The following is a 69,703-nucleotide window of genomic DNA, read 5'->3' on the forward strand; positions in this document are numbered from 1 at the left end:
CAGCGATAGTCAAAATGAACAGCAATCACAGAATGTGTCCTGCTCTAATCTGTTGTCCTTTAGAGTCTAGCCAAACGTAGTCTTTGTGTCAAAGGGAAAAAGATGTGTGATATTACTCAGAGCTGTTCAGAATTTGCTTATTCCAGGAGCTGTCATGTTTGCTTCATTCTCCAAGGTCATAAGAAAGCAGTCAAAATGCTGTTACTAAGCATAACTGTTACTGCCAAGGTTTGACACACTCCTGTTAGATTGAAGTCTCAGTAGGAACCACTGCTACTTGCGCAAATATAAGGAGAGATTCTTGCTTCATATTTTGCAGTTCAGTTGATTTGGAGGGTAGGGCGGGGAGGAATGAAAGAACAGAGGAATGAAGGAGACTGCTCATCTCACAGAGCCAAATGCTAAACACATTTTCCACAAGAAAAAGCCCATCTTGTGAATGCTACGTACATTGCTTTGTTTTTTCTCTTCCACAGTACTATGTCACAACATTTACCTCAGTTCATATCTGGAAATTAAAAGAATTCTCCGAGAGATTTAACCACCTACGTCTTCTCCAGAATCACAACGGTCAACTGGGCGCGCGGGGCGGGGCCACCTAACGGCCCCCTGGGCGCGCGCGGGGAGAGGGGGAGGGTCGTGACCAAGGGTCCCCAGAGCGCGGGAGCTAACGGCCGCCTGCTGGGCGCTACCGGTCAGTGACAGTCAGCGGGGAGAGCCGGCAGCGGGAGAGGCGCGGGAGGGGGCGGCGCTGCTCCCCGGCCCCGCTGAGGGGAGGGAGGGAGGGAGGCCTGGCCCGGCCCGGCTCGGCTCGGTGCCGGCGACAAAAATCTCTTTCTAGAGCTAGCACCCAAGACAAGTCAGTCTGCAGACACCTAAGAAAAGTGGAGAGGGAGATTCTTGTACCTTTCCCTTCCAAAGGAGGCCAATCTTTCAGCTTTGCTTAGTTCACCCTTCTTTACCTCTCTTATTTTACCTGAAACAATTAAAGGCGTTTGAGCCAAACACAGCAGACTCGGTGTCCTTGTAGTGAGAGAATTTGCTCCAGGAATGGTTTGAAAGGCTGTTTATACCGAATTTACCGAGTCCATGTCCTACTTCTCCAAGGAAAGAGCACCCCGTGCTCTCTAGTTTGGTGACTAGTGGCCACAGGAGGTAGAATAGCTTCACAAAAGGACCAAGAAGCACCAGCCTCCAGCTAGTTAATATGCTAGTAGCCTAAAAAAATATAAGCACATTGAAAACATCAAAAAGTAAATTTATTATCCCTTGGCAGCTCTTGTATATACTGCTCTGGATACTTGGTTTCATCATAGCCAACCAATCAACTTGTTTTTTAATAGCCAGAGCATGGTTCCCCTGTAAACATTCCCCAGAGCTGCACAGCACCCTGCAGCTAGGGCAACTTATCTTTGTCCCCAAGCTAGCTGTACAGTCGTGAGACAAGCAGAGCTGGCAATAATATTTACAGTTATGGCCATGGTTATACAACGTATGACCAAGCTCACAAAAGTTTCTCACCCCAAATATCCTTCCTGACATCTTAACACCATAATAATGTTCATCGTGTAAAGGAAGGAAACAGGTCTTGGGATAACTAAACCTGTTGTTCGGCTTAGAAATCCCCCAACCCTCATTCCTCTCGGATAGGAGGATGATACATACATTAACAAGTAGCAGATCCTCAGACAAGGGGATGTCACTCAGCGCAACCTCCTTGTGCACAGAGGACCCCAGTTTGTCATGCAGCTCTTCTGCTCAGCTTAACAGCTCTGCATCTGTCAGATCACTGCTGTAAGTGCTGTGAGACTCCCAGCAAAACAGACATGATTGTTGCTGGCCTTTAGATCAGTTAAAGAGGGCTGCTTTTTGTCTGTAATTTTGGAGTGGGGGATAGAGAGTAGGGCTCTGCGTACCCCACCCCCAACAGCTTTTACAAGAATGATAGCCAGGCAGAAAGTCTGATCGAGACAGCGCTCTGACTTTGCTGGAGAGTATCGAGCCATCCTAAAAATTTCTCAGCATTCATAGTGCTTAAAGTAGTAGCGGGAGAATATAGAGTCATGCATACTGGCAGCTTCAAGGTGGAGCTGAGCGCAATCACCAGGTTCAAACAGGCTGTGTAAATGGTCAAAAACTTGCTCTCCACCCTCAAACAAATGTTTCATAAGCTTCATGTAGTGAAAACTGATCTAAATTAACATATTGGTATTCTTCTCCACATTGCCTAGTCCTGAACCTCTGGATCGGCCATTCCCACTGCCAGACATGCTCCATGGAAGCCACGGGGTGGTCTGCTGCCTCCTCCACCACTTCTGCTGCATTTTGAGGGGGGGATCAGGGGGTAAAGCTGGGCTTTCAAATGACCTCCTGAGGACTTGGCAGAGCAGCTGGTGGCCAACCCTGGGAGATATCCTCATGATGTATGAAAGCCTCTTGCTCTGCAGGGGGCTGCAGTAACCGGGAAGTTGTTTCCAGGGGGTCATCTCACACCCTGGTGGGAGAAATGTTCACTGGCCCATCAGGTTCAGAAAAGCAGTTTGCACTTAAGAGCCCTTGTGATCCCTGTAACCCCTTGCCAACAAGATGCTTACGGTGACACAAAGTTCGTTTAGCTTTCCTAATTAGCAGTCTTCATTGAAACTATTTTTTTCTCTTTCGCTAGCCTGCAAGCCAAGGCCCCAGAAGCAACAGAACAATGAACTCTTTTTTTGAGCGGTGCCCTCCCAGTTACATCACAGAAAACATAATCATCACGGTCTTTGAGTGTTAAAACCGTTTACTCGCTGTTGCACCCCCCAAAAAACTGGCTTAGCTTTACCAATTAATGGCCTTGTTTGTAACTGAGTTTTGCTTCACTGTCCTGCAAACAATAGCCACAGCTTCATCAGCACAGCCAGCACTTGTATGAGTACCTTCCTGACTTCTGACAGCCTCTGTCATAGCACCGTCATCAGCCCGTTTATCACCTCCATCCCACCTGCTGCTCCTCTGTCCTGAATAATAATCATGCTCATTCAGCTCTGCAACATCCCCATGGTTCTTCCTGCTCCGCCTCCATGGTCTATCAGGCCAGTCTTGACTGCGTGCTTGGTCTGCCTCTTCTTTGCAGCGTTGGCCTAAGAACAAGAAAACACATATAGCACCAGCCTGCACCCCAGTAATGGTTTTAGAGGGAGCTGCAAGATCCCCCCACAACCGTGAGCAAAGGGAACTCCTTCAGACCAGCCACCCTCTCTGTGTGACACTCACCTCAAAATAATAGTTTGCAATTCCCAGGCCCGTTGGCCAGTTCTTCTGGTTCACATGGTCCTTTGGGGGAATCTTTTCGGGGCTTTTTCTTGTCGTCCCCATGCACATGTTCTTCTGAAGCCGGCATTTTGTTCTGGTTTTCCATTTCTGCAGACAGTGTTGCCCATGCCTTAAAGCACTATGCAAAGCCCGAAGTCTGCCGCAGTAATACTGCATGGTCACCCTGTTGGGCTGGGACCGGATGCAGGGGCCTTTTGGTTCAGCTCACAGAACTGGTCTCTGTTTTGTACCTGACAGCGTTTGCACAGGGGGCCCCTTGGTGGTCTCCGAGGAGGGGTCTGTAGCGCTTGGGCACGTTCCAGCATGTTTGTGCTCGCCACCCTTTTGGTGCCACCCCTCCGCCCTCTTGAAGTTCCCCCCACCCCAGATGTGTTAGGGCTTGATCTGCAGCCTTGAGAAGTGGGAGGCCCCGAACCTGCTTTTTACTTTTTTTAATTACTTTCTATTCGCAATTAACTTCCATTATTCATTCCATTACCTCTTATTAAAGGATGTTTTATCCATTTTAAACCTAGGCTTTTGTGGCTATGTATACTTAATTTATTTGTTCTTATAAATGTGTATATATGTGCTTTGCATATACACATATCTAAATATATATGTAATAGCGTATGTATGGATAAATAAAATATGTTTTTTACATATTTGTACACTCATATCTATGTATATATATATTTCTATTAAAGTTCCTATTGCGTGTAAGTGACTATCTTAGGTAAAAGTGAGCAGCTAGGGTGGGTCTGTGCAAAAATGGAGAGGACATCCTGAAAAAAACCCTACAACATAAGGCACAGGCGTGTTGAAAGATGAGTGAAGGAGCAAGCCTCCTTCTGCCCTCTCCTAGCTTTGCAGTGTTTGACATTGTGGTGTCGGGGTCCTTTCAGTTCAGTTGCTTCTGCAGGTGAAAAGCAGGCTCACCGTGAACCCTGCACGGAAGGGGTCAGAGGTGTGGGGATCTTTCAGCCCAAGCTCTGCTAGGCTCTGACTCCTTCCTGGGCTCAAGTGGGTGGTGCCCGTAGTGCTCAAGGATTAGAGAAAAAGAACGGCTATGCAAGCATTGTCTCCTTTTGCTTTATTAGGAAAACATCTGTGCAGTGGAGAGAAAGCAGAAAGGCCGAGGAACAAACACCTCACTGTGTGAAAGCAAGAAACGGGCTGGTTTTGAGAGCGCCTGTGAAATGACATTGATCCACAGCAAAGTGAACTGCCACATCTCTTCTCTTCTTGCCTTCTTTTTTTCATTCTTGGTCCGAGAAGGTCTCACCCTGTCTTCTGGCTAATGGCATTAGTTCTGGTTTGCCCTCTTCCCATGAACCTGCACTCGGTAAATGCAGGTGTACTCTGGGTTTCCCCAGTTGCTCTGTATGAGAAGTTTTATGTACTGAAAGGCCCTGGGAAGCTCGTTCTGTAAAGAAAATAAGGGGAAAAGCAACAGCTTGACTGGGGAGTAAAGAGCAACAAAACAATCGGTAGGTATCTGCCTCTGCCAGCCCTGCTGCTTCTGGGAAGGAGCAAGCTCTCGAAAGGGGGTGAGAGCAGCTGTGGACATTGGAGGCTCGCTGGTAGCAGGGCTGCTGGGAAGGCTTGTGACATGGGGAAACTCTTGCTGTGGCGGAAGACATCTGGTGTCCTCCTTGCCACCGCCTGCCTCGGCTGGGCCTGCGCCCCCCTTCCCTCAGCCCCTTCCCTCTGCTGCTTTCTCTGTGCTAACAGAGAGGCCAGGCAGGCGCTCCTGCACGCAGGGCAGCCCGGTGTGCAACCCCGCCAAAGGCCTGCTATCTCCTCCAGCTGCCTTGCCAGCAGGAGCGAGAGTGCGGGCAGAGGGAGGCACACTGGGAAGAGAGGATGCCGTCCAGCCTGCTGCCAGGACTGACGGTGTTGCCCACTGGCCCCTCTGCCCAGGGAGAAACCACCCACAGTCTTTCTGCCACGGATTTGCAGGCAAACCTCTTTTCCTCCCAGGCATCTTGCCCACATGCACTTCCTTTACCTTCAGAGGAAAGGTCTGAATGGCCTCTTTTTCCTCGTCATACATGAAGGTCCCCAGGAGAGTTTCCTCTTCTCCTTCCGCATCCACTCCCTCAGAGACAGAGCACAAGGGGAGCAGGTCAGACTCAACAAAGAGGAACCGTGCACACTGCATGCGGACCTGTTATTCGCCCAGCCCCTGCTGGGGCGCTAGCGGTAGGTGGGTGCAGGCTCTGGTGAAGCGGAGTCTGCTCCTTGAGTTTTGATCAAGAGCCTTGAGATGCTTGGCCAAAACAAGTCTTAAGAGCGATAAAGCCATCCCGTCCCTGGAAATAGCCCCTCAGGCCACTGCAGTGCTCAGGAGAAGCCAGGACACGACTCTCCAAGGATGCACAAAGATGAGCAGGTCCCCGTTAAGGGCTTTTCCCCACGGCCAGAGCCAAGCCAGAAGTGCCTGGCAAAGACTTACAGACACAGTGAAATCTCTGGGGGCGCTGCTGATGGTCCCAGATGCCTTGAGGATGTGCTGCACGGTGACAGCAGTCGGTCGGATTTGTGCAGGCAACCTAATGACCACCTGGCCCCGAGACCCTTGGAAAGGCCAGCAGTGCCCCGGGGAAACGTCTGGCTGCAAGCAAAAGACAACAGTAAAGAGTAGTGAGGGAGTGGCAGAGCCAGCACCACTACCCATGTAGGCAGCAGCACAGGCGCCTGTTTGTCTATGGGCTGTATTCCAGCTGATAAATGAATAGTGTGTGAGGAAATGGGCAGAAGCACGAGGCCTTCTTCCCACCTGATAAAGGGCACTCTCAGTATTCCTGAAAAGAGGAAACTTTTGATTAGGAAAGCATGAAATCTGCCACCCCATATCCGAGTCAGGGTCCTACAGCTACAGCTCTGCCCAGCAGCTCTGCAGCTCCCCTCGCTCTCTCCCCCAAGCCTCCCACCCCATCGAAGAATGGAAGGGACTATCAGGGATGTGGTAGGCAAATGGGGGTGCTAAGGAGAAACTCCTTCACCCAACTGTGACCAGGGCTTCTGGCAGGATGCTGCAGTTCTGTTCAGTGCAGTGTTCCTCCTAAGGGGAACCACTGATTTGTAGCAAGCCAAGCCCTGTATTAGACCTTAGGTTTCAGGAACCGGATCAGTGCTGTGGGTTTGAGCAAGACCAAAGGACAGAGGGGAGATGCCCTGGCATTTGTCCCCAACTTGGCAGGAAGGAATGAAACCAGCACTGATGATTTCTGCTAGGATACCTGCAAAATTGTATCTGGAGGGTTTGCAGCAGAAAGGAACCAACACACCCCGCAGAGCCAATTATCTTCCCACTCATAGCTCTTCGATGTTCTCTGCCTGTCGATGGTGGCACCTGAAATGAGGAGAGAGCAGCTGAGGGCAGCTCTAAACTCAAGGTCTGCAACTCCAGATAACCTTAATGTAAACTCAGTGGAGAGGAATAGAGCTCTTCTGTGAGCACCGAAACGTTTGTAGGGGCAGTGCCAGAGGCACCAGTGAGGGGCCTGATCCCAGGCCTGGGAGTGAATCCAAGAGAGCCACTCTGCCACAAACTCGCTTTTGGACCCCAAGACGTCACTTCATCTCCCTCCGCCTTGGTGAGCAGCCTCCTTTTAGGAGGTCTATACAGAAGCACAAGGCAAGGAGACTTGACTTCCTGTGCGCATACCTGAGCTTTTCAGAGCCCAGTCAGACACCTGCATGCGGTCTTCCCAACTTGTCTGAGACATTGCCTGCTTCGTTTGCTGAACTTCCTGGGAAAGACATGCATGAACACAAAAAATGACCACATCAGCAGGCAGTTCAGTGTGACCACTGCGTCCTAGCACAGTGAGTCTGTGTTAGAAAAATGCAAGAGAAGCCTAGTCCAAGGAGCGGCAAGACTCAATGCTTTCTGATGTGAAAAGCGAGGACCGGTGAATAGCACCTTTGCCCACAGCCATAGTGCAGACGTGGGTCAGACTCCCAACACCCTCGTCTCCACCCCCCCGGCTCTCCAGGTCAGGCTCAGGCTCTGCCAGCACCGGCTGCTCCCGTGAACGTTCCTGTGTCTCGTCACTGCTTCAGGGGTCAGGCCAGAGCTACCAGAGGCACGGGCGTGCCAAGAGGAGGCTGTCGGGAGTCCTCCACTGCCTGAAGTGGCCTGGCTAAAGGTGGCCTGAAGAAGGGGCTTCATAGAGGACAAGCTCAACCAGCAAGCTCCTGGGAAGGGATGGGTGCCTGAGGTGAGCAAGAAAACCCCACCAACCACCCCGGGAAGTGCCTTGCAGGGGTCCTGCTCATCCAAGCCCTCTTCCACCAAATGCGGGATCACCTTCTTCACGTTGCACATCTCCACACTCAGGTGAGCCGTCTGCTCCGTCAGAAGCTGCATCTCCTGGGCTTGCTCCCTCAACAGAGCAAGCGAGGTCCTGAAGACAGTGGGAAAGCAGATCCTGTCAGAGAGCTGCCCAGCCCCTGCTGGGGGCCTGCAAGCTCAGGGAGGAGAAGAGACACGTGTGCTTGGGCCCCCTTTTCTTTCCCTGCTTTGCCAGGTTTAGCAAAAGGCAAAGACACGAGGGAAAGACATGAGCCCTGTCCCTTCTGCAAGGGAGCGCAAAGAGCATGAGGTCGATTGACGCTACTCCACAGAATCAGCAGAACTGTTTCTTACCACAGGGGCTGCAGTTCTGCTGCAGACAGCCCTAGCAGCTCCTGAAAGGCAAAGGCTCTCCATTAGAATGAATATGCACTCCCAGAACTGCCGGGGCTTCCCAGAGGGGGCTTCTCTGGGGAGACATGGCCTAAGCTGCTGCTTCTGTGACTCACTCTGCATGGAACCGGCTGAGTCGGTGAGTCGTCCAAGCACCACCAGCAGCGCTCCTTTGCAGGACTTTCCTCTCCCACAACAACAGTCACTCACCTGTGTCACTTCCTTTGCCCACATTGTCCATGCTGGCAGCAACACCATGCAGTAAACACCAGCTGTAATTCACATCACCAAAATACAGTTATTTTACTAGGAGTTCTAAAGATCCCTGTGGTCACGTTGTCTCCTCTCAGACTGGGGTAGCAACAGGTTAGCTGAGGACATGGGGACCTGGTGCGGAGAGAGGACGTGACTCCAGCTGGGAGCCCTTGCCCCAGGCCTCAGGGGTCTACACAACTGTCCTCTCCAGGCATGCTTGGTGCCCCAGAGCTCCTCCCCATTTCCCCTTACTGCTCCTGCGAGCACCAAAACCAGGCTCCATGGGCCTTCTAAGAGCTACTTTTCCATCACGCCACCTGCACTGCCCTTCTGAGAAGCCCCAAATCAGCTGGGCTCTGCTTCCAGGTCTGACCCTGGCTGCCTGTCCTTGCCTCTGCTTCCCGCAGCACAACACACCTCTGAGCAGTGTTGCGATACTGGAGCAGCAGAGTGAGGGGCAATGCAGAGCTGGGCCCATCTGAGGGATGGGCTCGCCACCTGGAACTCATTTCCACAAGAGAGAAGGACTCTCTCTAGCCTCCCCTCCACAGCTGCAAAGCCTTTTCCCTCTCTCTCTCTCTCTCTCTCTCTCTCTCTGTCTGCCTGGCGGGGAGACCACCAAGCTTCCTTTGATTTGGACATCCTCAGGAAGCACTTGGGCCATGGGAGTTTCTACAGAGACCACCCAAAAGGGCAAGCTGCAAAACAGGCGGGACCTCTGTCCAAGAGGGTCCTGCTTGGCCCACTTCCTAATGCTGTGTGCATCGATATCAGTTCTTAGGCAGGGTGGGCTCCACTTGCAGAGAGCATCTCAGGAGCACCCTGAGTCCCTGAAACGGGAAACTGGAAGGCGCCCTAGTGCCTCTCCCTCACCCTGAGAGTTGGCACCCAGCCTGTTGGTGCTACTGCTGACAGGTGTCTGCTCATGAGAACTCACCAAGAGTGACTGGGATCAACAAGAGGAGGATTTTCAAGAGCCTCCTCTTGTGCAGGGCGATCTCTTGCCTGAAAAAAAGGGAGCCTCGTTGTTATGAATGCTCCAAGTCTGGGGCAAAGCCCTTCCCAGGTGGATTTTCCTGTACAGGCGGCAGAGGAGCGAGTTTGGCAGTCTGCTGCTGCTGGCAGAAAGCTGACAGACCAACCCCCAAAAGGCACATGGTCTCTGTCAGCCCTGTTCCACAGGGCGGGCAGCTCTTCCGGGAAGAAAGTGCTCCAAGAGCACCTTTGGAAAAGGAGTTTCCATAAGCCAGGGAAATAAACAGATCTGGCAAGGGAAAACAGCTTTCTGGCAGTCTTTGTGCTGCGCTTGCTTTCTCTTTTGCTAAGGAAGGAGGCGTGCTTTCCCTGGAGATCCCCGGGATCTTTTCTGGGGGGTGTTTTTCCACCCAACAGGAAGAGGAGGAAGGAGCCTTGCAGGGCTCCTCTGCCAGAGCCTGCTGCCCAGACACATTTGCGAGGTGCTGTGCTGCCCCCCGGCCCCCTCAAAAGCGCACCCCGCATTAGGCTGCATCTGCGCTGCCAACCCAGCCGGACACCCAGGCAGAAGAAACTGGCCTCATACCGATTCTCCAAGCACCGGCCGGGCCCGGCGGCATCCTCCGCCATGTCGCTGGCAGCGCTGCTGCCGGAGGAGGCTGTCGGTGCCTCTCGCCTCCTTCCACGGGGAGCTCTCCCCCTCGCCATTTCTGGGGGAGGCCAAGCTCTCAGCTCAGCTGGACCCCTTCAGGCCCAGGAGTTTGGCTGGTGCACGGCAAGGCACCGACCCGATCCTCGGAAGCAAGGGGCCTGCTGAGAGCAGAGGGCTGCGAGGCCACCGCAAGCTGCTGCCAGCTGCCGAGGGACGGCGGCCCTGACCTCACAGCAGGCCCTGCCGTGGGGCGTGGTGGTGGCTGTGAGGTCACACTGGAGCTAGGTGGGGGGGGCTGGGGACACCCGGCGGGCTCTCCTCGGGCAGCGCATTTAGCCATAGGAGCGTGTTTGTTCCTCGTTTTGTACAGCCCTGGGGGCCCGGAGGGTCCCCGTGTGGGGGCACCGGATGTGCTGCGGGCACTGGGCAGCACGGCCCGTACCAGTGTCCCAGCGAGGTGGCATGGGGGCACAGGGCCTCCAGAGCGTGGGCCACGCGTGTCCTGCCCACCTGGGTCAGGGCCACCTCTGGCAGCTATAGGGAGCCCACGGGGCAGTGCGGGGGCTGCCGGTGCAGGGTCAAGCCAGGCTGGGTCTGTGCGGGGCTCCAGCCACCCAGCCACACTGGGGTGGCAGGAGGGGGAGTGGGGCCCTCGCGCCCTTGGGGCAGGACGGGACTTGGGGGCAATGCTCCAGGTGGGCCTGGGCCTCCCTCCCTCAGCCGACTCTTGTTTGGGGCTCCCACAGGCGCCGGGCATGGCCTTGGTGGCCATCGTGTACCTGCTCTTGCCCAGCTTGTACCTCAGTTGCCGCCCCCGCCTTCCCTTTGCCCTGGCCACGGGGGTCACCCTTTCCCTGCTACGGCCCTGCAGTGCTTGGGGTCCTGGGCATGTGGCTATGGAGGGACGCAGGCCCCAGGACACCCTGGCATCTGGGTATGGGGGGATACAGTCCCAGAGGGCACCCCAGAATCCTGGTATCTGGGTATGGCGAGGGTACAGCACGCTAGGACCCTCTGAGACCCTGGTATCTGGATATGGTGGAAGAGAGCCCCCAGGGCCCCCCAGGACCCCAGTGTGTGGGTATGGGCGAGGAGACACAGCCTGACAGGGCCTGCTAGGAGCCTGGTACATGGGGAACACAGAACCACAGGAGGGTGGAGGTTGGAAAGCACCTGTGGAGATGGTCTCCCTTGCTCCAGCAGGGTCACCTAGAGCAGGTTGCCCAGGACCGTGTCCAGACGACCTGTGAATATCTCCAAAGATGGGGATGCCACAACCTCTCTGGGACACCTCTTCCAGTGCTCAGTCACCCTCCTGCTTTGAGCTTTAGACAGTGAAGTTTAAAACAGTTTGGGTGCTCAGTTCTGCTGCCCACATATAGTCAGCTGCCTGTTTTGCCTCCCCCCCAGGTGCACTTTACAAATCCGCCTCTGTTTGGAGTCACATCTGCCAGCCCTCCGTGTGTCTCAGGCCTAGTATGATGTCCCAAGTTGCTTAAATAGGCCTAAGCTTAGGCAACCAAATCAAGCCATGGCTGTCCCCAACAGAAGTCTCTGAATATGAACCGGGGTCTAAACTGCTCTTACAGTCAGTAAAGATCTAGTAGACACAGCAACTCATCACACCAAACGTAGGTGCGTGTTTCAGGGTGAGCCGAACCGCTCTCTAGACTGTAGACTTGGCTGCGCTGACCAGCTCCAAGTTGGCTGCAATGGGAACTTGGAGAAGTACAACCTGTGTCGATACCTAATTACAGAAACAGAGATTAAGTGAAATTTTCCCCACCCTCTTGTCTCTTGCCCTGCCACATTCATAGCAGGGAGAATGGTGTTCAACTGCTTGGTTTCAATTTCTCAAATTAGCACTGCTCAATGGGTTCAATAGTCTAGCCTCAAAGTCTTAGAAATGTGCTCCACTAACTCATGGCATGAGCCAGTGTAATCACAGTGGTCGATATGCACTACCAACTTACTGTATACTAGGAAGTTTCAGTCATACCCTTCTGAACTGTTTGTGCAAGTCTTTGAGAAGTTATTATTGTTATTCTGAAAAGGGGCACAATGTGCACACAGCAGAATCGCATGAAATCTGGGCCCTCACTGTTTCTGAGACAATTACTCAGTTTTTTAGAGGCACCTTACGACAGTCCTAATGAGACCATCTGAGATCTGGAACTCAGAAACATCTGAAGAAAGCTGTCCCTTGCGGCTTAAAAGAAACAAATACTGTCATGATGCTTTTCATCCACAAAATTTCCACTGTCTGTGAAGAACTATCAAGTTTACAGGTACATTCCGAGCTTCCAGGTAATAGGAATAAGTCCTGTAGTCCTCTGTGTGCGAAGGCTGAAAAAGAACAAGTTCTGTGTAGCTTAGCTGGAAGACAAGGAAGGGAAAGGTATTATTTCCAGTGATGCAAGAACATTAAAAAGCAAGCTATGACTACTTGTTCTTGCTGCAGTGTCTGACGCCAGTTGAAAAATGGCACTTTTTTAATGGTAGAGTAAGTAAACAAACAAGGAGGGAAAAGAAGAGAAAGCGTTCTTTCTGTTCAAGACGGGCTGATTTGCAGTGCCTTTTTGGAATCAAGTAAGGGATCCATTGAGTGGCTAGCAGGTCTTTTCCAGCTCCAGTAATTTTTCAGTGCTTGGGTTTAGTATGTACACATGATTTGTCCTCATATCTATGTGCCTATAAGTTTTTACCTTTTCACAGACAATTCTGATAAGTCTAGTAGCAATTTATTTCTGGCTTATTGATTCCCAGTATAGATATAAGCCCTGCTGGCATGAGACTTTGAAAAGCATCATCCAGGAGATTTCCTCTTTGCTTTTATGTCCTGCCAACCAGTTCCTTGCATGAGTATAACCCATGTTCTACTGGGCTGGTTTTGCTTGGTCATCTTTTGCCATGCACACAAAGACTCTGCAAGCAGGTTACACACAGCTTAAGAGTAGACAGCAAGTATTTATTAGCTAAGGCACACACAAGATGATAGCTCAGACCAGCAGGCTACTGAGGTAGGCATTGCTGTGCTCCTGCCCCATCCCACTGAGGCTGCTGGCCAGGTGGGCATCAGCCAGGCTGGGAAGATGCAGCATCTTTCACCCCTGGGAAGGGGCTGAGCCTTCATCCTCCTGGCAACTCTTCTGATTTTCCCCTCAAGGTTTTGTAACATTTCAGGTCAGTATTCTTCCTCTTGGGCCCCTGAGTTAGCATCACCATCTCCACAATTTGACTGCTGTCCGTGTTTTCGTTCATGCGGCTTTAGCTTATGGACTCTTACAGCTCTTCAGCAGTGTTTTTGAGGAGGGCAAAGAGAAGGTCTCGCAGCCTTCCTGCAGGACCTTGGGTCCACGCTCAGAGCCAGGCAGTGGGCTATGAGCAACCCAAGCAACATCTGCTCTTGCCTTACACAACATAATACTTAACCAGGCTGCAGAGAGATGTTTGTGCAGGGCTGGTCACTCCCTTCAGTGGCAAACCTCACTTTGGAACAGCAATGAGATTCAAAGTCAAGGTCTAGAGGGCTTGAAGTACAAACGGTGCCACCTCCTCTGCCTGGGCCAGGGAGAGGAAGGTGTCTGGGAAGGTAACATGCCTGCACATGGCTATGTATATGTCCTGTCAGGGATGGCCTTTTTCAGAAAACATGTGATGGGGGTGGCCACATTGACACCATGTGTAGGTGGGAGGTAACCTGACCAACAACATTGCAGGACTCCATGCAGAGGCGCTTCCCAGCCATCGCCGCTTTGTCTCCAGCAGCATTTGTAGGACCCTCACAGCAGAAGACATGACTGATTCCCTCTTTCCTCCTCTCCCCCCATCACCCAGAACACACCTCCTGACTCTCTACAGCCTGGTCAGTGTCACCGCAGAATACACCCATACCTCTCCCTTCCCCAGGCACCAACCATTACAAAGCAACCTGACGCTCACTGGAGCTATGGACAGGACAAAAGCAACAGCAGGGACAGGGGAATTTCCCTCAACACCCGGGCTGAGTGCTCAGCCCTGACCATGACGACCGAGCAGGAGGAGGAGCAGTTGGTGGGCTCATGACTCCTAGGCCGGGATTATGCACTCTTGCAATTATTGCCCAGATGAACATCCAGCTCAGCTCTGCGCAGAATGGACCAAAAGGGCAGTATGTGTCCTGGACCTGCATGGAGGCCCCATTCACCTTTTTTTTCCAGCTGATCGTATCACTGCATGGCCATCGTTAGCTGGCCGCCTTCCTCCAGCAGATGGTACCTCTGCACAGGTAAAAGGGAGATTTTCTCCAGTCAGCCGCCCCCAGCACCTACGCGGCCTCCACCTGGATCAAGGCCAGCCATCCCCTCCCAGCACCATGCAAACCCTCCTGGGCACTTGGACCATTTTGAATAGTTCTGCCTGTGGCCTGGCTTCACAAAGCCAGCTACAGTGGGTTTCATAGCATGGTCCTGATATGCAGAGCACAGGCGAGGGCATGGCAGCAGTGCGTGCAGACAGAGGGCAGCCACGCCGAGTCTCCTGGGATGGTGCAGGACTGTGCTGGAGGGAGCAGGCCAAAATAGCACAGCCTGCCACCGACAGCAAACAGCCCCTGGCATACGCCACTGCCACGCTGAGCTCATCCTGCTGGGGTGGGAGGAAGGGTCCAAAGTTGTGCCAGGGAAGGTGTCAGACCACTTAAGCAGCCTGGGTGATCTGTGCCAGCGCTCTAGGTCCTGCCCTGGCACCTTGCTGTACTACCACATGTGTAAGCACAAGTCAGGCTGTGGCTTTTAGTTACTTGGCGGTAGCCACGTCTTTTCCAAAAGCTTAGGGGATTTTCTTCTTGGCTCTGGGAATGTGACATAGCCCAGTGTTTTCCAAAGGTGCTCGAAGAAAGGCACAGGTGCTTTGATGCCTTTCCAGGCTATTCAGCTTGGGTTACGCATTCCCTTTTGCTCTACAAGCCTGCCTGAAGGTATGTGGGCTAAGTCCGCTGTCCAACGATACCTTCTGGAAAGGAAAATACAAACAAGCAAAGTTGTTGCTAAAAAGGATGGAGGGGGTGTTATCACCTCACCCACAGAATGACAGAGTGGTTGAGGTTGGAAGGGACCTCTGGAGATCACCTGGTCCAACCCTGCTGCTCAAGCAGGGTCACCTAGAGCCCGTTGCCCAGGATTGTGCCTAGATGGCTTTTGAACCTCTCCAAGGAAGGAGACTGCACAACCTCTCTGGGCAACCTGTCCCAAATGCTGTTCCAGGCTGTTCCACCATCACTTTCAGGGCCCTGGAGAAGGAAAGAACAACTCTCTGTTGCTCTCCCTAATAAATTATAGCCCACCACAGCAGTGCCATCAGACTCTCTTCCCTCTCCTCCTGGAGAGGTCCAACTTTGCAGTCCTGCCTGTGATGGAAGCTAATCGCAGGGCAGAAAAGCCTTCCTGCCACACACGGCCAACAGCTCTGGCCATCAGTGGAGAGCAGCAGTCACATCATGGGCCTTGGGCAGCTGCAACCAGCAGCACCAGTATGACGTGTCATCTCTGATCGCTCACGTGGAGCTCAGGCTTTCCCTCTGCAAACTCCCTGCTGGTTTTTACATGCGTCTTTGAGTCCCAAAGCTGCTTCTCAGGACCAAGCGCCCCAAGTTATGTTCTCTAGGGACAGAAGGAGCAGGAGCAGGCCCACCTGGCAGCCAGAAGTTCCTTTCCTCAATGCCAGCTGCATCCTTCAGGGCTACAACAATCACCACAAAGAAATTTGGAGGCCGCATGGTTGACCCTGGAGACTAGTGGTGGCTGTGAAGTCAGGAAATAAGCTCATGTAGCAATTCAGATGATGCATTGCATCTCCCTTACGTACTTGCTAAAGAAGGAACAGCTCCTCAGTAGTACTGATCAGTGCTTTGGGAAACAGTGTCCCTGAGCAGAAGGAGGAGGAGAAGCTACCTCCTCTTTACTTTTAGGCTGTTGAGTGAGATGTTGAGTATGAAGGTCCCCAGCCCACTGAAAAGTCACTCTGCCCTGCTCCTATGAACACTTTAGATGGGATCACAACCTGGTCACACCGGACTGAACATGGAAGATACCAAGCAAGAAATAAGACAGAGGCATGAAGGTTTTTTTAAAAAACAAAACAACACTCATCTTCATGGGCACATTTTCCTCCTCAGAAGTCTCCTCAGAGCAGCCTTCACCTCCTTGTTTCTCAGGCTGTAAATCAGAGGATTTGAAAAAGGGATCACTACCACAGAGAAAACTGAAGCCCACTTATCTTCATCAACTGCTGAACTAGAGCTGGGCCGTAGGTACATGAGGACAAAACTCACATAGAGCATCATGACAGTTGCTAGGTGGGAGGCACAGGTGGAGCAGGCTTTGCGCCTGCCTTCAGCAGAGCGCATCCTCACGATGGTCACCGCAATGCGGGTGTAGGAGGCAACGATGAGCAGGTTGGTGGTGGTCAGGTTGAAGCCCACAAACACAAACATCACAACCTCGTTGAGCCACGTGTCAGTGGAGGAGAGAACAAACAATGCAGGCCCATCACAGTAGAAGTCATTGATGACGTGAGGACCACAGAAGGAGAGCTGGAGCAAGGTGCTCGTGTGTATGATGGCATTCAGCATCCCCGCAAGGTAAGACCCGGTGACCAGGCACGTGCAGAGTCCAGGAGACATGACGACCCCGTAGAGCAGGGGGCTGCAGATGGCCACGTAGCGGTCATACGCCATGGCAGCCAGAAGGTAGACCTCAGACGTGCCAAAAACAACGTAGAAGTAAAATTGCATGAGGCAGCCAGCAAAAGAAATGGCTCTGTGTTTTTCTGAAAGGTCCAACAGCATTTTGGGGCTGATAGTGCAGGAATAGCAAATGTCTAAGAAGGACAAGTTACTGAGGAAAAAGTACATGGGGGTGTGGAGCTGGGGGCTGACCCTGACCAGCACGATGATGCCGAGGTTTCCCACTAGGGTCAGTATGTAGGTGCCCAGGAAGAGGGCGAAGAGGACAGGCTTCAGGCGTGGGTGCTCTGTGAGTCCTGCAAGGGTGAAGTGGGTCACCCTGGTGCAGTTCTCATCCGCCATTGGTACTGTCCTTAGTCGCTGCAGAGAGACATGGAAGGAAGAGGGTGAAAACAATGCTGGATGCAATTTCCACTTCAAAATATCAATGTGAAAAGATGACACTGCCTTTGAGGTTAAATGGAAAAGGAAAAAAGTAAAAGAATTGCTGATTATTCTCTTGCAGTGACAGTAACCTCTTTGGAAGAAGAAAAAAACGCAGCAGTTCTTAGAAATTCTTTTCCATAAGCATCCAACAAAGAAAGCAGGGTGTCACAACCTGTTCTGTGACCCCTGATTCCCTTCCAGGCACAAATCCAGTATCTACATGCGCATTTTGGGGGGCTCATGAGATGTTTCATAAATATAATAACGACAGCTGGGGATCATGCAACCTTGTTCATTTTTCCTATATTTTGATGCAGCAGCTACAGTGCCTAAGCAGTTCCCTCTCAAGGCTCCAGGTAATACAAGGTCCTATCACAAAGCGGAAGGGCATCTTGGAACTTAAAGTTCTGGGGAAAGGTGGCTGTGCTTTCAGGGTGGAAACTGGCCTCTCTTTATCTCTCTACAGACTAGGCAGAGTCTTTCCTTCTGCTCTTGTTTCCTTCATTAGAAGTGAGATTCATTGGACTACCACACTATAGACAAGCTGGAGCCAAAGTGGCCCTCTGGCTTTCCTGGCGGTGGAGAGGATTGGCTCTTCTGACCTGTCATGAACTATTTCTCTTAGATTAAGAAGCCTTCTCCTCTGACGGTAGCTTGACTATGGGAGAGGTTTAAATGAAATGCTCGGGCTTTGAGGCTTGCTCGGTAGATGTCGAAAAGGAGACCAAGGCCAGCTGCCTCCCTGCACGCCATCGTGCACACCAAACAACTCCTTCAGCTAGACGCTTTCACTTTTAACCCTTTGACGCAAGACCTTTTGACAAAGGTTGCCAAGGTGGGTAAATCTTAAGGCAAATCTCCCCTTAATCATTTCCTTTCCAGTTCAGGGGTTTGGTCTCTTTTGCACAGCTGATGTGAAAGTGCTCAAGCAGACATCTAAAATATCTGTTGTTACGTTAGAAGTCCAGCACCAACTGTCATTAAATAATATAGATGTGATGAAACATATCTAATTAGAAACTTCTGTGCTCAGTCAAGTGAGACTACTCTCAGCTTAATTACAGAAGGGCATACTACTTCTCTAGTAGTAGTAGTAGTAGTACCCTTCAAATGCCCTTTCAGAATACTAAGGCATGCCTTAAGCTGTCATTTTCATAGGCTTTAGAAAGGATTTTCCAATGGGTGACAGAATGCCTACATGTTCCTCCAACGCAGGGCATGATACAATGCTTGCCTTACCCTTCCACTAACCTCTTTATTGCCAAGCTCTCCCCTTACCTGAGGAGGTGCTTGCTAAAATAAATTGGAGTCAGGCACTTCTGCAGTGTGCCTGACTCCACTTCACCTCCAAAGAAAGGTCTTAGCCATTTGGGGTAAATCATCACTTGAATAATGAATATCTACAAGGAGGGAGAGTCCACAACCTCTCTGGGCAACCTGTTCTAGGGCTCTGTCAACCTCACAGTGAAGAAGTTTTTCCTCACATTCAGATGGCACTTCCTGTGTTTCAGTTTGTGCCCGTTGCCTCTTGTCCTGTCACTGCGCACCGCTGAAAACAGTCTGGCCCCATCGTCTTGACACCCTCCCTTAAGATATTTGTATACCTTGATAAGATCCCCTCTCGGTCTTCTCTTCTCCAGGCTGAACAGGCCCAGCTCTCGCAGCCTTTTCTCCTAAGAGAGAAGCTCCAGTCCCCCCTAATGATCTTCGTAGGCCTTTGCTGGACTCTCTCCAGTAGTTCCATGTCTCTTGTACTGGGGAGCCCAGAAATGGACACAGTACTCCAGATGTTATACCACGTGAGCCTCAAGTGAAGGTCCTGAAAAAGATAAGGACAACTTAATTTGGGGGGGGAGGAAACAGGAGGATGGAGCAGCCATGAGTAACAGAAAGCTACATTCTCTTTTGCACCTTCATGCCGGGGTCCAGTATTGTCTGCACTGCCTGCAGGAGCGCTGGTCATGGCCAGCTACCTGCAGCAGAGCTGCCGGCAAAGCCCCGTTTCACCATGCATCCTGGGGCTCTTGAGCCCAGCCAACTTTCCCCTGGGTGTCAGCAACATCCTGAGGAGGCCAAGGCAGAAGCTTTTCCTGGGCAGATGTGGTCATTCCTTGCCTGACCCAGCTACCTGCCCAAGCAAGTGGGGAGTATGGGCTCAAACTCTCCTTCTAGCAAGTTCCTGTGCCGTTTCTCCTAAGCCCATCTGGACTTGTTTCCATAATGCAGGAACAATACAGATGTGAGGCGAGCTTGGACCTGACAACAGCCTGGGACCCACTCTTGAAACACCACCAGCACCTGGCAGAGCAGTGTCCAAGTGTGCCCTGGATGTCGGTGTGCTCTCTGCTTCCCGGTACTTTGTCCCCTGGACTCCGGGTAGCACTGGTGGGGAAGATGCTCTTCTACAGACGTGTCATCCCGTGGTGAAAAGTAAGTGTAACCAACCCAGGGATGGTTGTGTGTTTGGGTGAGGCAAGGGGGACCTGTGAGGTTTGGGGTATCCTGTCTCATCAGTCCCCCAAATCCCTTCTTGCACGTTACAGTAGGCGTGCTTGTTCTCTCACTCATTTGTGCATCTCTCCTCCTGCAGCTCCTGGTGGGATGCAGTGAAGTATACCTGAGGAGTATGTTTGCATACTATGCCTTTTGTCAGTACATACTCTGTTTTTGAGATCCCCATGATTAAGGGAATGGTGCTCAGGGGCAGGCATTGACACCTGAACAGGCATTTCCAACAATTATGATCCAAAATCACCCCACCCACAGGACCTCATCCTCTTAACATACATTAGTCTTCCACAGTTTTCAGCAGAACCTGAAATCTCCAACTGTCGTGCCTCTTACCTGGATACAGACAAACTGTAATGATTCAGACAAACTTTCAAAAGTGAATAGTAATGGTGAGGTATTTGGCCAGCATTCATTTTGGAAGCGTGCCACGGGCGAGACAAGCTGACAAAGGTTCTGCCTTATTCTGGGACGTGGAAAAAATTAACTTTAGCACCTGACTTAAACACAGTGCTAAACTAAGAATCCCCCTTGGCCGTGTTGCTTGTGCACTATGACACTCTTCCTGCTCGTGAATTCTAGTGAGCAGCACAGGTCTAGTAAGGTTAATCCAACACCATGTGTAGAAGCATTATTCCATGTGCCCTGCCATTTCCCACCTCTTCTTTTGCATCTTTGCTGCATTCTTTATCAGTAGTTTCTTACCAAGATCCTTTATTTTCCTACCTCACATTGGTGCTCCTGCAGTTCTTCACAGTTCTCCTCCGTCCCAGTGAAACTACAGGCAGGTAGGATCATCAGCCAGGTGCTGACAGAGGATTTTGTCCAGGATAACTTTGTAGTTATCCCGTTCTTCTCAGAGACATATGAGGACAGTCAACACATCGCCATCCAGCATCTCTTTGTCTCAGAAATTCACTCACGTTTGCTCCGTTCAGTGGTCTCCCCGAGCTATTGGCAGACCCCCGCTCAGTGAGGACTGAGCGGAAGTCCAAATATAGGCTCTGTCGGTCTCTGTGAAACCAGAATGATGTCCCACTCATCCCATACTCATGGGATAAGTTATCAGAGGTTCTCCAGGGCACCTGGTAAACAGAGCGAGCTTCCCCTGAGGACCTGGGCTTGCATCACGCAGAGATTTCTCTCTGCAGGTTATGTTTTGGCAAATCCCCCAAACATATCAGAAATAATGCCTGCAGACGATAAGTCATTATACTGATGCACTTAACTTTGCAGGGAAGAACTAAACACAAGACAATGCATTTCTGTGGAAGGATGTAAATCAGAAGAACAACTTCTTCCTGTGTTTCTGGAGAAACACATACAAGTAACTTCTTACTGCTGGCTCAATTGAAGGAAATCTGTTCATCTCTGTCATGGCCAGTCACGTTAAATTTACTTTTATTTGTGTAATATTTTTGCTTGAATTGAACATGTATCTGTTAAAGAAAAAGCATAGCAAAATACAGAAATCAATCTGCTACCATTCTCCCTTCTCCAGTTTGAAGACAACTTGCAGTTTCATATTGTTCTTTCTCCCACGGCATTGTGCGGCAGGTTTTTCCTCGGGTTGGGTGCCATATCAGCTGCTTTACTCAGTCTTTTCAAGGACTCAGGCTAGCTTTGGACACCTCTGCAGGACATATCACTCATCAGAAGCACCTGTTTCTCACTGTACAGGATTAAGGACACCTGGACAACAAGGCCAGACCTACAGAAACAACTTTTCAACACCTGCAGTTAGGCGGGTGAATCCCAACCAGGACACTCTTTTACCAAGTCTCTGAGTTCACACTCAGTGAGTTTACATCTGTTGTTACTAAGTCTTTCCTTCTGGGATTTACCTCCAACTCTGGAGGTAACACCTACCTCTGGGCTAGTTTACCTGAGGTTCCCTCTGCTCACAAGAAAAGGTGTCCAACCTAAAACATGCCACGTGCCACCATTAAGACATGTTCAGGAGCTGCTCTGCTGCACTCATGCCACTAGAGAGCAGTGGTGGTATTTTAAGGATGCTTGGAAAATCCCAGGACGTCTCATTCAACATGTTGGCTAGTTTAGCATTACTGTCTCCACATCACACACTATCCATGGAGCCTGCACAAAGGTCCTGGCTCTTCAGCCCCTTCGTAGGTGATCACTGAATCAGACTAATCACGGACTCGGGTGGGAAGGGACCTCAGGAGGCCTCTAGTCCAACCTCCTCCTTAATGCAGGTTCAACACTGAATTCACATCACATTGCGCAGGGCCTTCTCCAGTCAAGGCTTGAAAAATCTCCAAGGATGGAGGCTGCACAGCCTTGCTGGACCCTCTTCCAGTGCCCGACTGTCCTCTGGGGTGAAAAACGGTCTTCTATACAATCATACCTCCCCATTTCGGTTTATGACCGCTGTCCCTCATCTCTCTGCTGTGCGCCTCAGCAGAGCCTGGCTTTGGCTTCTTGATAACCGGCGTGTAGGCACTGTGAGGCTGCTCTTAGGTCCTCCCAAGGCCTTCTCGTCTCCAGGCTAAGTAAGCACTTTTCCCTCAGCTTCTTCTCACAGGTGGCCCCCAACTGTCTTGGGGGTCCCTGCTAGACTTGCTCGGGTTTGTTGACACCGTTCTTGCTGTGGGAGGCCAAACCTGGAGGGGGTACCCAAACATGGCCTAAGAAGTGCCAAGTAAAGGGGGATAAGCACAGCCCTCCACATCCTGGCTGTGCTCCTGTGCACGTGGCCCAGGATGCTCTAGGCTCCACTCGCTGCCAGGGCACACTGCTGGCTCAGGCTTGCCTGCCAGGACTGCAGGTCTCCCAGCAGAGATGCTCCCCAGCGCACACCAGTCTGTCACAGGCACAGCACTTATCATTTGTCCCCGCTGAAGTTCATGAGGTTCCTGGCGGCCCATTCCCCCAGCCTGCCCAGGTCCCTCTGCACAGCCACCCTGCCCACAAGCATATCAGCTGGTCCAGCCCCACAGTTTGGCATCACCCACACACTTGACGAGGGTGCACTCCATCTCCTCCATGCATTAACAAAAACCTAAAACAGGACAGCTCCAGGACAAAGCTTCAGGAAGCAGCGAGGGCCAGCTGGGACCTCAGCACAGGCAGGACCCTCCCCATGGGGACACAGACCCACAGGCACAGAGCCAGCAGGCAGAGCCTGGGGCTGGCAACAGGCTCCCTTGACAGCCCCAGGCATGGCAAGCAAGGAGCCAGGTCTGGGGCCCATCCAGAGGCGACCTATGGTGCAGGTCTGAGGTCCACCCAGGAGTCAGAGACCAGGCTGGAGACAAGCACACCTACAGCATAGCTCAGGAAGAAGCTGAAGGCCCTGGGCTGAGCTTAAACAGGGCTCCTGGGCCATGGGCAGGGTGGTGTGAGTGGGGCTCCAGGTGAGGCTCCTCAGGGCTATTATGCCCCCTTGCTGCCCTCAGGGCACTAAAATGCACAATGAATGCCATCCCAGGAGGGATAGAGAAGGCATTAAACAGGAACATTTTGACCAGTTCAGAAAGCAATGTTTTTTGTCGGACGTGGAAGTATACCATCTTGGCACATACACTTGGACCTTTTCATCTGCATTATGAAAAGGCACCTTTCATTTAAAGATTGATCTTTATTTTAAATGGCTTAAGTAAATTGCAAATAAATAAACTTCATGCTGCGTCCAATAGAAATGCACTTTTCAGTGTTTCATCTTTATTCCGCGCGCACACACACACACACGCATATATATATACATATAAAGAGAGGCAAATGTACATATGTATATGTGTACAGATGGAAAGGAACCAAGTCTCTAGCATTCTTCCCACCACCCTGAGGATAACCTAAGGCAGAACAGACCTTGCAATCAAAACTGAGGTCGCTGGGACACTTGCAAAGCAGAGGTATTGGTCCAGCATCACAGAGTCCACCATTCCCCAGCAATGTGCTCCTCTATCACACAGAAGTGAAAACAAGGCGATAATCATGTCCCCGAGCACAGTAAGCTTAACTGAAAGGACCATCCTTTCAAAACACACAGGAACCTTTTTGTTTTTGTTTTTTTTAAAGCAATGCATAGTGCCAGGATAACTCTCTTCTCCCAGGGAGAGGATTTGGGACAAAAGAGGTTCCTCGTGGTCAGAGGACAGTGGGGCAAGCAGACCAAAAGGACTTTGGGTTTCCATGAGAAATTGCGCCAGTGAAAAGCTGAAGATCAGGGTAGCTCTGCAGCTGCTTGGCCCAGCATGTGTTTGGTGGGGTGCCTCACCCTGCGCAACAGGCAGGGTAAGGCAACACTGAAGCTGCCCACTCAAAGGAAGAGAAGGCAGAAATTCTACTCCTACTCTTGATTTCTTATTCCAAATGGCAAGGAGGGCTTCATCGCCTGTAACAGGGAAGCTCCCAACTGGTGATCAGCCTGTGACTGTGCAGCGATGTTGCTGGGGCAGCTGGCTGAGCCCTCAAGCCGCAGGAGAGCATCTGCCAGGCTGCACTGGTCCTAGGTCAGGGGATGGCTTGGGTGATCTCTCAAGGTCTCCACTAGCACAGATTTTCTAAACTGTAAGTTGAGACCGATTGCGAACTCACAAGGAACAACATGAATAACCGCGAGCCTTGAGTTGGGACTGCCATCTTCCCCGCTCTCGCCTGGAAAGAGCGCAGTGATGGACACCAAAGGCTCCAGTCCTGAAAGCTTTTCTCTGTAGGAGTGCAAAGATACCGATGTGGAACAAGCAAACTAGGTGGCTGGGGGAGTCGAGCCGCGCTGGGTGAGGGAGGGCTTGAACACACCTTTAGTGCCCATCACAGCAGTCTTGCAGGGCAAACGCCTTCTACCAGCCCACGTCTCCACTCCAGGTAGATTTCACACCTTCTTGGAGTCCACAGATCCCTCAGGCTCTCCAGAGACCTTGGAAAGGCTTCCTCTTTTCCTGGAGCTTCAAGTCTGCTTCCCTGCCACCCCCCAGCCAGCTCCCCCTGAGCCAGCTGTCTCCCCAGTCCCTCCCAGAGCCAGCAGCCCCCCTTCCTTCCTCCAGAGCCTCTCCCCGGGCAGGCGGGCACCTCTCTCCCCAATATATGACCTTTTTCTAAACATCATTTATTGGTTCTGGACACCATCTGACAAGGAGACATTTTGACCACCCAGCACAGCATAGCTGATTTGAACTCTGCAGTAAGAAAGGAAGTGGCAAGCAACTAATGCCTGAACGGAGCTGGATTAGCTCCTGAAAAGAAGGATTTGCTAGAGCTGCCCACAAGGACTAAAGGTGATTCAGAAGTCTTTCCAGTCCTACATCACATTTCTACAGAAAAGCGATCGCCAGCCCCATGAGATTATCTCCTAGGACTACCAGGGCATGGCTACCGAGCTATCTAACACTAGCCCCTCTGCTGGCTTTTTCTTTCTTCACTCAGGCTGGGAAGAAAGGATGGTAGAAAACTGCACAGAAGCAATAGAGTTCATTCTTGAGGGGTTTTCAGACTGCCTGGAACTGCAGATTCCCCTTCTCTTGGTTTTCCTGGTGAGCTACGTCATCACATTAGTGGGGAATCTCAGGATGATCTTTCTAATTGGGGTTGACCCTCAACTTCACACCCCCACGTACTTCTTCCTCAGTCACCTGTCCCTTGTAGACCTCTGCTGCTCCTCTGTGGTCACCCCCCAGGTGCTGGCCAATTTCTTTGCTCAGCAGAAAGCCATTTCACTTCTGCAGTGAGCCACACACATGTGGTTCTTCAGCCTCTTTGTGCCTACCGAGTGTCACCTCCTGGCAGCAATGGCCTAGGACCACTATGTGGCCAATACGTGGCCATTTCCAAACCGCTGCTCTACGCTGTCATCATGTACCCAAAATCTGTGCCCGGCTGATAGCTGGCCCTTACATGGTGGGGATCGTGAATGCCGTGACACATAGCAGCCTTGCTTCCAGCTACGCTTCTGCAAGCCCAGTGTGATCAATCACTTCTTCTGCGATATCCCCACAGTGATCCCCTGCTCCTCCTCACACACACGCACCAACAAGCTGGTGCTTTTCACCCTGTCCTTCGTACTTATGTACTGGCCTATGTACTGGAGAAACCCACATGTCCCACAGACTCCCCCGGAAGAGTCGAAGCCCCTAGGATAGATGAGGCCTTTAGCAGCTATGTACAAAGACAAACGCAAAATTATTTCATACACGGTAAGGCAGAAAAGGGGGAGCACAGCCAGAGCTAGACACGAGCCTCTCCTCAACCAACCCAGGCTCCCACGATATCTAAAGGACTTCTCAAGTTTTTATTTGATTTTCTATGGAGTGAAAAACAGGCAAAGATGAAGCATCTGATTAGCAAATGCCAACAAATGCATATAAACTGCACGTGTAGTGAGAACACTTCTTTAAGGAGACCAAATGAGAGGCCTTGTCTAGCAGCAGGCAGAGGGAAGAGTTGAAGCTTGACCCACTGGAAGCCTCTTGGCTGGCCTGAACTCCAAGCTCTCATCACCTAGGCTACGCTACCCTAAATCTATTTCTGCCACAAATGACACTGCTCTGCTTCCCAAAACAAGAAGCTCACTCTGGGGACCAGCCAGCCAGCCTTCCAGGAGTCATCAGCTTAACAAGCCCTTCTGGGCATTAGGAAGAAAGTCCCTAATGACCCTGAAACCTTCTTGGAGAGCTCACACTCACCTTACCTCATTCTTCCTAACAAGCCACTGCGGGACAACCTCAGAGAGACTATCAAGAAGGAAACTTTCTTCTTTGTTAATGGCAACGAGCACTTCTAAAGCTGTTTGGTTTGTCACAACTACCTCGGCCCTGAAGCCTGTGGTTAGGGAGCTTATGGGTCAGTACGTTCGCATATGCCTCGCCAGTCCTCCACTCCTTTGGTACGGAGGTTACCACCAGAGGTCCAAGCCCAGGCAGCTTGCCAGCAGCAGCTGAGAAGGCAGCTTCCCCTGGCCACCAAGGGTTGGCAGAAGCCACTTAGCACCTTGCAGCAGGAGCTTGGGGCCTCACAGAGGCTACAGCATGGAGAGCTAGAAAACTCAGCATGAAGGAGACCCCCAACACACTAGAAGCAAGCATCAGGGGCCAGTAATAGGGCCCATCAGCAGCCCCAGGCACCACAAGTGAAGAAGCAGGTCCGGAGTCCATCCAGGGCCTCCCATCAGGAGCAAAAGGAGACCAGGCAGGTCCAGAGACCAGCCACAATGTATGTTCCAAGGGTCCATCTAGGAGGGAAGCCACCTGCAGTGCAGGGCTGAGGTCCATCCAAGAGACAGGGGAGGAGCCAGTCACGCCTACAAAACATCTCAGAGAAGGGCTGAAACCCCTGGGCTGAGCTTAAATGAGGTCCTAGGCTATGGGCTGGGTGGAGGTCCAGGTGAGGCTCTTCAGGGCCATCAAGGCCTATTATTGCTTTCAGGGCCCTGACTCAAACAGTGCTACTACCCCAGCTCATGGATGCTAACTGCGCTGGTGGTTCTTAGTTGCTTTCTGCTGCTTGAGGGACTGAAGTCTGTGAGGTGGCCTCCTCCACGGCCAGCTCTATCAGTAAAAGCAGGCCTTGATGTGCAGCAATGCTAGGCTTTTCCCACCTGCGATTCTTGCCCCTCCCTCTTCAATGCATGTCAAACCATAGTCCTCTCCAACACAGGGCTGACTGCTGGTGCAGCCTTGCATCTCTCTGAGATGTGCAGCTGCTTAACCACACTTCAAATGGATGTGGTATTAAATTGGTTAACATGTTAAAAAAATGCTGAATGATGCGAAAGCACTACTAGTCCAAGTGAATTCAGCTATTCATGCAGGCCCACATCTTGGCAGGCTTCAGGGAGTCACTAACCTCCCACCTCAGACTCAAAGGGGACATTAGCACATGGTTTCTCTTAGAGAACTTCATGGCATTGCAGCGTCTGCCTGAGTCAGCAGAGATTACGTAGTCCCTTCAAGTTGGGTCATAAGGCCCTACCCAGATGTCAAGGTAGCACGTGTCCAGCTGAGGCACACGCTTGGTGCACGGGCAGCGCTGCCTGGGGCAGGTGACATTCCCCTGTCCGTGAGGCAGGGGCTGCCAGCGATGCCTCTGTCGGCCTCGGCAAGGATGCAGGTGAGCCCTCAAGCTCTGCCGGGGTAATGGGGACCAGTTCCCCCAGCAGCTGCATGCGGAGGGCCCGCCAGCATTCAGGACACCCAGGTTGGCACCTGAGTCCAGAGTGATGCCTGCACCACCACAGCCAAGGGACGGAGAAGGAAAAGGGAAGCACTGCGAGCCTTGCAGGGTGAAACAACCATCCCCTCAGTCTCTCTGCTGGACAATTTTAAAAAGCCTTGATTTCCTTGGTGGTGATATTTCCAGCTCTGTGTTCTGTAGCAGGGCTGTATGGCGCATGCTCCAGGACCACTCCGCAATGTGATCCAGAGCTAACCAGCGTGGGCATGGGGAAAGTCAAGAAACACAGAGCACAAGGCAGGGACCTGCACCCCAAGGGGCTCTCAAAGAAGCCACGCACAAGAAGGTGCTGGGCAGGAAGATGGCAAGTGAAAGTCAGCATACCTATAGAGAAAGTGGGGCGCAGGAGGAAATAAAGAACGTCATTAACTTCAGCTCAGAACCCCCAGTTTTGTACTCAGCCATGGTTTCATATTCCGTGCTGAGCGCAGGAAATGGAAAAAGTGCCTCTGGCCCTCAGTATAATCTAGAGAAAAAAACTTACTTTAAGGGAAGACTCAGAATATGAATTTGAACAACTCATTTAACGTGTTCTTTATACATACAGAAGAGCATAGTCAGTCCAAGGATATGAAGTTATACATTTAATATGCTGGAGGGTAGTGGTGGTCAACAAATCAGGTAGCACAACACTTCATGATTCAGCCTCAAACTATTCAGATATAGAAATGTAACATAAGCTTGTTCATCATTCATTGAAGTTTACATTATATCACAGCTTTTAAATAGTCTTCATTGAGCACTGTACCTTCAAACTCCCGTTCACTCAGCATAGGCATTCTGGAAACATGGTGAGACTGCTTGACAAAAATGGAAAATAGAAACAAATAGTTTTGGCTAACAGAAAAAAGAGATGGTGCAAAGCAGATGAAAAAGCTTTGAGGGAAATTTCAACATTCCTATACTTTAAGAGGGTCTGTGAGAAGACATTTCACCCATAAAGCCTGGAGTGCTGTGTCCAGGCCTGGGCTCCCCAGTACAAGGGAGACATGGAGCTCCTGGAGCGAGTCCAGCAAAGGGCTGTGAAGGTGATTAAGGGACTGGAGCATCTTTGCTGTGAGGAGAGGCTGAGAGAGCTGGGACTGTTCAGCTTTGAGAAGAGAAAGCTCAAGGCGGATCTTATCAATGTATAGAAATACCTGATGGGGGGAGGTAGGGAAGATGGAGCCAGACTCTTCTCGGTGGTGCGCAGTGAAAAGACAAAATGAAATACAGGCAATGCTATTTAAACATAACAAAAAGGTTTTGATGGTGAGGGTGGTCCAACACTGGAACAGGGTGCCCAGAGAGGTTGTGGAGTCTGCATCCTTGCAGCTATTCAAAGCCCGACTGCACACAGTCCTGAGCAACCCACTGTAGCTGATCCTGCTCTAAGCAGAGGGCTTGGACTAGACAGCTGCAGAGGTCCCTTCCAACCTTAACCCTTCTGTGATTTTGTGTGCAGATCCACAGCATCACCATCTCCAGCTCATAAACTTACCTTTTGCCCTTTTGCACAGTGGCAGTATAACTGTGACAGTGTGGGGGATAGAGTAACTGGAGAAGAAGCTTGTTCTTCAGACAAGAAAGATGTAGCTATGTCAGGGGCACAATCAGTCTGAGAGCTGGCTAATTAATGTTCTAGTCCTGATCTGTGAGGTTTCAAACAGTTTTGGAAGCAGCAATCTCAGAAACCTGTGTGAAACATTCTCTTTCAAGAGAGGAAAAACAAAGGAAAACAATATAAAATGAGAATGCCTTTCAGAAGTACATTTTCCTCCTGATAATATTGATTGTGGCATGCTTCACCTCCTTGTTCCTCAGACTGTAAATCAAGGGGTTCAGCATGGGGACTATAATGCTATAAAAGATGGATGAAATTTTCCTGCTCTCCACTGAGTTCATTGAACTGGGTTGCATGTAACTGACAGCAGCAGACACGTAGAAGATGGTGACGGCTGCTAGGTGGGAGGCACAGGTGGAGCAGGCTTTGCGCCTGCCTTCAGCAGAGTTCATCCTCACAATGGTCACTGCAATGTGGGCGTAGGAGGCAACAATGAGCAGGTTGGTGGTGATCACGTTGAAACCCACAAACACAATCATCACAACCTCGTTGAGCCATGTGTCAGTGGAGGAGAGAACAAGCAATGGGGGCACATCACAGTAGAAGTTATTGATGATGTGAGGACCACAGAAGGAGAGCTGGAGCAAGCCACTCATATGTATGATGGCATTCAGCAGCCCAGCGAGGTAGCACCCAGCAACCAGGCACATGCAGAGTCCAGGAGAAATGACGACCCCATAGAGCAGGGGGCTGCAGACGGCCACGTAGCGGTCATACACCATGGCAGCCAGAAGGTAAACCTCAGACGTGCCAAAAACAACATAGAAGTAAAACTGCATGAGGCAGCCAGCAAAAGAAATGGTTCTGTGTTTTTCTGAAAGGTCCAACAGCATTTTGGGGCTGATGGTGCAGGAACTGCAAATGTCTAAGAAGGACAAGTTACTGAGGAAAAAGTACATGGGGGTGTGGAGCTGGGGGCTGACCCTGACCAGCACGATGATGCTGACACAGCCACACAGACACCTACAGTAACAAAACTGATAAGCCAGGAATGAAACTGGAAATTCAGGGGGTTGAGAAGGGAGAAGGAAGGGGACACCTCTCTCCCATTTGATGTCACATACTAGGGATACAGTGCTTTGGGGGCATCTCAGTCCAGTTGTGCATAGTCTGTTCCTCACTCTGCCCTAACACCAGATTTCCTGCAGGGTCTCGAGGGACGAGACGAAGCCCACACCCCGCTACAGCCCCTACAGAAAGAAACCAAAGAGACAGGAAGGAGAGAGAAGGGTGGAACGGAGCCTGTTTCAGACTGATGTATCTGTATTCCCCCTAAAGAACATGCAAACATTTCTGCAGCATGAGTCTAGGGAGCTGGGCTGCCATCTGCCTAGAAGAGAAAGCAAGCAGAGCCCTGTCCTCCCTCGTCTCCCCCACAGACTTGTACAACCCTTGGGCCCCCCCATGCTAGCTTATTTTTAAACAGTAGGTCTGGTATATCTACCTGAGCTGTGAGCACCTCTCCAGTTGTGGGAAAGGCAGCCAGAGTGGCCTGTTTGAAGCCAAACGTACTGACTAGAAACCTTGAGCTCTCAGGGGATGTGAAGTTTGAGTCAGGAGCCCTTCAGGAGCTCCCAGCTTCTTCTAGATGCTTTCCTTGAGGGTTTCTTTCTTTCTTTCTTTCTTTCTTTCCTTTCTTTTTTTCTGAGCTTCCATTAACACTTCTGGGCAGAGAACCTACCTGTTTCCACAGCCACATCCAGCCGGGGAAACAGCAGTGCATGGGAGACACTGAGGAAGGAGAAGAAAAAGTGACACCATCATCACTTTAGACTAACTGGAAACCTTCTCTCCTTGTACAAAGTCCTGCAGAAGGGCATTCTTCTGCAAACAACAGGTAGGAGACAGTCCAACCCCTCCCCCTACATCCCCTGCCACCACAGGACTTCTTGCAATTAGACAGACCCCTTTTTGTTTCAGTCACTTTCTGTTTTCCTCTCAGCTGGGAACATCAGGACTGAGCAACAGCTGCTACAAAAGCAACCAAACCCTAAGGCCTGAGAAGCGGGAAGCAGATAGAGTCCCTTCCTGACCAGCACATGACATTTATTCATTGTCCTTCTTCAGAAGGAGAAAGCATTTCATTTTCAGGCAACATTCTTTGTTCTGACATCTGCAGTAACCAAACTGAGCACGATAACATTCGTTTGCTAAGAGCAAATTGTAAAAAGCATCTTTCTTCCCCAGTGGAAACAAGTGGATTGTCCTCACTCCGTACTGCTGGGCAGGAAATATGTGAAAGGTTACAGTACTTAGCTTTAATTTCAGAGTTCAATCATTATGCCAACAATCCTGTCCTTCACAGCTCTTCCTAGACCTTTGTAACATTCCCATTTTGCTTACAGCACCAGGACTACAGTCAACACAGAGAAAGTGGCCACAGCTCCCAGCACCTCCTCCTCTTTCGACCCCTTTCCCCAAAACACAGACATCTAACAGAACTGGGGGGTGAGGAGGGGCAATAAAAAGCTGCCAACTGCCGGCAGTGCCCTCCAGTACTTATTACCATTACCGTTTTCATTGCTAACACGCCTGCCTAATCCTGTCATCTTAAGGCGAGAAACCTAATTTCCCTGTAAGTACTTTCCACTTTGCTGGTCTTCACGTACATTAGCTCTGCTTCCCCAGGCTGCACAACCGTGTCATAACTCATCTGAGTCTTCCCTCCCTCAGTAGGATGGATCTGAGTGACACTTCCACCTCACCGCACTGCCCAAGGCTGCCTGCAACATCAGGGCATCTCCCTCCTCCGAAGCCTATGCCAGCCTGTGGCCCAGGGCTCACGCAGCCCCGCATGAGCCCCGCTTGCCATTAAGGCAAAAAAAGCGCATTCTGCCTGCCGCACAAAGCAAGTCACAAAGCGACCACTCAGCCGTCACAACCACAAGGCCACCTGCGTGCTCAGACAAGCTTTAAACCCCTGGGGTCCCTCTCAGAGCACCGCAGGGGAGGAAGAAAACCATGGTAAGCGACAGAGCCCGGCCGGGCACGGCACTGAACGGCCCTTGCCCTCCTTCCCGCCCTGAGGCAGGACACTGCCAGGCCCCGGCACCGCCTCACACAGCGGCACCGCGCCGAGAGGCCCGGCCAGCCCCGGCCGTTGAAGGCGGGGAGGCCCAGCCGGGAGCCGCCGCAGCACCCGCGCCGAGCCGCGCCGGGCTGGTGGCGGCAGCAGCAAGCCCCGCGGCCCAGCGCCCGCGGCCGGGCCTGGCCGTCCAGACAACGGCGGGGCAGCTCGGGGGGCCCGGCCGGAGCCTTGCAGACGCCGCGGGCCCCGCTGAGGCCGCGGGGGGCTGCGAGGCACCGGCCCTGCCCCGCGCGGCCACCGGGGGGCGCCGGGGCCCGCCCTGCCCCGCGCGGGCCGCGCGGGGGCGCTGTCGCCCCAGGAGCACCCGGCTGAGCCAATCAGGAGACGCTGGGAAGCTGCACGGAGCGTGCGCGGCGGCCGCGAGGCATGCTGGGAGATGTAGTTCCAGGAGGGCAGCCCAGCACCGGGGCGCAGTGGGGCGCCCCCCCGCTGCCAGGGCGGCTCTCACCGCCCGTGCGGAGCTGCGGCGCTCGGGATCGCCTCTGGGTCCGTGATCAGCGTGTGGCGGTCGCCTGGGGTCACCTCCTACACAGCTGTCGCGGGGCTGCGCGGGGGGCGCCGGGCTGCCCGCGGCCGCGGGGCGGTGGCGCCGCGGTTGCCATGAGGACGAGGCCAGCGTGTCGCGCGCCGATTACGTCACCGGGCCGCCGTGCGGCATGCTGGGAGGCGTAGTCCGCGGAGGCGGCAGCCACGGCGGCCATGACCCCGACTCGCCGGTGTCCGACAGACTGTCGCCTCCGTAGTTTCTTTCCCTTTACGATTATCATCCTTCCTGCGTTGCCGTTTTTCCTCTTCTACTAAGAACCCCAGTCTCAACAGTGTAGCGCTGTCGTGGCTTCCTCTTTGCAAAAACTGGCTTTCTCAGCCGCCCGAGCCACGGTTGCGCAGCTGGGCTGTAGTGGAGATGGACCTTGGCCTCTTGGCACAGAGGGAGCTGAAAGCTGGGCAGCGGATGCAAAGGGGAGGCTTATAAAGAGAAGTTTATAGGAGGAAGATAAGGAGGAGCGCTTGGCAAACCTTGTGAAGGGGAACCGTCCCCAGTGCATGCAGTGTGTTGCAGCATCATGGAAGTGTTAAATTGCATCCTCAGTTTTCCAAGAAAGCAGCTGTCCATGGACCCTTGTCCATAGCGCACACACACAATTCCCTTCCTCTGCGGTTGCTAACCTAAGAAATTGGTATTTTCAGTGCTTACCAATAGCCATGGCTAGATATTTTTCAGTAGGGACAGACGAAAGAAAATGAAGAAATCTGGTGCCAGGTTAGGTTGATCGTTGGGAGATACCTTTGGACTGGAAGGGACCTCGGGGAGTCATCTAGCCTTGCCTGCCAGCATGCCAGTGCTTCTCTGCAGAGCTGCTCCAACCCATGGGTCCCCAAGCTGTCTCGATGCTTGGCATCATTCTGGCCCAGGAGCAGGGTTTGGCGCTTTGCTGAACTTCAGGAGGTTCCTCTTGGCCCATTCCCCCAGGTCATCAAGGGTCCCTGTGGAGGTGAACCCTGCACCCTCATGGTATGGACTGCTTCCCCGCTTCAGTTTACCGTTATCTGCATGCTCGCTTAGATACCCTCTGTCCCCTTGTGGGCAGTCATTGATGCTGCTGCTGAACAGGATCAGGCCCAGTGTTGGGCCTTGAGTGATGCCACCCATAACCACCTGGACTTTTGAGCTGCTGACTGCTGCATTTTGAGCCTGAAGGTCGGGTGCCTCATCTCGACGCTGCCTGCCAGGTAGGGGGCAGCTGCCTTTGCCCCAGCCCCTTCTTGGCCCTTTCTCTAATTCAGCCTGAATAGATGGATGATATCTGAGGGCGGCACTGGCCACCGGTTCTGCCCAGCCTGAAGGGGTGCTGGCCTCGGGGTCTGAACGTGGGCTCAGACACCCCGTCTCCTTCACCGCCACCCTGCAGGGACAGGCTGCCAAGGGGGAATACAGGAGCATTGCCCAGGTGTGCAAAGCATGGCATTAGGAAACTCAGAGCTTGGCCGCACCTCAAAGTGGCAAGGGACGGGCAAGGACAATCAGAAGAGCTTCTACAGATACCTCATCAGCAAGAGGAAAACCAAAAAAAAGGGGATCCGGTGCTGAGTTGGCAGGAAACATTATACAGCCAAAGCAGAGGCCCGTTGCTTGTATGAAGTAAAAGTATTACTAAGCAAGATATAATTAATATTTGCTTTCCCTGAAATCAGGCACAAGCCTAGGACAATAGTGTATCTTCACAGGGGTGTCTAAGTGCTTTGTAACACTGCTAATAGCATAGCCATCAACGACGTATAAGCATTCAGTAACTCAGCTAAGCATAAATAAATAAGTGTGCCATAAAAGCAAAAACAGACTTGTGGCATAGCTGCGCAAGCAGGGTGGGAGAAACCATATGCAAGTGGTAAAATCTGCAAGGTAAGAACGCAGGATGAGAACAAACAGGAAGGATGTCAGGTGGAACCAGAATAATCATGCAGACTAAGCAGGAAGGATGCCTGGTGAAACCCAAACGAGTCCTAGTCCTAAAAGTAAGATAAACTATGTCAGGAGATGAGATTCCCCTGTCTATAGAATATACAGCAGAGCTGGCTGCCAAATCAGCTGAAATCTTTTTCAGTATACAAAGGCTTTTAATGTTCCATGTTTAATACATTCAATCACACTCATATGTAGTAGATACCTGAACTGGACTCCTCTTTAAAACATCTTGGTTGAGAGATGTCTCATTAATTGCAAGCACCAAAAATGTAGCTTTTTGCTGCATTCGGGACAGATTCCCTTCATAGTCGGTGAGGAGAAGTAGAACCTTCTGGGTTAAGGTGATCCTTTACGATAAGGTGGAATCACCTCCGAAGTTGACTACTGTTTTCCAATGACTACAAAATGAACCTGGGGAGCTAGCTCAAATGGAGATATTCCAGTCATCTGCATTAGGCAGATCCCATTGTTTGTATTTTTCTTGTGTACTGCCCCAGAAACACCCTACACCTTTTTCATTTCTAAGAAAATACCTGAGAAAGCACTCTTCTCTCTGTTGCTCTCCTTAGGACATCCCTCACCTCCTTGTTCCTCAGGCTGGAAATCAGGGGGTTCAACATGGAAAAGACAGTAGTGTGAAACATGGAGATCATTTTGTCCTTGTCCAGTAGGCAGCTGGAGCTGGAGCTGGAGCATAAATAAGTGAAGAGCAGGAGACCATAGGAAAACACAATGGCCATCAGGTGGGAGGTGCAGGTGGAGAAGGCTTTGTGCCTGCCCTCCACTGCATGGATTCAGAAGACAGCACAGGGGATGCAGGCATAGGAGGCAACAATGATCAGGAAGGTGCTGATTTGTATGAAGCCACACAGGGCAAAGAGGAGGAATTCCCTGATGTGCGTGCTGGAGGAGAAGGCTCCAGCAGCAGGGGAATGTCATATAAGACATGACTGGTGGTGTTGTGTCCACAGAATGACAGTGTGAATGTAAAATACGTGTATCAGTGAGGTCAGACCCGCACTAGGATAAACCTCGGCTACTCTGGAGGTGCAGGCCCTCAGGACATGACGACTTCATGGAGAAAGGATGACATATGGCCGTGTAGTGGTCATAGGCCATCGCAGACAAAAGGAGGCACTTGGCATCAGCAAAGGCAAAGAGAAACATCTGTGTTGCCCAGCCAGTTAAAGAAATAGTCTTCTGCTGTGCTAACAGATTCACCAGCATCTTGGGAGCAATGGCAGATGAGTAGCTAAGGTCCAAGAAAAACGATGCCCCTGTTCCCCACCAAAGTGATGACACAGATGAGGTCACCACCTTTGGACGGTCCGTGAAACAAGAGAATGAATTCAGTCACTGCAGCGTGGTTTTCTTCAGACATTTGCTTACTTTGCGTTTAGCTTTCTCCAGGTAAGATCGGTCAGGGGATTGGTCAGTCCAAGTAGTTATGCAACACAAACAATTTCATCCATCGCCATGTAGAGAGAGGCAGTAGAAACATGAGCATCTTACCCAGCATCAGAGGGGGAAGCCAGTGCCTTGGATCATGCCTGCCTATAAGGGAAGCTTAGGAGGACATCCAAAGAGAGCTTTACAAACATACTTTCTACATGCAATTCTTCCTTGTATATCGGACATTCAGACATATTAAATGATGTGTATGAAATAGGACATCAGGTGGCATTTTATTTAAGAGCTAGAACATAGCACTTGGGAAAAACATATTACCTAACATAAAATAACTGGTATACATTCATCTCGGTGAACTATAGGGTAAAGAGTTCACGCAGAGTTTGAGGTTAACAATGACCTTTCTGATTTAACAGAGAAATTGGACACTGGAAAAAAAGAATAGATTGAAATACTGAAACAAAGATTTTTTTTTAAAACAAAGGAAAACAAAAGGCAAAATTAATGAAGAATGAACACAAAAGAATGAGTTCAAAGTGAAATGAAATGTTGCACCTCATTCTGGGATTTTTTTACAAAATATTTTGATTTTTTTTTCCTGAGATAGCTTAAGTTTAAAGTAAGTTCTGAAAAGAAGAAATCAGTGCTGTTTTTAAATGTTCAGACAAGGATATTCTTACGTTTTCAAAACAATTATCCTCACATATTTGTTTTGGATGAAGCTCAATCAATTAATTGATACTGAATGATATTTCCAAATACATACAGAAGATTCTGGGTACTAATGTTACACTTCTAGAAAAAATGCAGAGCTTAACTTAACTTTGCAAAAGTAAAGACATTTCTGCTGATGCCAGTATAAACTCTAGGCGGGACAGATACACCTTGCTCACCCTTGCATTTACAGGAGATGTAATGATTCCAAAAGGAGCTCTAATAAAAGACCTGCTGACAATTCAGTAAAATAACCCTGTAAATATCAATGCTATGCAGAAAAAGACACAGGTAAAACAGAAACCTCTACGTTCCTGCAAAAAAAAGGAAGGTAATCCGTTCCAGCTAGAATACCAAATGGTTAAGACAGAGTCTGGGGGTTCAGAAAGGAGGACTTCAGTTCCCAACTGTATTTCCAGGCACTCTAGTTGCCATGAATCACGCCTATATGTAGCTAAGTGTGGGTCAGAGGAGATGATCTTAGGCTCCATCTGTAACCATTACAGAGGGATAGGGGGATGCGTTGCTTGCTGGATGCGTGTCTGTCCATTGATGGGAAAGGAAGCCCAGATGACCAACGTAGATTCACTGGCAAAAGTTTAGATGGTTAAAATTGAGCAAGATGAATCCCACCTTAGATAGCTTGGTCTGCTCTGGTCTTTCAAGGTCCTTCATTCTCAGTGAAAACTTGGTGCATCCTAAAATCTGACTCATTTTCTAGATGTGACTATTTACTGCAGAAGTAGTCTGGGGTGATTCAGGTCATGGCTTAGGTCCCCCATTTACGTTCTTAGAATAAGGTGACAAGTTCCATAGACTTTTAATTGTGATTTATTTTTAGCCAAGGCCAGTTATACAGTGCAACGTGGCAATTTATTTCCACACTACCATTGTCTTTCAGGCAATTTGTGAGAATTTTGGTGAAAAACCAAAAGAACACTTCTGCCCTGAAAAGCATGCCATGGTTATATAGACCTGGCTGTTTCTTCCTTTTTTTCAGCTGTTGATCATCCTCAGACAATGAGATGTGAAAATGCTAACGCCTGCTAACAGTTCAGTGGTCTCTGATGCAGACCTGCAAGAGATTTCAGTCCCCAGATCAATATTTTAGGTGCAAAAATTAAAAAAGTTAAACTCCCCTACATTTTCAAAAATATTTTCATAATACTTTTTTCTTTCTCTACATCATGATGAAGCGCATCTGAAATTCATCCAGTTAACAAGGCAGTAGGTTTAGAACAGCTTCTACACAGCTCACCGAGTGGAAGGAAATTTAACTTATTAGGAAACTTACCCACTAGGGAAATATTTGGTCTTTCCTAGATGTGGAGAATGTTTCTGTTGGGAAGTGCCACAGACTTTCTACTCTCCCTATGGATACGGGAGACCATGCTGTTCGCAAGGGAAGGGTAGAACAGAAAATTAAAGTGCTGCTGGTGGTGTCTCAGTGTGACAATGTCTTCATGAAATAATATGCTCTAAAGATATTGCAAGCACCGTTGGAAATGTTTCTAATATTTCCTTTGACTGGAAACAGATAAACAGTGATTTTAAAGGCCAGCAGACTGGTGCTGAAATAAGATGGATATTCTGGCAAAACTGAGTCCCAAGCTGTGATCTGAAGTCATGGATGCATGCCCCTGGGCTCTGGAGGCAACCACTTTTTGAAACATTTTCAAATGCACTTCAAAGTGATCAACATACCTTGAAAACAAGATTCAGGCAGTCGCATTAGAACTTTTGATACTGTGATTATGATCATGTCAAACAGAAAGATGCCTGTTCTCTCTAGCGATGATCCCTATATAATAAATACAGGAGTGATGCACGCAAGGAAAGGTTTAGAGCTGTTTACCTCATTACCTAACTACTGCTTAATATAAATGATAAATCACTTTCATTAGTATCAAATTGATAGGAAAAAAAGAAGCGAATGTTTCTTTCATAGGAGAGTTAATATTAATACCCTTAGCTAATCAAAAGATGTTCTGTGAATAAAATATTAATATCAAGCAGCTCTCTAGATGGACAGATGCAATAAAGGAGCTTTCAAGTCTAACTTGTTTGACAAACACACAGTTGATGCATTTTTCGCAGAGGAAGTTTCGGTGACTCAACATTTTTAGTCTCAAACTACTCAACAAATTTTATAGTTGCTACGTTGCTTGTCTTTTCCTTCTATCTAGTTCATGTGCCACTGTGCAACAGAAGGCATGTAGATGTTCCCAGGCAAGCACTTAATCTCTTACGGTTTTACTTCGTCTGAACCTGAGCCATTCCTCATGGTGGTCTCCAAGGACATCGAAATGGGGATAAGGGCAACTTTGAGGCATTCAGTTTGTGTTGGGCAACAAATAAACCATCTCTCAAAGACCCTGGAGGTCAGAGGAGGCCAAAACCAGTGCCTGATAGTGAAATTCATCTGAATTTTAAACATCTAAAACTGGGTAATCTAAGTCACTGGGTTTCTTTGACCTGACATTGGCAAGAAATAAGCGGTTCCAGAGGATGCCTCATCCCATCCTAAAATAAGTTTCTAAGGAAAATAGCTCGTATTGCTTTTTGCACATCTCTCGGTCCTTCCATTGGCTATAAAATAAACCCAGACAGCGAGTTTGGGCTTGCACAGCTAAATTTTGTGCTCCTGAAATTATATAAAACGGATCCTAACTTTCTTAGCACTGCACCGCATCCCTCAGCCCTTACGCAGAGCACAGCTTGAAGCTCTGGGCTCTGAACTTACAGAGGACACCCCTGAGGCAAGACCCTACGTAATCACCAAAACAATCCTACGGAAGGGGAGCAAAAAACAGCAGCCAAGCTGATTTTTATTCAGACCATTTCAACAAACTGTCGGTGAAGAGATGGGAAAGCTCCACTGAGGCTTCCAATAGCCAGTGACAGGTGGGCTTGGCCTGTCTGAAACTCCAGTCAGGGACTAAACCATGACACATGAGGGATGTAATGGATGCACTGGTTTTGGGGGGAGTGATGTGGGAAAGCCCCTCCAGGAGAAAGTGGGAAAATTATCACCTTTGGACTGTTATTCATATCTTTGATATTTTTGTTGGTTTTCTTAGTATGGGATTCATCACCCAGCTTAAACAACTAAAAGTTACCTGTCTAGGCTTAACTTCTAGATGACCACACTAATTTGTGTAGGGAAATAATCACTCAAATCCCAGAAAATATGCATGGTACAAACATCGCTACATAGATTACTGTGGACATTGCTTATCTGAGTTCAGGCTGCATATGTCTCTTCTGATCCAGCTGCGCTTTTAGGGACCAGCCACATGCCTAATGTTAATCAACTGTCTCCTTTGATGTCGGTGGGTCAAATGACCACAGACTGCAAATCAGCAAAAATAAATTTTACTGGTCAATCAGGAAGACTGCCAAGTGATGTAGACTGTCTTTAGGTCCAACAAGAAAAGTGCCAACTGGAATTCAGCTTGCATACGTTGGCATTGTTTCCTGAGAGTCAGCAAAGATTTGAGGTGATTACCTTCCCTTCAGGTCAACTTTTCCAAGTTCTCCTGTAAGTGCTGATCACTTTGTGGGACCAGCAGTCATCTGCCGCCTCTTGTTCTGTCTGACCCATGTACAATTCATGGCCAAAGAGAGGATTTAATCTATGTCCCCCCCCCCCAAAAAAAAAAAAAAGGCTCCAACTGACTGTGTCAAAATAAAGGATGACATTACCTAAAGATGAATATGGGTCCTCTACTTATGTTCTGGAATTTTTTTTTCCTAATGAGCTCTGGATTCATGAACCAAGACCTCCACATACTGCAACCATTGCATCACACTCTCAATGCAGGATCCCCCGGGACATATACAGCACTTAAGGGAAGTTGATCGTGAGGAGCTTGCATTCCCCCGCTGACCAGGCGTATCGTCTCATCTTTAGTCAATGCCAGAAGGGGAGAGGCAGAACATGCCAACAGCTTACTTGACCCGGTAATTCAGTGCTTCTCTGGATGCCCTTGTGTCCAGCTTTCTAGCAGCATTTTTTTCAGAGGAAAAGAAAGCAACATTTTCTAACAAGTGAGTTTCCAAGGTAGGAAACATATCTATGTGCCTGTGTATAGATCATCTACTTGTGTCACTGTGTTGTCTTTCCTTACTCTTTTCTTGAAATCTTACTCATAGAACATACACAATTGCAGTCTGTGCTCATGTACACAATGGTAAAAGAAAAAAAATCATTAATGAGCTTCCGTATAAAGGAATGCTAAAAACAGAATCTTGTAAAAAATTAATAAGACTGCAGCCACAGAAAGAAAAATGCTTTTGACCTGAGCTGAGGTGGAATTTTTTCCTGTTTTGGGGGAAACATCCTTGCAGAGTCGGGAGAACAAATACTAGTGAGCGTCTTTGTGGCTTTGCTTCCTAACGCACTTGGAGGCTTTGGGGCTCTTGCTCCTGAAAGTTTTTATTTAGAATAACAAAAGACATTTGGGCAAGTACATAACAACAGGGGACTCTACCCTCGGCCAGGGCTGATCTGTGATAGCTGCAAGTCAGCTGTTCTCTGTGGTTGCAGCAGATGCAGAGCTGTTCAGAATGTGCTCATAAACTGTGTTTAAATCTTAATCTCAAACCACCAAAATTCATGGAAGTTATACTATAGGCCAGATGAGCACTGAATTCCTCAAAAAAAGAAAAAAAAAAAAAAGAAAGGAGAAGAGGATAAGGCATAAGAAGAATCATTTAGCGTCATCAAGAGGTGACACAGACCACAGTGCTGGTCACTAAAAGTGGTCTTACTGACTTGTACAGAATTCCCCACAGCAAAGAAAATTATGAGCACACTTCATTAGCAATCACGCTGCTGGGCTCTGCAAGCTTCTGCTCCCCAGCTGAATCACTGTAATGACCCAGAAGTGCATTCTTAATTATTTGGAATACAATACAAACAACAGCAGCTGAAAAAGCATTTAAATCATTCGTGTGCTTCCCTATGCAGCACCTCCATGCTAACTCAGGCATTCCTTTAATATACTTGCAATTAGCACTTCTCATTTTCTACAGAACTCTAAAAAGAAATACCAAAACAAGACCATAATCTGAAAATGAGAGGCATTCTTCTTGAAATCAACATTTAAGAGAAATGAAAAGGCAATTATGGGGTAATAGCATTTTTCTTTCTATATCATCTATTGACATTTTTATATGCTTTTATTTAACATGTCAGTTAACTCTGAAGCTCTGATTAGTCTGACTAAATGTTATCATCTACAGAGACAGACTTCTACAGCTGATCTAATCATTCACTCTTTATAATCAGTGGTGAGAAACAGGCCCCCCTAAGAGGCAATGCATTTTTCCCCAAGTAAGTAGACATCCTAAGCAGCTGACGTGAATTTTGCCTTAGGGTTCCTACTTCTTTCCCTTGACTGTAAATGAAGCCTTAAATGACTACCTCAAAATGTAGCCATCCACTTGATAATTGGGTACCGTTAGGCGAGATGGATTCTGTCTTCAGTGTCAGCTCCTGTGTTTCTTGGTATTTATACGCGACTCCTTTCTTCGTGCTGGACAATGCAAGCATGATTTTGTCAGGACAGGACTTTCATCCTGCTCTTAGCACTGCTTAATAAGACAACGCACTCCTGGCTGCAGAAGGAGGAAGAGCCATGTGACAGAGCGGTTTGACCGCGCTGCTCCACTGCCCCATCTTCTCCTTTGAGTTGTTATATTTGGGATCAGCAAATAAACTTTGATGAAATTATCATCTGCTTTTTAATATACACTGCCTTTCTATATGGATTTTTTCCTTAATCTGAGGGTTTTGTTTGTTTTTTTTTTACAAGGACCCCTCCTCAGAACTCCCTGGCCAGTTTAAACATCATCCGTGAAAGTGGAGAGCAATTAACTACTCTACTGTTCAGCAATGGCAGAGTAAATAGCCAGAATCATCCTTTTATCCCTCCTAGGCACCATGGACACAAGACGAGCTTTTGAGAAAAATTTAAAAATAGAACTGAGCAGGAAATATCAAAATATAACAGGTTTATGCTCTTTCCTGGAACAATCTCAGTAATGGAACTAAAGTAATCCTTCTTTGAGGCTATCATTCCAAGAGTGTTAAAGGTGTAAGAACAGCAAACTTTTCAAGAGAACTGAGTTAAGCGCCCAGTTCCGGTGTACTAACAGACAGGTAGGTTTCTATTAAAATAAAGCAGCATCCAATTTTCTTTTTCTACATTCCTGTCAAATGCAATGTATTCCCACTGTCATTGTCAATTATCCTTCTATCTAGAGTTGGAACTGATTTGTGTTCTTTGCTTTTTGTCCCTCTCAAAGACACACGTTGATTAAGGGAATGATCAGAAGAAACAGGACAACCATTGATGAGTTCATTCTCTTGGGAATCACAGATATTTGGGAGCTGCAAGTCATTCTTTTTGTGCTGTTCCTTCTGATCTACGTCACCACCTTGGTGGGGAATCTCGGCATGATTGCATTAATCAGGCTCGACACTCGACTCCACACCCCCATGTACTTCTTCCTCTGCCACCTCTCTCTGCTAGACCTAGGCACTTCCTCAGCAGTTGCTCCCAAAATGCTGGTGAGCTTCTTTGCAGAAAGGAAAGCCATTTCTGTGCCAGGGTGTGCAGCTCAGATGTACTTCTGTGCGATGTGCATAGTCACTGAGTGTTACCTGCTGACTGCAATGGCCTATGACCGGTACGTGGCCATCTGTAGCCCTCTGCTCTACAGGGTCACCATGTCTCAAAAGGTTTGTGTCCGACTGGCTGTGGGATCCTACATGATAGCGCATGGGATTGCAATAGCGCATGTCAGCTCAGTGTTCAGTTTACACTTCTGTGGCCCTAATGTCATCAATCACTTCTTCTGTGACATTCCTCCACTACTGAAACTTTCCTGCTCCAGTACCACTGTTAACGAACACGTGCTTTTTACCTGTGTTACCTTTGTTGTACTTAGCACTTTAACATTCATCCTTGTCTCTTACGGTTATATCCTCTCAACCATCCTGAGGATCCACTCCTCAGAGGGCAGGTACAAAGCTTTCTCCACCTGTGCCTCACACTTCATATCAGTCTCAGTTTATTTTGGGACTATGATCTTCATGTACCTCCGCCCCAGTTCTATCTACTCCCTGAACCAGGACAAAGTGGTGTCCATTGCCTACACCCTGGTGGTCCCCATGCTGAACCCCCTCATCTACAGCCTGAGGAACACAGAAGTGAAGAATGCTCTCAAGAGGCTCCTAGAAAGAGTTCTTGTCTCATTTCCAAAAAAATCAAGCTGGTAAAGGGATGTCATAAATTAAACAAAATAGACTTGGACATTCTTGAAATTTAGTCTCCATTTTGCTACTGACCATTTAAACTAAAAGGCAACAGGAGAAAACAGCGATCACGAGGACCTAAAGGCCTGCAAGTGTCATTGCTGCCAAGAGCTAGCGAGTCACTGCCTCCTTTCTAGCCTGTCAGGATGCAGCTATACTGTTTGATTTTGCCCTTTAATCTTAGTCCCCGAATTGTACTCAAAGTCTCACCTGTTCTCCTTTCCCACATGCCATACTTCAAAGATGTCATCTTCCTGGTGTCACTCCATAAGGAGCTGTGTTTCTCAGATGGGGAAGCACCCCTCACATTATTTAGTTCCTCTTCTGACACAATGACAGCTCTTCAGGAGGGAATGATGGGGCAAAGATCCAGATCCTCATGAATGTTTGCTAAGAATAAACCTGGGCTAACAGGTGTGATACCAGAAGCATTTCCAATGGCAGTGTATGACCACAACTGTTGAGTTTGCAGAAGCCAAGTTTAACATTACTAATGATCAATGCTCTTTTTAAGTTGAAATAAATGAAAGCTGCACATGTGCATTCCCCAGATAGGGTTGAGCAAGCAGACACAGCTTGATGCAATCAATTGTAATACATGACATCTTTAGCTAAAGGTCATCATCCAGATTTGGTAACTAAGACAAAGTCAGTGGTAGTGAGTAGACAAGAAAACAGCCCTGAAGGAGAGAGACTTTTATTGGTTATTCTAAAGCTGACTGGAAACCTTCATAGAATGAGAGCAAATTTATTTTCAATAAGATTTATTTTCAATAAAATTTATTTTCAATAAAATTGCAGTACTACTTGGAGATAATTTGACTTTGTGGAGGTCTGAAAGCAAGGAGGTTTTTGTTTTTTACTAGGATCCTTTACTGACACAGGAAATCCATCTAGTTTAAAAACTAGAAAAAAAATTTGCAAGTCCCAGCTGTGGGTTTAAATGGAAAAATGTTCTCTCTGAGGGGTCACCGTGCTCTCAAATATTTATTCATTAGCAGAACCAATGTCAATGCAGACCACATCACCCAAAGCCCTTAGGGAGCAGCAGAAAAAAGGAGGGTTTTTGTCTCAAAATGCTCACAGAGAAGCTCTTCTCGTGCACCACACTTAGGAGGAATCACCTTAGGAGAGACATATTTCACCCCTTTGATAATAGAGCGAGCAGAGGCAAGTAACTATGAATTGCACGTCTCCCTGTTAGGCACACAAAATCAGGGGCATGGATCTTATCCCTGTAGAAGCATCAGAGTGTTTCAGACTCACCTACAATGCTGTCTTCATCTTAGAAAAGGTAAAAGTATTTAGGAGCCCCTGGCCTGAGGTTAAGCTAACTGAACAGAACATGCGAGATGACTGGACAAGGCATGAGAAACCACTGGCAGTAACAAACAGCGTGAGAAGCTGGCAAATAAGAGCACCACAATGGATGGCCAGATTTTCAGTGGTGATTAAGAAGCTGTACTAGAGATGGCCAGGCTTCAACATGACTGAAGAGGAGTAGTGGGGACCCTTTGGGGAGTGTCGGAGCTCTTATTGGTAGTCACGGAAGTAAACCATCCTCTGCTACCAGATGTCGGAGTGGGGGGACGGGCCCGGAGTAACGATGAGTCTCAATATGAGTATGATCATTCTCCCTTTATTAGAGCTTACACAGAGTATATATAGACAGGCGGTAGAGCATGTGCTAGCAATAGCTGTATGATTGGTTTACAGTCTCCGTTCACGCGCCTAAAACGAATACATGAGTGGTGCAAAGTTGCTGTTCACATGGAGGGGCTTGTCGGCCCCCTCCTTGACTTGTTTACCACTACTTGCCTTCCCCTTTTGTAATGGTCTAGGAATGTTCAAGGACAGTTCCCATAGCCGTGGGATCCTCCCTCCATCGTGAAGACAGGATTGCTCACTTCTAAGAGATCATGCCCCTTTTCACTTAACCATTCTTCCACAGGGGAGCAGACCCTCACAAGGCCAGCAGTGCCTAGGAACCATATCAGTAATACCATATAAGGCCTAGATTACCTAGGTGATGGTATCAGGAATAGCAGATTTGAGTGCAGATGTAGCAAAACCAGAGCCAATAGCGGGGGAGTGTTTGGGAGGAGGCAATGGTGGAGAAACTGAGGCACCACCGTGGATTGGAGAAGAGCAAGCAGGGGAAAATGGAGATAAGAGAGGTTATCCCAGCATCCTGGATGAGAAGGGAGGTTAAAAGGGACCGGTTGCCGGGGAGTTTGCCAGGCTAAGCGCTGTGCCTGACCACTGCAGCCACTCCCATCTTCTTGTAAGACTGTACTCCTAACTAGGCACTGGGGGATCTGTGCTTGGCCTCACTGCCAGCTGGACTTGGGAACAGCCTAGCATCCAGCAGGCTGGGAAGGAGAACTTGTCCAGGTCCCGAGGCCCAATGGACCCAGCTCCCCAAAAAGTAGTTCAGAGACTCGTGAGGCAACAAGCCGAGAGAGACAGTGAAGCAACTGGGACTTTCCACCAGGTTTTTTGTTTTCCGGTCCAGGATATCCCCCCGGAAGACCATTCTCTGTGCTGGGCTTATGCTACAAAATAAAGCAGGGACTTCAGAGTCCAATTAATCTGTTCCTTTTCACGACTGTTAGTTCTCATTTCAAAACAGAGGTAACCTTTTGTCTTTGTGACTACTTCTGCTAGCAGCTGGGACTTAGAGCTTAGAAATATGGGAAAGAGATCCAGTAATGACTACGTACTAGGTATAAGCAACGCAATTATTTCACCATACGGTCAGCTGGGACTGGACTGACTGAAAAGCATCTATCCAAAGGGCAATGCAGCAACAGCAGAAAATGCATGCACTTAGTAAGATGAGGGTTCCTAGTCATCTATACTGCATCTGATAGGCTGGAAATAGAAAGAAAACAGCCTCAAGGAGAGATGGAGCAGAACAGAGTTCAACCCTGAATCTGTTCTACAAGAAGTTTGATGAAAAAAAGGAAAAAGACTTAATATTGAAGATAGTCAGGGATATTTCAGACCTGGGTTAGACAGGCCAAGTTGTGTTTTCCTTCAGCATCCAAGGGGCTTCAGAAGTAGAGGTGCGCTCATGCAACACGTCCATGTTGCTACTATCGGGGAGGGGAAGGGACAGGGAGCCAAGGGAACCCCAGATGAAGCAGTGCCCTTCCGACAGGGCACAAACCCACAGAGGCTAGACATAGCAGGCTGAGCCAGAGGCCGGTAGCAGGGTCTATTGGCAGCCCCAGGCACAGCAAGCAATAAACCAGGTTTAGGGTCCGTTTAGAGGGTCCCATCAGGAGTAAAAGGAAATGGGACCAAAAACAGGGACAAAGGTACAACATATGTCTGAGGGATCCGCCTAGGAGACGAGCTCGCTGCAGCGTAAGTCCAAGGTCCCTCCAGGAGGCAGAGAGAGAGGGCTGGAGACAGGCATACCTAGGACACAGCTCAGGAAAAGAGTGAAGGCCTTGAGCTGAGCCTAAATAGGGCTCCTGGGCCTGTGGGCAGGGGAGCTCAGGTGAGGGTGCTCAGGGCCATTAAGGTCCATTAATGCCCTCAGAGCCCTGTCAGCTTCTAGCTGGGTCCAGAAATAGTAGCAGGAAGCTGAGTTTTGACTGACTGGTACTAGCAAGAGAGTGAATCTCTGTAAGAGGGGTGATCCTTCTGGAGATGTCAAGGAATCCATAAAGACTCCCTTGACAAGGGCTGTCCTGAGGCATCTAACCCCTCCTTTTGCATTCGAGGTTGAAAGAATTAACCATGAAGCTCGCTCTGAATCACCAGAAACATCCATCTTACGTGATAGTAAGTCTTCAAGGATCCACAGCTTCTCAAGGAGAGGAAATATATTTTATAATATATGAAGATGCAAAGTACCACAAAGTAATAAACGCTACTCTGTGTGTGTGTGTGTGTGTGTGTGTGTGTGTGCCTATGTATATGTGTGTATGTGCACAGTCTGAGGTGAATGATAGTTCCTTATTAGTCTATAATCTCCTTGTTCTCGGTGTGTGTATTTGACCCTATGAATTGCATCCGGGCACCACATCTAAACAGTTCATCTCACATATTTTATGTGCGCAAGTATTTAAGCAAATGAAGAAAACTTTCTTTGGAAAACTGCATACTTAGATGAAACAAGCTATCACAGCAAAGCGTTCTTAGAGTCATTCTGCTAACTTCTTCAGTAGGAGTTTTTGCTTTGAAGTTTTGAATGTCTTTGGTTCCAAATTTATAGTCCTCCATATAAATAAGGAATGTGGTCATGACAGATATGTGCCCCTTTTGTATACAGAATGTAAAACATATAGAGGAAATGAAAGAGAGAACAGCACTAAAACACTGAACCTAACTCTTCTTGATCCCCAAAGTCTTGGAATAACTCTAAAGTCAGAACTATACCACAACATGAATTTCACAGCCAGATGGTATTTTTAAGGAACAAAATAAATCATTCACAACCTCTTCCCCACTGTGCATTTTCAAATCTGGCAGCATACAAAAGACAGACAGGAAATGCTGCCCTGGTTACACTGCAAACAATAAAGAAAAATACATTTCTAAGGTATTTGATATTTCTTGAGGAAAAAAAACTCTTTTATCTTAAGAAATCCCTTCTGCACAGCAAAAGTACTGAGAAGTGAGCCATGAGATGAATATTCACAACTTCACTGTATTCTTGTGCTCCGGTTGTACGTTTTGATTAACACACACTTTCTGAGAATACAAGGCATTGACATGAGAAATGAATCATAGCAGCGAGTTTCAGAGTGGCTCAGGAGACATTAAACAATCTACAACGGGTCTATGTAATTATATTAAGCAGTGAAAGTTGGTGTCTTTGTGGTGGTGTCAACTGAAGTTCAACCGCGAAGACGCATGCAAAAATTTTTGAAGGCTCATCCAGAATTTCAGGAATCCCTGACGTGTGGGATTAGATAAATGAAAAAAACTTCATTTTCATCCCTCAGTGGTTATATGAGATTAGCCAGTTATGAAAATAGATTAAGTCTGATTTTCAGTGGCAAATGTGAAGTGCACACCTTCCAGTGATGATTAGTATGAGGATTTCATTGACATAAGGTACTTTTTTCACTTTATTTTGAACCCCCCCTTATTTTATTCAGCTACAGGGATGACTTTTTATGAGAGAGAAACTGGTTCCAGAAATGCAGCTTCTCCTCCCAGCATCCTGGTGCAAAAGAGCATGTCAGAGAAGACAGTGTTTGTGGAGATGGGAGCGAGCAGCTGCAGAGAAATCAGGACTGGAATATTCCTGAAGCAGCGTGTGAAAAAAGGCTCATCGGACAGAGCTTGCCAACATTTTACCGCCTGTTCCAGCTGGCCATTCAGTGACAGCACTGTCTGTATCCTCACCCTGCTATTCTAGCTGGGCAGCTCCACTTCTGGGAGCATGGGAATAGCTCTGCAGTGGGACACCAGGCAGCCAGCCCGGGGGTATCTATTTCTGACAGCAGTCGGAAATAGATATTCAGAGAAAGAATATAAGAAAGTGAATGAGTATAATATGGTCCATTTCTGATGTGCTTTTCCCACTCTGGCAGCGAGCAGTTTATAGGGCAAAGAATCACCAGTGCGAGTGAGGAAATGGATAGGACAAAATCACGGCTCTGGGACAGCGTTCCCCTTTCTACTGTTGTAGCCACTTGGTCAGAAGACCAACAAAGAGAACATGTGTCTGTTTTTTTTGAGGAAGGCTTTGGATGGGCACTTAGCTCCAAGAGAGGGTTGTAGGTAGTGACTTCTCCTCAGAGATAGGTGCAGCTCTTCCTCCTGGTTGGAGATGCTTATATTCCTAGGGGAAACTGGACTGAAATGACTGTCTGCATTAGATATGTCTGTTCCCAGTATTACAGCATCTGCAAGCTCTTTTTCTAGCTACCTACTTCTCCTCATGCACAGGGAGCCTAAATGGCTAACCCAGAGATGCAGACACTGTTAAGACTAATGGGACTTAAGTCCAATGGATCCAACAAATCAGCCTCTATAGGTGCTTGGATTTCTCTATTGTCTAGTGGGGTAGCATAAAAGACTAGCTTACACTTTGAAAACTCAGTTTTACATGCCAAAGAGAGGTAGGATGAATCCCCTCAAAATGTCTGAGCCAGGTATGACTGCACTGAAGGGATTCTCACTTCTCCTTCGGCCCCCAAAAGTTTGCGTGAACCTTTAGCACAGCTCATCCAGAACTGACATCTGATGAAAAACGCATCATGCAACAAGCCCAGACTCCAAGCCCAAAGTTTTGCAGTTGAAACAGCTGATGTTCCAAAAAACCCCAACATTTCCTGAATCAAAGACAGTTCTCTCCAAAACTCTTCTAGCTTCTTGTGACGTCTGTCTTTGGTCCAGGCAGACGGGAACTGGACGAATACCTGGTGCAAGGGGGAACCTCCTGATTGTCCATCCCACAGCCACCTTCCCACACCACCAGCCTTTGTGATGAGTCATTTGAGCAAATATAGGCACGTAGCCTCATCTTTCCAGACAGTTGAGATTAATCACTCTCCAGAAGCGCTGATTCCTCTGAGTTGAGCATGAAGGAAGTACTGTTTCCCTTGTGCTCTGAAAGTCACTATTTTCCCCCATTATTACACCGAGTTAGTACCTTAGCCCTACCTACCTAACTTTTAGACATCTGATGAGGAGTTCGCCTTGTGAGATGTCTCAGATTCTCTGGTTCCCGATGTCTTCAGACCAAAACTCAAGTATTGATGTGTTTCACCCTTCCAGAAGTCACTGGGCTCAAAGTCAGAATAACTGGATAAAATTCCATGTTTAGACAACCTTCTCCACATAAAAATCTATTACAATATTTGGTCTCTTGAGAATTTCACTGTAATGTACCATTTACAAAATGTCTTGAACAGAGAAGAAGCAATTTTAAAAACTTTTACCAAAACTACAATTGTTTGTGATGTAAATAAAATTATACCTGGGCTTGTGCTTACAAGAAGTAATTGCAATGTTACCTCTGGGACCACTTCCCTTTGGCATTAAAATTATTGTGTCTGTGTCTCAGTAGGAAAATTTTGAAATGATGTGAATTCAATTCTTCCACCTCTTTGCTATCACTTCAGTGAGTTAAATCTTTGGGAAGGACCAAGCCACTCCACATTTATTTCTCATCTACAGCTATCTATCTGACACATTTCTTCTTGAGATTTTTTTTTGGGGGGTGGGGGTGCGATTTCCTTTTGATTATTTTGCTATCAGTACTCCTGTTATGGATGGGTTTCAACCTTCACGCAGATTGGGCGTTTACAGGTACAGAAAAAACATTCTTTAGTTCTACAAATCTTGATCACTGAGATGTGTCAGGATGATTTCAACGTATTTTAGTCTGTATGAGAATTCACATAGGTCCAATGTATGTTTGTCACTGATGGTGGATAAGCCGTGATGAGGTGATAGTTACTTCAGAAAACATCTTTTAACCTTGAGCGGAGTACTTAACCTTGTTTTTGCCTACATTTTCCTCGCCTACTAAACAGATGACTCTCATCCTTTAAAGTGCTTCAGAAGCAAAAGAGTAAAAGTTCAGAGCTGCTATATATTCATGTCAATAATATGTTATAAGGAAAGGGTGTTCAAAAATTGCTAAGTGACTTAGGAGTGCAAATCTCAAGCACACAGAACTTCTTCTTGTGAGCCGCTTAGTCTCGGATACTCCAAAGAATTTAGAAAAAGAAATCCTAAAGAAAATTCCACTCTAGTAATTTATACTATTGCTAGAGTAGATTTTCTTCCCTGTTCCCAGAGGCTTACACAGTTTTCAGAGCCTGAGGGTTTCTTTTTTAATGTGGTATGATATACATCTGAAACATGACCATAACTTGTTTATTGAAGGCAAAATTGAATTGTTCTGTGCCTACACAGTGCTGTGGTGTAATTGTAAATGCCTGAGCATTGAGCCAACTGGCTCAAGCGTAGTTACACAGGGAACTGGGCTCGGGCACCTGTTGTCACTTTAGACAGCACAGGCCATCCCACTGGGATCCAGAAGTAGCTCCAGACAGCAGAAAGTCTCCTGCAGTGCTTGTATCATATCTGCCTGTCCCCTACAGATGTCTTGGATACCATAACACATCTCAAATGGCAAGAGGCATCAATGCTTAGGCACCTTAATCCCACCTTCAAAGTCAGGAGAGAGGCACCTGGCCTTCGCTGACTGAAAGATAGGTGGTGGGCAGTCCAGGTGCCTCGGACTGCAGTGGAGACAGAGGCCTCTGGTCGTGCTGAGTGGGATAATAGCTCAGCCACGGCCTCAGCCGCCTGAGATGCTGATCCTGGGCTGAGCTAAATCACCTCTTAGACATGAGCTTCTTACGCTTATTTCTTCACCTCCCCACAAGAACAGTTTGCCTTGCAGACGTGCTTCATTTATCAGCACTTTGGTTGATAAATAGCAAATACACTATTTGTATTTGCTAATTCAGGTCTTTTTGGTCTTGAGCCCAAAGGACAGGTTTCAGTTTCAGATGAATGCATCCGATTTAGGCGTCTATGTATAGGCATCCATATGCGAGTTACACATCTGCATTTGCATTATAGTCAGTGAGGAACAAGTCAAGTCTCAAGGGAGCCCAGGAGGCTGCTCAGCTTCTCAGGGGCAGCTGAGGTACCTAAAGTTATCACCTACTAGCTGGTCAGCTGAATCACCCCTTGGAGTCCGTTGAGTGTACTGAGTAGGCATCCTAGCTGTCTGGTGCTATGTGGGACACCCTGGTGTGCCCTGTCATTTGTCCAGCTTTCATTCCAGAGGAGCACAAGTCTCCCAACATCCGTGCATCATATCTGATAGCCACCTGCAGGTGCCTCAGATAACCTACAGCATATCAAATGGCATTTATTAGTGTCTTCTACAGCATTATTAATGCAGGCATTCTGCTACTCTCCTTTTACTGTGCAAAGCTCCAGGATCCAGCAGCCATGAGCATATTACTCTGAAACTTTCAAATCATAACGGATGTTTAAGTACATCTTAGACAACATAGTGGAAATACAGAAGATGAACATGAGAAGATATAGTAATGAGAATGCCATACAATCCTAGATATAGAACTTGGTGGGACATGTTGCTTTGTTAAGTATGGTGTGCATGCTGAATATTTTGTCTTTACTGCAGAAAAAGGATAAGGATCTAGGCATATTTGTCTGAAAATGTGGAGTTTTGCCATAATGAAAATGTTTGAAGGCCAGTTTCACTGAAGAAGTCTTTCATGTTTCTTCCCATATTAAGAAAGAATATTAAGTAAGCAAGCTTTTAACACTATTTTTTGCTCTAACAGAAAATTTTGATTTTTTTTTAAGAAAAAAAGAGTCAGTCTGTTGGGAATTAAAATTCTTTAATTAGGTATTCTTCAGTTAAATGTAATTAAATCACAACCACTATGAACTGGTATTCAGCTAACTCTACCATGAGAAAACTTCAACATTTTCTTTTCATTTCTCTACTCAACACAGTGCATGATATAAAATGGATGCTGTGCTGCATCTGAGATGCATGATTTTCCGTGGCAGATTCTCTCCCCTTTTCAGGTGGTAAAATATGAGCTATTGTTACACTTTTCTTGCAACAGATTTGAGCTGACTTTGTTACTATCTTGTTCTTATCTTGACAGCTAACCATTGGAATAATAATGGCCAAGGAAAACCAAAGCATAGTGACAGAATTCATCTTTCAAGGCCTTTCCAGCCAACCAAGGACACAGACTGTTCTTTTCATAGTGTTCCTGTTTTTTCATCTGTTCACAGTGGTTGGGAACACCATGATCATTACAGTGATCAGAGTCAATCCCCAGCTGCAGTCACCCATGTACTTTTTCCTTGCCAACCTATCCTTCTTAGACATCTGCTATGTCTCCACCAACATCCCACAGATGCTGGTGAACCTCTTGACCAAGAGGATGACCATTTCTTTCCCTGGCTGTGCTGCTCAGATGTATTTCTCCCTGGCTTTTGGCATGACAGAGTGCGTCTTGCTTGCAGTCATGGCCTATGACCGGTACGTGGCGATATGTCAGCCCTTGCACTATACCACTGTCATGAACAGGAAGCTTTGCTCTCACATGGTCGTGGCTTCCTGGACCGGCAGCCTGCTGAGCTCCATGGTCATCAACAGCCTCGTCTTGAGGCTGCCCTTCTGTGGGCCTAACACCTTGAACCATTACTTCTGCGAAGTGCCAGCCATGCTGGCCTTGGCCTGTGCCGACATCGCCCTCACAGAGATGGTGGTCTTCACCTTCAGCATCCTCATTGTCTTCATCCCCTTTCTCCTGATCATCATCTCCTATGGCCGAATTCTTCTGACCATTTTGCAGATTCAGCCTGCCCATGGGCAATCCAAAGCCTTCTCCACCTGTGGATCCCACCTGATGGTGGTAACCATATTCTACGGGACAGCCATCTGCATGTACATGCATCCTAAGTCAAGGTCCCCACGGGACAGGGACAAAGTGGTGGCAGTGTTTTACACTATTGTGGCCCCCATGCTGAACCCCCTGATCTACAGCCTCAGGAACAAGGACATGAAGCGTGCTTTGAGAAGGGCAATCAGTAGACCCAAATCCCTGTTTGTCTGAAGAGTCTACAAGGGTGGTAGTATTTCATTTAGCTCTGAGGTGAGTGATGTGCTCAGATGAGGTTATTTCCCTAATTGCAATTATTATTTTAGATTTCTTTTACAAAGACTGAGATAAGTGTGCTAAATTCAACAGGGCCTAACAAAAAAGGAATTACTATAAATAACTTTCTAAATAGCTTTTGGAATTCAGCTTAAAAAAATAAATAAATAAAGACACTGTGACTTCAGCCTGTCTCAAGCCAGTAATTCATTTAAAGTAGAATAGAAAATACGAGCAAAGGTAAGCCATGCTATCATTAACTACTGCTGTGACTTCTCTTCAGACTTCCAGATTTGTCAACCTCTGTTGTACTGTTCTGTGTTTTATCACAAGCGTAAGGAAGGGTAACAGCCTCGCTTCTCATTTCAAGGTTTGCTTGAAGACTGCTCTGGCTGGTTAGCAAACAAAACTGCCATCTTCTCCAATGAATGATGCAGGTGTTTGCAACTAGTATTTATTTCCTTGTGCTGTGGGTATTCTCTCAACCCTGCTTCTGCAACTGACTTTGCTGCTTCTGCATCTGATTTCTGCCCGTTTAGTTTCTGTTGCGTTTTGGTCCACCTCTGAATCCTGATGGGGCAAGAGCCTTCAGTTTTACTGTGTCATGTGGATAGCTGACCAATAGCTTTTCATTTTCTGATCTGAGTAAGGTAGAATCAGACATGAGTCTCAGAGAGGGATTTTCTTTCTTTAACTCAAGACAGATCTTCTTTAGGTTTCAAGTAACCCAGGAAGTATGAAGAATGTTTCAAAATACCCCTGCGGTTACTGACAGTTAAATTAGCCTTTTGGAAGATGTGCTTTGTGCTCATATTCCTGTAAAACTGGTGGGTTTGTTCCCCCCATAATAGCTTTTTCAGTCACAGACACCTGTGCCTCCTCCTTTCTTCAGTGTGGATTTGTTTCCTACTCAGTGACATTCTCGCCAAGATCTGGGTGCCACAACGTGCCTGCATTAGGAGTTGCCTGCTCTGAAGAGGACAGACCTGCAAAGTTATTCCAACCTCAGATCTAGATCACCCACTGACTGTAGAGGGAGTTTGCCTCTCCAGTGATCAGCCTTCCTCATTTAGTCATATCACTTCAGTGATTAAATTTAGATGGGAATAATCCAAACCTAGAGGAACCTACAGAAAGTTCTTGCACCATGGAGTTTAAAGTCTAAATAAACCAATGCTGGAAGAAGAAAGCAAGCACAAATCCCTATGGCATCTCTAGGACATGTAGAGGCAAAGCAGACAGAGTGTCTTTAAGGGAAAAATCTTGTCTTCTCCCTTCAGTTTTGTGGCAAAAAGTGTTCTGCTCTGAGAAGTTATCACCTGGCACAAATCTGCCTGGGAGATATTCTCCTGGTAGGTGATCTGGAAGGCAACCTACATATTTGCCAAAACCCTGAAACACAGGTCAAAATTCATGACTGCAAGGATGACCAAAATGGCATCATCCCATCTCAATCACTGCAAAGGCTGGGCAAGACAAACTGATACTGAGCATTAGAGAGGTGAAAACAGCTACGAAATCAACCTAAACCCAAGGTTTTGAGCAGCAGGTCTTCTTCAGCAATACATGTAAAATCGCTGTCAGTTATGATACTCTGTAAATACATGCCTCAAAAGTACTATGATTTTGCTGGAAGTTTGGGGCAGTACAGTCAGCGAGAAATTTTTGGAGGCTCTCTTAAAATAATCTGTTGTTCCTGAGGTCAGTGTTTGTCAGTAATGCAGTTCTCTTCCCATAGAAGGAGCCTAGACAACTGCTTTCATATTTCATAGGCTAAGCCCTGTGACTCACAGTGCAACTCCGCTACCATGCAAGTAATAGGTGTCAACACCACTGTACTTCCGAGGGAGTAAAGAAAAGTTTGTTTTAGGTGCCTTAGAAACCTTCAGACTGATCTGTCGATTGTGGTATCTAAGGTGAAATAGAAGCTAAGCGGCTGGGTGACTTAAGCACCTAAGTCCTGTCTAACTTGGGATTTAGGTGAAATTTAGGGTAGCCATGTTTAGTCCTCTTGTATACAAGAGGCAAATGGACAGTTTCTTGGCCTCCACGATAACATCCACAAAAATTTCTCCGGCAGATTTCTTTCGGATGGCCTGGTTAGCTCAGATTTGTTTCCATCGTTCTTTTCCTCAAGGAACTGTGGCTGTACTTGCTATTCCTCTCTCTGCTTGTCTCCTACCTCTTCCAACAACTCTGCTGAAAAAGGTAGGTGTGTTAAGGAAAGCTGGGATATGTTCACAAAACACAGAAAGCCAGGAGAGCTCTGGAAAGTCTACTTCTAGGATACAAGGACAAAACAAAACTTAATTTGCATGCACAATCATATATTTATTCAACAAAGTGTTGTCAGAAACATTCTGTTCTATCCGAACGATGCACCAAACAGCTGAACTACCAACCTCGGGGACCAGGTCTGAAAGGATCCTCAGAACAAGAGAATGGATAAATGTCCCCAGTCATGCCAACATTTGGAAAGGTGAGAAAGTATCTTCTTCCTGTGCTTTGCTGGGTGAAGTAGCAGAGGGGTTTTGCAGGGAACACATTATTGCTGCCTCTGTTCTGGCAATCTCTAATCAGTGCAGTGTTGGACAACTCTGAGTACAAAGGACAAAAAGGCACCTACCGGTAGGTCCTACTGTGGTTGGGAAGACAGGAACTTTAATTCTCCTGCCTGTGCAATGATTTACATAGCTATTTTCCATTTGTTTGTTTTGAGAGCTCCGGCATGCTGAAACCCGTCGTTGCTATCTCTTGTTACTATTATTATTTGCCATTGCCCAAAATCTTCCCTAAAAAGAGAATCTACATCGAGAATCTTTCTCGAGTGAAATTTTGGTGCTTCTTTCTTTTTTTTTTTGGGGGGGGGGGGGAGTAGGGGGGCCAGTGCCTAACCAGAGCTGCCCTCAAGAAAGCTAATTTTACTCCAGCCTGGCCCCATTTTCCTGCTCTCTGTCATTATGTTGCCTGAGTGGAAATAGAAGAGTCACCATATTAGGCCAGATCAGAAGTCCATCAAACCCACTGTTCGATCCCTAACAAACAACCAGCACCAGAATCCTCTGAGGAACATGTCAGGAAAACGGCATCAGGCATATAGAAAACTATAACAAAGCACAGCGGGATACAGCTGACTTTCTGGTCTCCAAAGATGAGATTCATCTCACGTGTTTTTAAAAACCTGAAGTTAAGCATCCCAAGTCCAAGCTAGCTCCCTAGGCCATGAGGTGGTTCTCTGGGCTCCCTCTACAGTCAATGGGCAGAAAACTCTTCCCATGCTACCATAGATGTCTGAATACCAGTGAATTCTCCATAAGGCACTCTCAAAGTCCAAAAGCTAGACAGAAATTTGTTTGCCCAAGATATAAAACAGCAGAGCAAAGGCTTCCTTAACCTGCTTCAAGCAGGGGCAGAAAAGCTTCAGAGGGCTATAAAGAGGGCACATCCATGAAGAGCACAAGGCATGCCGCCAGCTAGCTTGCCAGATGTGGGTCTGGGAAGCATAGCCCGTTGTTTTCCAAACAACTCAGCTGCTGGACGAAACAGCTCATTCATGGCCAGCCTAAGACTGAGGGAATTCTGTCTGAACTCTACAGCTGTAATAAAAAGCATATCAGGCCCCAGCTGTTGCCAGAGGAATACAGTGTTTGGATGTTTTACATGTGAATGAAAGACTAGGAAAATAGTTCTCATTGTAAAATCTCATTTTTCCGAAAAGACTAATAGTGGAAATATGCTTGGGGGGAAAAAAGAGTGAAATACAAACAATGCTGTTACAGGCATCTGTGATGTGGTATTTGTTTCTATTTTTCTGCCTTTGTATTTGTCCAGGAAAACTGGCTCAATTTAGACACCTATTTTAAGATGAGGCTAAACAATTAGTTTTTAGACTCCAAGACTTCAGTAAGCTGAATTACAGTCTTTACAGATGCAAGTATGCCTGTAATCTCCCAGGCAGGCAAACACTTTCCCCCTCCCCCCCACACACCCAAATGATTTTTTTTTAAACAACATTCCTAAAAACAGAGGTCATTCCAGATATACAAATTTGTAATTACAACTTTCATGGTGCACATTCTATTTTAATGTTTGCCCACACAAAACAAAGCAAAAGCCTTAATAGGCAGTATTCGTACTGATGTGGTTTCCTCTGCAAGCTAGTTGAAAGAGTCCCAGCATCGAGTAAAGTGGTTTTTTTTTTTTTTTTTTTTTTTTTTTTTTTTTTTTTTTTAAGTGAAACTGGTGCTTCCTGGCCCTGCCTAAGGAAGAGCACAGCACTGAATAAGCAGCTATTAGAAAGACGTTTTGAGTGAGGCTGGTGCATCCTGACCCTGCCTGGAGGTTGAGGTGCAGAAATTGCAATCGTTCATTAGTATCCTACGTGCCAGAAGTGAGCAGTCCTAAACACCATCCCACACAGGAAAGGACCTAACCAAGAAATAATCCCGACCCTAGCTCCTACGGCTGTATCAGGCATTGACAGCCTGAACCCAGGTGCCCGCCCTGGGGAGACAGGTCTGGGCTGTCCTACTACTGCCCCGGCTGTGGCTCTTGCCTTTCTCGCTGTGGCGTGAAAAGAAGAAACCCCAGAGCATGATTCTGGCATTCAGTGATGCATCTTCAGCTGCTCTCCATCTCTTATGCCCCGTAACGTATAAAACAGATACAAGGACAACTCCAGGTTGTCTGGGTTTCCGGCTCAGATGGCTGCCCCTGCTACCATATGCCACGTTTGAAGGTAGCCACGTGAAAGATTGGGGTTTGACACCTGGCACAGGCCCTTGCTGGGCTGTGACCTGTTGGCATTTCCGTAAACGAGCCTTTCTTTGCATCCTCGGCAGAGGCATGCAGTGCTGGCAGGCATTTCTACTGCTCAGCACCACCCTGCCTGTCCCAGTCCAAGACTGTCCAGCTGCCCACCAGGAGCATTAGTTAGCCTCAGCTTATGTCAGCTGAGGGAGCCCAGAAGTATTAAATTTGGACCAGCTGGCCTATGTACTGGAGGAACCCACAACTCCCACAGACTCCCCTGGAACAGTCAAAGCCCCTAGGATAGATGAGGCCTTTAGCAGCTATGTACAAAGACAAGGTAAGGCAGAAAAGGGGGAGCACAGCCAGAGCTAGACACGAGCCTCTCCTCAAGCAACCCAGGCTCCCACAATATCTAAAGGACTTCTCAAGTTTTTGTTTGATTTTCTATGGAGTGAAAAACAGGCAAAGATGAAGCATGCAATTAGTGAAAGCCAACAAATACATATGAACTGTACGTGTAATGAGAACACTTCTTTAAGGAGACCAAATGAGAGGCCTTGTCTAGCAGCAGGCAGAGGGAAGAGTTGAAGCTTGACCCACTGGAAGCCTCTCGGCTGGCCTGAACTCCAAGCTCTCATCACCTAGGCTACGCTAGGCTAGGTTAAATCTATTTCTGCCACAAATGACACTGTTCTGCTTCCCAAAACAAGAAGCTCACTCTGGGGGCCAGCCAGCCAGCCTTCCAGGAGTCATCAGCTTAACAAGCCCTTCTGGGCATTAGGAAGAAAGTCCCTAATGACCCTGAAACCTTCTTGGAGAGCTCACACTCACCTTACCTCATTCTTCCTAACAAGCCACTGCGGGACAACCTCAGAGAGACTATCAAGAAGGAAACTTTCTTCTTTGTTAATGGCAACGAGCACTTCTAAAGCTGTTTGGTTTGTCACAACTACCTCGGCCCTGAAGCCTGTGGTTAGGGAGCTTACAGGTCAGTACATTGGCCTATGCCTCCCCAGTCCTCCACTCCATTGGTACGGAGGTTACCACCAGAGGTTGAAGAAAAGCAAGCCCATGCAGCTTGCCACCAGCAGCTGAGAAGGCAGCTTCCCCTGGCCACCAAGGGTTGGCAGAAGTCACTTAGCACCTTGCAGCAGGAGCTTGGGGCCTCACAGGGGCTGCAGCATGGAGAGCTAGAAAACTCAGCATGAAGGAGACCCCCAACACACTAGAAGCAAGCATCAGGGGCCAGTAATAGGGCCCATCAGCAGCCCCAGGCACCACAAGGGAAGAAGCAGGTCCGGAGTCCATCCAGGGGCTCCCATCAGGAGCAAAAGGAGACCAGGCAGGTCCAGAGACCAGCCACAATGTATGTTCCAAGGGTCCATCTAGGAGGGAAGCTACCTGCAGTGCAGGTCTGAGGCCAATCCAAGAGACAGGGGAGGAGCCAGTCATGCCTACCAAACATCTCAGAGAAGGGCTCAAACCCCTGGGCTGAGCTTAAATGAGGTCCTAGGCTATGGGCTGGGTGGAGGTCCAGGTGAGGCTCTTCAGGGCCATCAAGGCCTATTATTGCTTTCAGGGCCCTGACTCAAACAGTGCTACTAGCCCAGCTCATGGATGCTAACTGTGCTGGTGGTTCTTAGTTGCTTTCTGCTGCTTGAGGGACTGAAGTCTGTGAGGTGGCCTCCTCCATGGCCAGCTCTATCAGTAAAAGCAGGCCTTGATGTGCAGCAATGCCAGGCTTTTCCCACCTGCGATTCCTGCCCCTCCCTCTTCAATGCATGTCAAACCATAGTCCTCTCCAACACAGGGCTGACTGCTGGTGCAGCCTTGCATCTCTCTGAGATGTGCAGCTGCTTAACCACACTTCAAATGGATGTGGTATTAAATTGGTTAACATGTTAAAAAACGCTGAATGATGCGAAAGCACTACTAGTCCAAGTGAATTCAGCTATTCATGCAGGCCCACATCTTGGCAGCCTTCAGGGAGTCGCTAACCTCCCACCTCAGACTCAAAGGGGACATTACCACCTGGTTTCTCTTAGAGAACTTCATGGCATTGCAGCGTCTGCCTGAGTCAGCAGAGATTATGTAGTCCCTTCAAGTTGGGTCATCAGGCCCTACCCATCAGATGGCAAGGTAGCGTGTGTCCAGCTGAGCCACACGCTTGGTGCACGGGCAGTGCTACCAGGGGCAGGCGATGTTCCTCCTGTCCGCGAGGCAGGGGCTGCCAGCGATGCCTCTGTCGGTCTCGGCAAGGATGCAGGTGAGCCCTCAAGCCCTGACAGGATAATGGGGACCAGTTCCCCCAGCAGCTGCATGCGGAGGGCCCGCCAGCATTCACGACACACAGGTTGGCACCTGAGTCCAGAGTGATGCCTGCACCACCACAGCAAAGGGACGGAGAAGGAAAAGGGAAGTGGTGTGAGCCTTGCAGGGGGACAAACAACCATCCCCTCAGTTTCTCTGCTTGACAATTTTAAAAAGCCTTGATTTCCTTGGTGGTGATTGAGGTCAGCACATGATTTCCAGCTCTGTGTTCTGTAGCAGGGGTGTATGGCGCATGCTGCAGGACCACTCCGCAATGTGATCCAGAGCTAACCAGCGTGGGCATGTGCAGAGTCAAGAAACACAGAGCACAAGGCAGCGACCTGCACCCCGAGGGGCTCTCAAAGAAGCCACGCACAAGAAGGTGCTGGGCAGGAAGATGGCAAGTGAAAGTCAGCATACCTATAAAGAAAGCAGTGCGCAGGAGGAAATAAAGAACATCATTAACTTCAGCTCAGAACCCCTGGTTTTGTACTCAGCCACTGTTTCATATTCTGTGCTGAGCGCAGGAAATGGAAAAAGTGCCTCTGGCCCTCAGTATAATCTAGAGAAGAAAACTTACTTTAAGGGAAGACTCAGAATATGAATTTGAAAGGCTCATTTAATGTGTTCTTTATACATACAGAAGAGTATAGTCAGTCCAAGGATATGAAGTTATACCTTTAATATCCTAGGAGGGTAGTGGTGGTCAGCAAATCAGATAGCACAACACTTCATGATTCAGCCTCAAACTATTCAGATATAGAAATGTAACATAAGATTGTTCATCATTCATTGAGGTTTACATTTTATCACAGCTTTTAAATAGTCTTCATTGAACACTGTACATTCAAACTTCCGTTCACTCAGCATAGGCATTCTGGAAACATGGTGAGACTGCGTGACAAAAATGGAAAATAGAAACAAATAGTTTTGGCTAACAGAAAAAGGAGATGGTGCAAAGCAGATGAAAAAGCTTTGAGGGGAATTTCAACGTTCCTATACTTTAAGAGGGTCTGTGAGAAGACATTTCACCCATAAAGCCTGGAGTGCTGTGTCCAGGTCTGGGCTCCACAGTACAAGGGAGACATGGAGCTCCTGGAGCGAGTCCAGCAAAGGGCTGTGAAGGTGATTAAGGGACTGGAGCATCTTTGCTGTGAGGAGAGGCTGAGAGAGCTGGGACTGTTCAGCTTTGAGAGGAGAAAGCTCAAGGGGGATCTTGTCAATGTATAGAAATACCTGATGGGGGGAGGTAGGGAAGATGGAGCCAGACTCTTCTCGGTGGTGCGCAGTGAAAAGACAAAATGAAATACAGGCAATGCTATTTAAACATAAGAAAAAAGTGTTGATGGTGAGGGTGGTCACACACTGGAACAGGGTGCCCAGAGAGGTTGTGGAGTCTGCATCCTTGCAGCTATTCAAAGCCCGACTGCACACAGTCCTGAGCAACCCACTGTAGCTGATCCTGCTCTAAGCAGAGGGCTTGGACTAGACAGCTGCAGAGGTCCCTTCCAACCTTAACCCTTCTGTGATTTTGTGTGCAGATCCACAGCATCACCATCTCCAGCTCATAAACTTACCTTTTGCCCTTTTGCACAGTGGCAGTATAACTGTGACAGTGTGGGGGATAGAGTAACTGGAGAAGAAGCTTGTTCTTCAGACAAGAAAGATGTAGCTATGTCAGTGGGCACAATCAGTCTGAGAGCTGGCTAATTAATGTTCTAGTCCTGATCTGTGAGGTTTCAAACAGTTTTGGAAGCAGCAATCTCAGAAACCTGTGTGAAATATTCTCTTTCAAGAGAGGAAAAACAAAAGAAAACAATATAAAATGAGAATGCCTTTCAGAAGTACATTTTCCTCCTGATAATATTGATTGTGGCATGCTTCACCTCCTTGTTCCTCAGACTGTAAATCAAGGGATTCAGCATGGGGATTATAATGCTATAAAAGATGGATGCAATTTTCTTGCTCTCCATTGAGTTCATTGAACTGGGTTGCATGTAACTGACAGCAGCAGACACGTAGAAGATGGTGACGGCTGCTAGGTGGGAGGCACAGGTGGAGCAGGCTTTGCGCCTGCCTTCAGCAGAGTTCATCCTCACGATGGTCACTGCAATGCCGGTGTAGGAGGCGACAATGAGCAGGATGGTGGTGATCATGTTGAAGCCCACAAACACAAACATCACTAGGTCATTCAGCCACGTGTCAGTGGAGGAGAGAACAAACAATGCAGGCATATCACAGTAGAAATTATCGATGACGTGAGGGCCACAGAAGGAGAGCTGGAGCAAGCCACTCGTGTGTACAATGGCATTCAGCACCCCAGCGAGGTAGCACCCAGCAACCAGGCACATGCAGAGTCCAGGAGACATGACGACCCCGTAGAGCAGGGGGCTGCAGATGGCCACGTAGCGGTCATACGCCATGGCAGCCAGAAGGTAAACTTCAGATGTGGCAAAAACAGCATAGAAGTAAAACTGCATGAGGCAGCCAGCAAAAGAAATGGCTTTGTGTTTTTCTGAAAGGTCCAACAGCATTTTGGGGCTGATGGTGCAGGAATAGCAAATGTCTAAGAAGGACAAGTTACTGAGGAAAAAGTACATGGGGGTGTGGAGCTGGGGGCTGACCCTGACCAGCACGATGATGCCAAGGTTTCCCACTAGGGTCAGCATGTAGGTGCCCAGGAAGAGGGCAAAGAGGACGGGCTTCAGGTGTGGGTGCTCTGTGAGTCCTGCGAGGGTGAAGTGGGTCACCCTGGTGCAGTTCTCATCCACCATCTGTACTGTCCTTAATCGCTGCAGAGAGACATGGAAGGAAGACAGAGCAAAGAAGTGAGAGAAATTTGTGTTAACATCCTCGCTGTTGTCCACCTTGAGAAAGCTCTCTCAGTATCTGAGACAGCGTGAGCAGAAGCCATGGACAATCCGTAGATGCAGATGTCTTCTGGTGAACACAAGTGTAATCTGACAAACTGACAGCGATTCATCTGCCCTAATTGTCCAGGCTGTCTTTTTAATCCAAGGTGAGAGAAATAGGCTCTCCTGAGTGTGTATTCCTCCAACATATTCCAGCTGTCTAGCTTAGGAAGAGATGATTCACACCCTTGAGGACAGCCCTAGGTTTTCTCAGCACACACATCACCTCCCTTCCCCCTGGTTGTTCTCTCTCACAGGCTCAACATTGCTGAGGTTTCCCTTGCTTTGTCTTGTTAGGCAGCTTTACCTGTGCAGGTCCCCAGGCACTCTGCCCTGCAGTCCCTTTCACTGGTTGCAGGAATCAGAGTTCAATGAACTTCAGGGTAGAGTGAAAGGCAGACCCAAGCTTTAGTTAATGTGTGCTGAGTTTCCTCTAAGCATGTTGCAGCTGCCACCTCCGTGTCAGGATTTCAGCAAGAGCCATGGCAGCAGGAACAGAGTAAAGAGACTGTGGAGTGAAAGACAAGATTCCCGGACACACCTGGGCAGCAGCAACATCTCCTCAAGCTTTAGCACATGCTGCACAGGGACATGAGACACTTGTAGCCTTGGGTCAGCCTCCCTGGAGCACATCAGGAGCTCAGCAGGAGGAGAAGCAATTAAGTAATACCTCTGCATTTCCCATGGTAGCTGCCATTTCGCCTTAGACTGAGTGTAATATCAAAATCTAAAACTCAGAGAAACTCCTTCTCAGGGAGAGAAAATGTTAGCGTGGGACATCAGCCTTATCCCTTCGACCTGCTGAATTGCATGCATGTTGCTCACCTTATGACTTGGAGACACCAAGGGTAACCGGGCAGCAGAGGAGGAAGAGATCCCTTCTGAGGCCTTTCACTTGCTCCCACACACAGACCCTGGTTTTCCTGCTCGTTCCCCTCATTTCTCTTCACTCTGCCTAGGACTTCCTGAGGCTGAGTGGGGAACAGGCTTTCTTATTCCGAGATTCAATCTCCAACAGCATCCAGGAGATTTCCTCTTTGCTTTTCTGTCCTGCCGACCAGTTCCTTGCATGAGTATAACCCATGCTCTACTGGGCTGGTTTTGCTTGGTCGTCTTTTGCCATGCACACAAAGACTCTGCAAGCAGGTTATACACAGCTTAAGAGTAGACAGCAAGTATTTATTAGCTAAGGCACACACAAGATGATAGCTCAGACCAGCAGGCTACTGAGGTAGGCATTGCTGTGCTCCTGCCCCATCCCACTGAGGCTGCTGGCCAGGTGGGCATCAGCCAGGCTGGGAAGATGCAGCATCTTTCACCCCTGGGAAGGGGCTGAGCCTTCATCCTCCTGGCAACTCTTCTGATTTTCCCCTCAAGGTTTTGTAACATTTCAGGCCAGTATTCTTCCTCTTGGGCCCCTGAGTTAGCATCACCATCTCCACAATTTGACTGCTGTCCGTGTTTTCGTTCATGCGGCTTTAGCTTATGGACTCTCTTACGGCTCTTCAGCAGTGTTTTTGAGCAGGGCAAAGAAAAGGTCTCGCAGCCTTCCTGCAGGACCTTGGGTCCACGCTCAGAGCCAGGCAGTGGGCTATGAGCAACCCAAGCAACATCTGCTCTTGCCTTACACAACATAATACTTAACCAGGCTGCAGAGAGATGTTTGTGCAGGGCTGGTCACTCCCTTCAGTGGCAAACCTCACTTTGGAACAGCAATGAGATTCAAAGCCAAGGTCTGGAGGGCTTGAAGTACAAACGGTGCCACCTCCTCTGCCTGGGCCAGGGAGAGGAAGGTGTCTGGGAAGGTAACATGCCTGCACATGGCTATGTATATGTCCTGTCAGGGATGGCCTTTTTCAGAAAACATGTGATGGGGGTGGCCACATTGACACCATGTGTAGGTGGGAGGCAGCAACCTGCACCACAACATTGCAGGACTCCATGCAGAGGCACTTCCCAGCCATCGCCGCTTTGTCTCCAGCAGCATTTGTAGGACCCTCCCTGCCAAAGACATGACTGATTCCCTCTTTCCTCCTCTCCCCCCACCATCCAGGACACACCTCCTGACTCTCTACAGCCTGGTCAGTGTCACCGCAGAATACGCCCATACCTCTCCCTTCCCCAGGCACCAACCATCACAAAGCAACCTGATGCTCGCTGGAGCTATGGACAGGACAAAAGCAACAGCAGGGACAGGGGAATTTCCCTCAACACCCGGGCTGAGTGCTCAGCCCTGACCATGACGACCGAGCAGGAGGAGGAGCAGTTGGTGGGCTCATGACTCCTAGGCCGGGATTATGCACTCTTGCAATTATTGCCCAGATGAACATCCAGCTCAGCTCTGCGCAGAATGGACCAAAAGGGCAGTCCGTGTCCTGGACCTGCACGGAGGCGACATTCACCTTTTTTTCCAGCTGATCGTATCACTGCATGGCCATCATTAGTTGGCCGCCTTCCCCCAGCAGATGGTACCTCTGCACAGGTAAAAGGGAGATTTTCTCCAGTCAGCCGCCCCCAGCACCTACGCGGCCTCCACCTGGATCAAGGCCAGCCATCCCCTCCCAGCACCATGCAAACCCTCCTGGGCACTTGGACCATTTTGAATAGTTCTGCCTGTGGCCTGGCTTCACAAAGCCAGCTACGGTGGGTTTCATAGCATGGTCCTGATATGCAGAGCACAGGCGAGGGCATGGCAGCAGTGCGTGCAGACAGAGGGCAGCCGCGCCGGGTCTCCTGGGATGGTGCAGGACTGTGCCGGAGGGAGCAGGCCAAAACAGCACAGCCTGCTCCAAACCACCGACAGCAAACAGTCCCAGCATATGCCACTGCCACGCTGAGCTCATCCTGCTGGGGTGGGAGGAAGGGTCCAAAGTTGTGCCAGGGAAGGTGTCAGACCACTTAAGCAGCCTGGGTGATCTGTGCCAGCGCTCTAGGTCCTGCCCTGGCACCTTGCTGTACTACCACATGTGTAAGCACAAGTCAGGCTTTGGCTTTTAGTTACTTGGCGGTGGCCACGTCTTTTCCAAAAGCTTAGGGGATTTTCTTCTTGGCTCTGGGAATGTGACATAGCCCAGTGTTTTCCAAAGGTGCTCGAAGAAAGGCACAGGTGCTTTGATGCCTTTCCAGGCTATTCAGCCTGGGTTATGCATTCCCTTTTGCTCTACAAGCCTGCCTGAAGGTATGTGGGCTAAGTCCGCTGTCCAGCAATACCTGTTGGAAAGGTAAATACAAGCAAGCAAAGTTGTTGCTAAAAAGGATGGAGGGTTGTTATCACCTCACCCACAGAATCACAGAGTGGTTGAGGTTGGAAGGGACCTCTGGAGATCATCTGGTCCAACCCTGCTGCTCAAGCAGGGTCACCTAGAACCCGTTGCCCAGGATTGTGCCTAGATGGCTTTTGAACCTCTCCAAGGAAGGAGACTGCACAACCTCTCTGGGCAACCTGTCCCAAATGCTGTTCCAGGCTGTTCCACCATCACTTTCAGGGCCCTGGAGAAGGAAAGAACAACCCTCTCTTGCTCTCCCTAATAAATTATAGCCCACCACAGCAGTGCCATCAGACTCTCTTCCCTCTCCTCCTGGAGAGGTCCAACTTTGCAGTCCTGCCTGTGATGGAAGCTAATCGCAGGGCAGAAAAGCCTTCCTGCCACACACGGCCAACAGCTCTGGCCATCAGTGGAGAGCAGCAGTCACATCATGGGCCTTGGGCAGCTGCAACCAGCAGCACCAGTATGACGTGTCATCTCTGATCGCTCACGTGGAGCTCAGGCTTTCCCTCTGCAAACTCCCTGCTGGTTTTTACATGCGTCTTTGAGTCCCAAAGCTGCTTCTCAGGACCAAGCGCCCCAAGTTATGTTCTCTAGGGACAGAAGGAGCAGGAGCAGGCCCACCTGGCAGCCAGAAGTTCCTTTCCTCAATGCCAGCTGCATCCTTCAGGGCTACAACAATCACCACAAAGAAATTTGGAGGCCGCATGGTTGACCCTGGAGACTAGTGGTGGCTGTGAAGTCAGGAAATAAGCTCATGTAGCAATTCAGATGATGCATTGCATCTCCCTTACGTACTTGCTAAAGAAGGAACAGCTCCTCAGTAGTACTGATCAGTGCTTTGGGAAACAGTGTCCCTGAGCAGAAGGAAGAGGAGAAGAAGAAGAAGAAAAAAAAATCATCTTCATGGGCACATTGTCCTCCTCAGAAGTCTCCTCAGAGCAGCCTTCACCTCCTTGTTTCTCAGGCTGTAAATCAGAGGATTTGACAAAGGTATCACTACCGTAGAGAAAACTGAAGGCCACTTATCTTCATCAACTGCTGAACTAGAGCTGGGCCGTAGGTACATGAGGAAAAAACTCACATAGAGAATCAGGACAGCCGCTAGGTGGGAGGCACAGGTGGAGCAGGCTTTGCGCCTGCCTTCAGCAGAGCGCATCCTCACGATGGTCACCGCAATACGGGTGTAGGAGGTGATGATGAGCAGGTTGGTGGTGGTCAGGTTGAAGCCCACAAACACAAAAACCACAACCTCGTTGAGCCATGTGTCAGTGGAGGAGAGAACAAATAATGGGGGCGCATCACAGTAGAAGTTATTGATGATGTGAGGACCACAGAAGGAGAGCTGGAGCAAGCTGCTTGTGTGTATGACAGCATGCAGCAGCCCCGCGAGGTAGGACCCGGTGACCAGGCATGTGCACAGTGCAGGAGACATGATGACCCCATAGAGCAGGGGGCTGCAGATGGCCACGTAGCGGTCATACGCCATGGCAGCCAGAAGGTAGA

The 69,703-nt window shown here is 48.5% G+C and overlaps 7 protein-coding genes across 7 annotated transcripts in view; 2 read left to right on the forward strand and 5 right to left on the reverse strand.

Annotated features, from left to right (window-relative positions):
- Positions 1-4,597: 4,597 nt before the first annotated feature.
- LOC136991848 (sperm-associated antigen 4 protein-like) lies at positions 4,598-7,669 on the reverse strand. Its single transcript, XM_067295305.1, has 6 exons — positions 7,544-7,669; positions 6,965-7,049; positions 6,537-6,649; positions 5,750-5,908; positions 5,303-5,392; positions 4,598-4,717 (listed from the first exon to the last, which is right to left on the reverse strand). The coding sequence occupies exons 1-6, from the start codon at positions 7,667-7,669 to the stop codon at positions 4,598-4,600; spliced, it is 693 nt and encodes a 230-aa protein (XP_067151406.1).
- An 8,330-nt stretch (positions 7,670-15,999) lies between these two features.
- On the reverse strand, positions 16,000-16,935 carry LOC136991849 (olfactory receptor 5J3-like). The gene has a single exon (XM_067295307.1). It carries the CDS (start codon positions 16,933-16,935, stop codon positions 16,000-16,002), a length of 936 nt encoding a protein of 311 aa, XP_067151408.1.
- Positions 16,936-29,457: 12,522 nt separating this feature from the next.
- LOC136991850 (olfactory receptor 5F1-like) lies at positions 29,458-30,219 on the reverse strand. Its single transcript, XM_067295308.1, has one exon. The coding sequence runs from the start codon at positions 30,217-30,219 to the stop codon at positions 29,458-29,460; it is 762 nt and encodes a 253-aa protein (XP_067151409.1).
- A 13,108-nt stretch (positions 30,220-43,327) lies between these two features.
- LOC136991851 (olfactory receptor 5AR1-like) lies at positions 43,328-44,284 on the forward strand. Its single transcript, XM_067295309.1, has one exon. It carries the CDS (start codon positions 43,328-43,330, stop codon positions 44,282-44,284), a length of 957 nt encoding a protein of 318 aa, XP_067151410.1.
- A 9,689-nt stretch (positions 44,285-53,973) lies between these two features.
- On the forward strand, positions 53,974-54,915 carry LOC136991852 (olfactory receptor 2D2-like). Its single transcript, XM_067295310.1, has one exon. The coding sequence runs from the start codon at positions 53,974-53,976 to the stop codon at positions 54,913-54,915; it is 942 nt and encodes a 313-aa protein (XP_067151411.1).
- An 8,942-nt stretch (positions 54,916-63,857) lies between these two features.
- LOC136991853 (olfactory receptor 5J3-like) lies at positions 63,858-64,793 on the reverse strand. The gene has a single exon (XM_067295311.1). It carries the CDS (start codon positions 64,791-64,793, stop codon positions 63,858-63,860), a length of 936 nt encoding a protein of 311 aa, XP_067151412.1.
- Positions 64,794-69,101: 4,308 nt separating this feature from the next.
- LOC136991854 (olfactory receptor 5J3-like) overlaps positions 69,102-69,703 on the reverse strand; it is a 936-nt gene continuing 334 nt past the window's right edge. The window contains exon 1 of the mRNA XM_067295312.1: positions 69,102-69,703. This exon is cut by the window's right edge and continues 334 nt beyond it. Within this exon, the coding sequence (XP_067151413.1) occupies positions 69,102-69,703 (602 nt within the window).

The sequence above is a fragment of the Apteryx mantelli genome, chromosome 4, assembly GCF_036417845.1.
Source record: "Apteryx mantelli isolate bAptMan1 chromosome 4, bAptMan1.hap1, whole genome shotgun sequence".
NCBI lineage: Eukaryota > Metazoa > Chordata > Aves > Apterygiformes > Apterygidae > Apteryx > Apteryx mantelli.

Excerpts from the sequence above, each read along its gene's own strand:
- LOC136991848 (XM_067295305.1), bottom strand. The coding sequence starts at position 7,669 with ATGCAGCTTCTGACGGAGCAGACGGCTCACCTGAGTGTGGAGATGTGC. Across the intron at positions 5,909-6,536 it reads CTCCAGATACAATTTTGCAG|CCAGACGTTTCCCCGGGGCA; the intron begins GTATCCTAGCAG and ends TTTTGCTTGCAG. Across the intron at positions 4,718-5,302 it reads TTCAGACCTTTCCTCTGAAG|AACGAGCTTCCCAGGGCCTT; the intron begins GTAAAGGAAGTG and ends TTTTCTTTACAG.
- LOC136991849 (XM_067295307.1), bottom strand. The coding sequence starts at position 16,935 with ATGGCGGATGAGAACTGCACCAGGGTGACCCACTTCACCCTTGCAGGA.
- LOC136991850 (XM_067295308.1), bottom strand. The coding sequence starts at position 30,219 with ATGTACTTTTTCCTCAGTAACTTGTCCTTCTTAGACATTTGCAGTTCC.
- LOC136991851 (XM_067295309.1), top strand. The coding sequence starts at position 43,328 with ATGATCAGAAGAAACAGGACAACCATTGATGAGTTCATTCTCTTGGGA.
- LOC136991852 (XM_067295310.1), top strand. The coding sequence starts at position 53,974 with ATGGCCAAGGAAAACCAAAGCATAGTGACAGAATTCATCTTTCAAGGC.
- LOC136991853 (XM_067295311.1), bottom strand. The coding sequence starts at position 64,793 with ATGGTGGATGAGAACTGCACCAGGGTGACCCACTTCACCCTCGCAGGA.